This window comes from Zea mays, chromosome 5, assembly GCF_902167145.1.
Source record: "Zea mays cultivar B73 chromosome 5, Zm-B73-REFERENCE-NAM-5.0, whole genome shotgun sequence".
Lineage (NCBI taxonomy): Eukaryota > Viridiplantae > Streptophyta > Magnoliopsida > Poales > Poaceae > Zea > Zea mays.
The window spans coordinates 193,409,227-193,480,170 of record NC_050100.1 but is presented as its reverse complement, the minus strand read 5'-3'; the positions used below and the strand labels follow the sequence as shown (position 1 = coordinate 193,480,170).

The following is a 70,944-nucleotide window of genomic DNA, read 5'->3' as shown; positions in this document are numbered from 1 at the left end:
CTGAAAAGAATGTTGCCGAGGCACTTTGGGCAACAATTATGGACATTCCTGATAAGTCAAAGGATAATGTGAAGGCAAGAGTGGATCTGGCAGCGTTATGTGATAGACCAAAACTAGAGATGAAGCCGCCAAGTGGCAGAAAGACGTGGAGAAGGCCTAAGGCCGATTTCGTCCTAAGCAAGGCCCAGAGGAATGAAGTACTTCAGTGGATCAAGATGTTGATGTTCCCTGATGGGTATGCAGCTAACCTGAGTAGGGGGTGAACTTATCTACTATGCGAGTCTTAGGGATGAAGAGTCATGACTTCCACATATGGATTGAACGGATTCTTCCTGCGATGGTTCGAGGCTATGTCCCTGAGCATGTCTGGCTAGCGCTTTCAGAGTTGAGCTATTTCTTCCGTCAGCTTTGTGCAAAAGAGTTATCTCGGACCGTGGTTGCAGACTTGGAAAGATTGGCCCCCGTGTTACTGTGTAAGCTTGAGAAGATATTTCCACCTGGCTTCTTCAATCCAATGCAGCATTTGATTCTTCATCTCCCCTATGAGGCACGAATGGGGGGCCCCGTGCAGGGACGTTGGTGCTATCCAATCGAGAGATGTCTAAAGACTATTCAAAAGAAATGTAGAAATTAATGCAAAATCGAGGCTTCCATTGCAGAGGCATACATTCTAGAGGAGGTCTCAAACTTCACAACAACTTATTATGGTGACAAACTGCCGAGCGTGCATAATCCACCCCCTCGTTACAATGATGGCGACAATGAATCGAACCTTAGCATATTTCGAGGCCAACTCGGAAGCGCAAGTGGCTCGACCACCAAGACCCTGACACATGAAGAGTGGCGGCATATCATGCTATACGTATTGACCAACCTTGAAGAGGTGATGCCATACATGGAACAATTTCTTCATGAATTCTGGCGTCGATCAAGGGACCCCACTCCACAGGAATATGACGCTCTTCTTAGAAAGGGTGCGAGAAATGGGTTGCCCGATTTCATTTCCTGGTTCAAACGTAAGGTACGTGCTTAGTTTGTAAAAGAGATATGTCTTTGAACTCAATTTAGCGTCTTTTAACTTGCGAATACTTGCAGGGTCAAAGAGATCCGTCTATGAGTGCCGAGTTGAGACAAGTAGCCAACGGCTTTGCTTATAGGGTCAAAAAATATTCTGGGTATGCCGTCAATGGATACCGTTTTCACACAACACACTACGACAAAAGTCGGCCCAATCGGAAAACAACATGTTCTGGAGTCTTTACGCCGGGCCTTGACAATGTCGATTATTTTGGACGAATCGAAGAAATATATGAGCTCAATTTTTATGGTTCCAAACCTCTTACTCCAGTGATATTCAAATGTCATTGGTTTGACCCTCAAGTGACGAGACAGACACATTCTAATCTTGGGATAGTCGAAATTCGACAAGATTCCACCTTAGCAGGAGACGATGTCTATATCGTGGCCCCACAGGCCACACAAGTGTATTATCTCCCATATGCGTGTCAAACGAAAGAACATCTTAAGGGTTGGGATGTTGTGTATAAGGTATCGCCGCACGGGAGGTTACCTGTTCCTAACGATGAAGATTACAACTTAGACCCGGACACATATGATGGAGAGTTCTTCTAAGAAGATGGGCTATAAGGGCGATTTGAGATAGACGTAACTGAAGCTATCGGAATGGACGTAGATATTGAAATGGTTGTTGATGGGGAGGATGATGAGGTGCAAAATGATAATGACTTAGTAATCCTTGAAGGCAATGACATTAATGACGAGGTTGCGTCTTTCGATGGTGTTGAGATTGAAATGCTTGATAGTGATGATGAGAGTTATGATCCGGCTAACCCCGACACATATGAAGATTATTTTTAATCGATGTAATGCTATATGACTTTTTATTTCGCACCTATTTTTAAATACATCTTTTTATATGTGCTTATTTGTTTACTCTTAATTGCAGGTTGTTGGACAAATATGGTGGGCGGTTGACTGAGTAGGAGGGGGAGGAGGCGTAGGACGGCGGACAAGGCAGAGCAGGCAGCGCAGCAGGACGAGACAGAGCAAGCAACACAGCAGCAGGCGGCGCCTCAGGACGACGACGACCAGCAGCAGGACGATGACGACCAGCAGCAGGACGCCTCAGGTTCAGGCAGCTCTAGTTCGAGGAGCATCTACCTGCGAGGCCCCTCGAGTCTCCCTCAGCGTCCCATACTTCGGGACAGGCGACTGCTGATTCGGCCGGAAGGGGAGAGGTATGTAACTTTATGTTCTTCATTCTTGTTCATATTATGTGTTCAAAATCATAATATAAACTAATACTTTTTATTTATCACTTGGACAGGTCTTGGACGGTTTTGGATTATGCTGGGGGTCATCGTCGCCCCCCAATGGCATCCTCGACCTGCTGTGCAGGGAACACTTGAAAGGGAATTAGGCTTACACCTAGTTCCTAAATAATTTTGGTGGTTGAATTGCCCAACACAAATTAATGGACTAACTAGTTTGCTCTAGTATATAAGTTATACATGCGCCAAAGGGACAAAAGGGACAACCGAAGGCACCTCTGGACTAGGGCACCGGACTGTCCGGTGTACACCGGACAGTGTCCGGTGCACCAGAGGACTCCAACTCAAACTCGCCACCTTCGGGAATTTCCAGGGGCACTCCGCTATAATTCACCGGTCTGTCCGGTGTACACCGGACAGTGTCCGGTGCTCCAAGGAACGGCGCCTCCGGAACTCGCCTGCTTCGGGAAAATGCAACGGCTGCTCCGCTATAATTCACCGGACATGTCCGGTGTACACCGGACTGTCCGGTGTAGCTGCGGGGCAACGGCTACTTCGCGCCAACGGTCGCCTGCAACAGCAATTAATGCGCGCCAGAGCGCGCAGGCGTCAGGCACGCCCATACTGGCGCACCGGACACTCTACAGTACATGTCCGGTGCGCCACCGGACATCCAAGCGGGCCCAGAAGTCAGAACTCCAACGGTCGAATCCCAACGGCTTTGGTGACATGGCTGGCGCACCGGACATGTCCGGTGTACACCGGACTGTCCGATGCACCATACGACAGTCAGCCCCACCAAACGGCTAGTTTGGTGGTTGGGGCTATAAATACCCCCAACCACCCACCATTCATTGCATCCAAGTTTTCCACTTCTCAACCACTTACAAGAGCTAGGCATTCAATTCTAGACACACCAAAGAGATCAAATCCTCTCCAACTCCACACAAGGCTTTAGTGATTAGCGAGAGAGATTTGTCGTGTTCTTTTGAGCTCTTGCGCTTGGATTGCTTCTTTTCTTTCTCACTTGTTCTTGTGATCAAAACTCCATTGTAATCAAGGCAAGAGGCACCAATTGTGTGGTGGCCCTTGCGGGGAAGTTTTGTTCCCGGCTTTGATTTGAGAAGAGAAGCTCACTCGGTCGGAAGGACCATTTGAGAGAGGGAAAGGGTTGAAAGAGACCCGGTCTTTGTGACCACCTCAACGGGGAGTAGGTTTGCAAGAACCGAACCTCGGTAAAACAAATCCACGTGTCACACTTCTCATTTGCTTGCGATTTGTTTTCATCCTCTCTTGCAGACTCAATTATATTACTAACGCTAACCCGGCTTGTAGTTGTGTGTATATTTGTAAATTTTAGTTTCGCCCTATTCACCCCCCTCTAGGCGACTATCAATTGGTATCAGAGCCCGGTGCTTCATTAGAGCCTAACCGCTCGAAGTGATGTCGGGACATCACGCCAAGAAGGAGATGGAGACCGGCGAAAAGCCCACTACAAGCCACGGGAGCACTTCATCGGAAAAGTCCCACACCAAGAGGAAGGAGAAGAAGAAGGACTCCTCCAAAGAGAAGGAGAAGAGATCTTCTTCACACCACAAAGAGAAGAAGGAGAAATCCTCTTCCCACAAGCCGCATCGGAGTGGGGACAAGAAAAAGAGGATGAGGAAGGTGGTCTACTACGAGACCGATTCTTCATCGGCATCCACCTCCGGCTCCGACGCGGCGTCCGTCACTTCTAAGCGCCAAGAGCATAAGAAGTATAGTAAGATTCCCCTACGCTACCCTCGCATTTCTAAACATACACCTTTACTTTCCGTCCCATTAGGCAAACCACCAACATTTGATGGTGAAGATTATGCTAGGTGGAGTGATTTAATGCGATTCCATCTAACCTCACTCCACAAAAGTATATGGGATGTTGTTGAGTTTGGTGCACAGGTACCATCCGTAGGGGATGAAGACTATGATGTGGATGAAGTAGCCCAAATCGAGCACTTCAACTCCCAAGCCACAACCATACTCCTTGCCTCTCTAAGTAGAGAGGAATATAACAAGGTGCAAGGGTTGAAGAGTGCAAAGGAGATTTGGGACTTACTCAAGACCGCACACGAGGGTGATGAACTCACCAAGATCACCAAGCGGGAAACGATCGAGGGGGAGCTCGGTCGCTTCCGTCTTCGCCAAGGGGAGGAGCCTCAAGACATGTACAACCGGCTCAAAACCTTGGTGAACCAAGTGCGCAACCTCGGGAGCAAAAAGTGGGATGACCACGAGGTGGTTAAGGTTATTCTAAGATCTCTTATTTTCCTTAACCCTACTCAAGTTCAATTAATTCGTGGCAACCCAAGATATACACTAATGACTCCCGAGGAAGTAATCGGGAATTTTGTGAGCTTTGAGTATATGATCAAGGGCTCGAAGAAGATCAATGAGTTAGATGATCCCTCCACATCCGCGGCACAACCGGTCGCATTTAAGGCAACGGAGGAGAAGAAGGAGGAGTCTACATCGAGTAGACAACCAATCGACGCCTCAAAGCTCGACAACGAGGAGATGGCGCTTGTCATCAAAAGCTTTCGGCTAATCCTTAAGCAAAGGAGGGGAAAGGATTACAAGCCCCGCTCCAAGAAGGTTTGCTACAAGTGTGGTAAGCCCGGTCACTTTATAGCTAAATGTCCTATTTCTAGTGACAGTGACAGGGGAGATGACAAGAAGGGGAGAAGAAAGGAGAAGAAGAGATACTACAAGAAGAAGGGCGACGATGCCCATGTTTGTCGAGAGTGGGACTCCGACGAAAGCTCTAGCGACTCCTCCGACGACGAGGACGCCGCCAACATCGCCGTCACCAAGGGACTCCTCTTCCCCAACGTCGGCCACAAGTGCCTCATGGCAAAGGACGGCAAAAGGAAGAAGGTTAAATCTAAATCCTCCACTAGATATGAGTCCTCTAGTGATGATAATGCTAGTGATGAGGAAGATAATTTGCGTACCCTTTTTGCCAACCTTAACATGGAACAAAAAGAAAAACTAAATGAGCTAATTAGTGCCATCCATGAGAAGGATGATCTCTTGGACTCCCAAGAGGACTTCCTAATCAAGGAAAATAAAAAGCATGTTAAGGTTAAGAATGCTTATGCTCTAGAGATAGAAAAATGTGAAAAATTAACTAGTGAGCTAAGCACATGCCATGACACTATTGCCAACCTTAGAAATGAAAATGCTAATTTGTTAGCTAAGGTTGATTCTCATGTTTGTAATGTTTCAATTTCCAATTCTAGAGATGATAATGATGATTTACTTGCTAGGATTGAAGAATTGAACATTTCTCTCGCTAGCCTTAGAGATGAAAATGAAAAATTGCTTGCTAAGGCTAAAGATTTTGATGTTTGCAATATTACTATTTCTAACCTTAGAAGTGAAAATGACATATTACATGCTAAGGTTACAGAGTTAAAATCTTGCAAACCCTCTACATCTATTGTTGAGCATGTTTCTATTTGTGCTAGATGTAGAAATGTTGATATTAATGCTATTCATGATCACATGGCTTTAATTAAACAACAAAATGATAATATAGCTAAATTAGATGCTAAAATTGTCGAGCATAACTTAGAGAATGAAAAATTAAAATTTGCTCGTAGTATGCTTTATAATGGGAGACGCCCTGGCATCAAGGATGGCATTGGCTTCCAAAGGGGAGACAATGTCAAACTTAATGCCCCTCCTAAAAGATTGTCTAATTTTGTCAAGGGCAAGGCTCCCATGCCTCAGGATAACGAGGGTTACATTTTATACCCTGCCGGTTATCCCGAGAGCAAAATTAGGAGAATTCATTCTATGAAGTCTCACTCTGGCCCTAATCATGCATTTATGTATAAGGGTGAGACATCTAGCTCTAGGCAACCAACCCGTGCTAAGTTGCCTAAAAGGAGAACTCCTAATGCATCAAATGATCATAACTTTTCATTTAAAACTTTTGATGCATCATATGTTTTGACTAACAAATCCGACAAGGTCGTTGCCAAGTATGTTGGGGGCAAACACAAGAACTCCAAAACTTGTGTTTGGGTACCCAAAGTTCTTGTTTCTAATGCCAAAGGACCCAAAACCGTTTGGGTACCTAAAGTCAAGAACTAAACTTGTTTTGTAGGTTTATGCATCCGGGGGCTCAAGTTGGATAATCGACAGCGGGTGCACAAACCACATGACAGGGGAGAAGAAGATGTTCTCCTCCTATGAGAAAAACCAAGATCCCCAACGAGCTATCACATTCGGGGATGGAAATCAAGGTTTGGTCAAAGGTTTGGGTAAAATTGCTATATCCCCTGACCATTCCATTTCCAATGTTTTTCTTGTAGATTCTCTAGATTACAATTTACTTTATGTTTCGCAATTATGTCAAATGGGCTACAACTGTCTATTTACTGATGTAGGTGTCACTGTCTTTAGAAGAATTGATGATTCAATAGCATTTAAGGGAGTGTTAGAGGGTCAGCTATACTTGGTAGATTTTGATAGAGCTGAACTCGACACTTGCTTAATTGCTAAGACTAACATGGGTTGGCTCTGGCACCGCTGACTAGCCCATGTTGGGATGAAGAATCTTCACAAGCTTCTAAAGGGAGAACACATTTTAGGACTAACCAATGTTCATTTTGAGAAAGACAGGGTTTGTAGCGCATGCCAAGCAGGAAAGCAAGTTGGTGCTCATCATCCACATAAGAACATCATGACGACCGACAGGCCGCTTGAGCTACTCCACATGGATCTATTTGGCCCGATTGCTTACATAAGCATCGGCGTGAGTAAGTATTGTCTTGTAATAGTGGATGATTATTCTCGCTTCACTTGGGTGTTCTTTTTGCAGGAAAAATCTCAAACCCAAGAAACCTTAAATGGATTCTTGAGACGGGCTCAAAATGAGTTCGGCTTAAGGATCAAGAAAATAAGAAGCGACAACGGAACAGAGTTCAAGAACTCACAAATTGAAGGCTTCCTTGAGGAGGAGGGCATCAAGCATGAGTTCTCCTCTCCCTACACCCCTCAACAAAATGGTGTAGTGGAGAGGAAGAATAGAACTCTATTGGACATGGCTAGAACCATGCTTGATGAGTACAAGACTTCGGATCGGTTTTGGGCGGAGGCGGTCAACACCGCATGCTACGCCATCAACCGGTTGTATCTACACCGAATCCTCAAGAAGACATCTTATGAACTCCTAACCGGTAAAAAGCCCAATATTTCATATTTTAGAGTCTTTGGTAGCAAATGTTTTATTCTTGTTAAAAGAGGTAGAAAATCTAAATTTGCTCCTAAGACTGTAGAAGGCTTTTTACTAGGATATGATTCAAACACAAGGGCATATAGAGTCTTTAACAAGTCCTCCGGACAAGTTGAAGTTTCTTGTGACGTTGTGTTTGATGAGACTAACGGCTCTCAAGTAGAGCATGTTGATCTTGATGAGTTAGGTATTGAAGAGGCTTCGTGCATCGCGCTAAGGAACATGTCCATTGGGGATGTGTGTCCTAAGGAATCCAAAGGGCCTCCAAATGTACAAGATCAACCATCCTCCTCCACGCAAGCATCTCCACCAACTCAAAATGAGGGTGAAGCTCAAGTTGATGAAGTAGAAGATCAAGCAAAAGAGCCACCTCAAGATGATGGCAATGATCAAGGGGGAGATACAAATGATCAAGACAAGGAGGATGAAGAGCAAAGGCTGCCACACCCAAGAGTCCACCAAGCAATCCAACGAGATCACCCCGTCGACACCATCCTTGGCGACATTCATAAGGGGGTAACTACTAGATCTCGTGTTGCACATTTTTGTGAGCATTACTCTTTTGTTTCCTCTATTGAGCCACACAGGGTAGAGGAAGCACTCCAAGATTCGGATTGGGTGGTGGCGATGCAAGAGGAGCTCAACAACTTCACTAGGAATGAGGTATGGCATTTAGTTCCACGTCCTAACCAAAATGTTGTAGGAACCAAGTGGGTTTTCCGCAACAAGCAAGATGAGCATGGTGTGGTGACAAGGAACAAAGCTCGACTTGTGGCCAAGGGATACTCCCAAGTCGAAGGTTTGGATTTTGGTGAAACCTATGCACCCGTAGCTAGGCTTGAGTCCATTCGTATATTATTAGCCTATGCTACTTACCATGGCTTTAAGCTTTATCAAATGGACGTGAAAAGTGCCTTCCTCAACGGACCAATCAAGGAAGAGGTCTATGTTGAGCAACCTCCCGGCTTTGAAGATAGTGAGTATCCTCACCATGTCTATAAACTCTCTAAGGCGTTTTATGGGCTCAAGCAAGCCCCAAGAGCATGGTATGAATGCCTTAGAGATTTCCTTATCACTAATGGCTTCAAATTCGGAAAGGCCGATCCTACTTTATTTACTAAAACTCTTGACAATGATTTGTTTGTATGCCAAATTTATGTTGATGATATCATATTTGGGTCTACTAACGAATCTACATGTGAAGAATTTAGTAGGATCATGACACAAAAATTCGAGATGTCAATGATGGAGGAGTTGAAGTATTTTCTAGGATTCCAAGTCAAGCAACTCCAAGAAGGCACCTTCATTAGCCAAACGAAGTATACTCAAGACATTCTAACCAAGTTTGGAATGAAGGATGCTAAACCCATCAAGACACCCATGGGAACCAATGAGCATCTCGACCTCGACACGGGAGGTAAATCCGTCGATCAAAAGGTATACCGGTCGATGATAGGTTCATTACTCTATTTATGTGCATCTCGACCGGACATTATGCTTTCCGTTTGCATGTGTGCAAGATTCCAAGCCGAACCTAAGGAAGCTCACCTTACGGCCGTAAAGCGAATCTTGAGATATTTGGCTTATACTCCTAAGTTTGGGCTTTGGTATCCTAGGGGATACACATTTGATTTGATTGGTTATTCGGATGCCGATTGGGCGGGGTGTAAAATCAATAGGAAGAGCACATCGGGGACTTGCCAGTTCTTGGGAAGATCCTTGGTGTCTTGGGCTTCAAAGAAGCAAAATTCGGTCGCTCTTTCCACCGCCGAAGCCGAGTACATTGCCGCAGGCCATTGTTGCGCGCAATTACTTTGGATGAGGCAAATCCTGCGGGACTACCGTTACAAATTAACCAAAGTCCCTTTGCTATGTGATAATGAGAGTGCAATCAAGATGGCGGATAATCCCGTCGAGCATAGCCGCACTAAACACATAGCCATTCGGTATCACTTTTTAAGGGATCACCAACAAAAGGGAGATATCGAGATTTCTTACATTAATACTAAAGATCAATTAGCCGATATCTTTACCAAGCCACTTGATGAACAAACTTTTAACAAACTTAGGCATGAGCTAAATATTCTTGATTCTAGGAACTTCTTTTGTTGATTTGCACATATAGCTCATTTATATACCTTCGATTATGTCTCTTTCATGTGCTATGACTAATGTGTTTTCAAGTCTATTTCAAACCAAGTCATAGGTGTATTGAAAGGGAATTGGAGTCTTCGGCGAAGACAAAGGCTTCCACTCTGTAACTTATCCTTCGCCGTCACTCCAAGCGACTCTCCAATTTTGGGGGAGAAAGCATGAACACCAAGCAAAAGGACTCCGTCTTTGGTATAATCTTCACTCATTTATTTATGACCAAAGGGGGAGAGAATAATTCCTAGGGCTCTAATGATTCCGTTTTTGGCGATTCATGCCAAAGGGGGAGAGAGTATGAGCCCAAAGCAAAAGGACCGCACCACCACCAATTTCAAAAACTTAGTTTTTTAAAGAATATTTTCAATTGGTATCTTATTGTGTTCAAAAAGGGGGAGAAAGTAGTATTTCAAAAATGATATATCAAAACCCTATTGAACACTAAGAGGAGGATCTCATTTAGGGGGAGTTTTGTTTAGTCAAAGGAAAAGCATTTGAAACAGGGGGAGAAAATTTCAAATCTTGAAAATGCTTTATAAAATCGTATTCATTTACCTTTGACTATTTGCAAAAGAACTTTGAAAAGGATTTACAAAAGAGTTTGCAAAAACAAAACATGTGGTGCAAGCGTGGTCCAAAATGTTAAAAACAAAGGAACAATCCATGCATATCTTGTAAGTATTTATATTGGCTACCTTTGCACTTACATTATGCAAACTAGTTCAATTATGCACTTCTATATTTGCTTTGGTTTGTGTTGGCATCAATCACCAAAAAGGGGGAGATTGAAAGGGAATTAGGCTTACACCTAGTTCCTAAAATAATTTTGGTGGTTGAATTGCCCAACACAAATTAATGGACTAACTAGTTTGCTCTAGTATATAAGTTATACAGGCGCCAAAGGGACAAAAGGGACAACCGAAGGCACCTCTGGACTAGGGCACCGGACTGTCCGGTGTACACCGGACAGTGTCCGGTGCACCAGAGGACTCCAACTCAAACTCGCCACCTTCGGGAATTTCCAGGGGCACTCCGCTATAATTCACCGGACTATCCGGTGTACACCGGACAGTGTCCGGTGCTCCAAGGAACGGCGCCTCCGGAACTCGCCTGCTTCGGGAAAATGCAACGGCTGCTCCGCTATAATTCACTAGACATGTCCGGTGTACACCGGACTGTCCGGTGTAGCTGTGGGGCAACGGCTACTTCGCGCCAACGGTCGCCTGGAACAGCAATTAATGCGCGCCAGAGCGCGCAGGCGTCAGGCACACCCATACTGGCGCACCGGACACTCTACAGTACATGTCCGGTGCGCCACCGGACATCCAGGCGGGCCCAGAAGTCAGAACTCCAACGGTCGAATCCCAACGGCTTTGGTGACATGGCTGGCGCACCGGACTGTCCGATGCACCATACGACAGTCAGCCCCACCAAACGGCTAGTTTGGTGGTTGGGGCTATAAATACCCCCAACCACCCACCATTCATTGCATCCAAGTTTTCCACTTCTCAACCACTTACAAGAGCTAGGCATTCAATTCTAGACACACCAAAGAGATCAAATCCTCTCCAACTCCACACAAGGCTTTAGTGATTAGCGAGAGAGATTTGCAGGGTTCTTTTGAGCTCTTGCGCTTGGATTGCTTCTTTTCTTTCTCACTTGTTCTTGTGATCAAAACTCCATTGTAATCAAGGCAAGAGGCACCAATTGTGTGGTGGCCCTTGCGGGGAAGTTTTGTTCCCGGCTTTGATTTGAGAAGAGAAGCTCACTCGGTCGGAAGGACCGTTTGAGAGAGGGAAAGGGTTGAAAGAGACCCGGTCTTTGTGACCACCTCAACGGGGAGTAGGTTTGCAAGAACCGAACCTCGGTAAAACAAATCCACGTGTCACACTTCTCATTTGCTTGCAATTTGTTTTCTTCCTTCTTTGTGGACTCAATTATATTACTAACGCTAACCCGGCTTGTAGTTGTGTGTATATTTGTAAATTTCAGTTTCACCCTATTCACCCCCCTCTAGGCGACTATCAACACTTCCCTGGACTTGTGGAGTACGCCGGAGTGACGGGCCCAACCTTCACCTTCGACCACTACGCCGTCGCCCCCGATGCAGTAGACCGGGATGACAGGGAATTCAATAACAAGGCGGAGCGGGTGAAGCAAGAGCTGTGGGTAAGTCTTAGTATAATGTAGAATATGTCGCATTCGTTGCAAATTCTTGAAATAATGTATGGATACATCGTTTTTGTATGCAGGATTTCTTCAGATGCGATGATGGATACGAGGCTAGGGCGGATGTGGTGGCCACCACAAGTTGTAAGAAGCTCGTCGTGGACATGCACTATGAGGCCCGCATCTAGGCCATCATCACCTACCACGGCTCCGTCCTTGGGGAGAGGGTGACCAAACCTCAAGCCCGAACCATGTCGTTGACCAGGGAGCAGTACCTGCAGGTAAAGTCATGCATGTTTGGTACCAGTACTCCATGCATGAATTTTATTTTATCTTCTGATATGCACTTTATGTGTTTACTTTGTAGATTATTCCACATTGGTGCGCCGCACATCCTCTGTGCTGGGAGCAGATGGTGGATAGGTGGTGTTTGACTGAGTGGGACGAGGCGCACACCGCTAGCCGGGAACGGCGTTTGATGATGCAAGGCCCCTCCCACCACCAAGGCAGCCGGAGCCTGGGCCAATATGCCGAAGCATGGGTACGCCACCTTTTTTATTTAGATATATAGCACTAAGTTAGATATTATTTCTAACTATCTCGTTGGTTTTCGTTGCAGTCGGCGTCACATGGTGGCAGGCCTTGCTCCACCTTCTCGGCCTATGCTATGGCCCATAAGGGTAAGGCGACGTCCGACGTCACCTACAACCCGGATGACGGGCCCGAGGCCTACACCAACCCCGCCGTCTACAGCCGCCTCCATGACTACACCGCCATGGCGCAGGAGGTCCATGGCCCAGACTATGATCCGAGCACCGAGCCGATCGACCCTGATGTGCTCATGAGGGTCGAAGGAGGCAAGAGACATGGGCGGTACTGGATTGCCGACGGGGCAATCGACTCGTCCTCCACTCCCACTGTCTCAGGTGAGAGCAAGGAGCACGGGCTCGAGTCCAGCCATACGACCTCGGCACGATAGCTCACATCATCGCATACAGCAACTCGAGGTTAGTGCTTCTGTAACTCGTCCTTCCTTGAGTTATATACCTACTCTTTGAGTTACTATAACGTTGGCTTGTAATATTACAGACCCAACTAGAAGAAGAGAGGAGGGAACGTCAAGAGATGGAGGCGATGATAATGGCGGAGCGGGCGGCGGCTGATCAGAGGATGGCGGAGATGTTCCAGTACATGCAGAGCCTTGGCGCCGCACAGGGCATCGCTCCGCCACCTCCATTGTTCCCTCCAGTTGACCCTGCTCTCTTCCACACTCCTGTGAGTATCAAAATTGTAGTTAGATGTTTGTAATGCATCTGGTATAACACATGCAATCTCTTCTCTATGCAGGGCCAATCTGGGGCGGCATCCAACAACCCTCCGGAAGGGTTCAGCCCAACGCAGCCCCGGTCAAACCGCCCACCTCCATGAGTGTTGTGTTTTCATTGTTTTAGACTTCAGAACTTATGTATAATACTTATGTCTGTGTTTGATACTTATGTGAGAGCTTGCGACGTTTGAGACTTATGTTTGTGTTTGATACTTGTGTTGAACACTTATGTTTGTGATGGATATTTATGTTTGTAGTGACGGTTTTATGTTTGTGTTGGCTATTTATGTCTGTGATGATATCTGTGATGTATATATGTGATATATATGTGATATCTTCTGTTTGTGTGGATGGAATACAAAAAACAAATAAAAAGGTATATACTGGTCACTTTGCCGAGTGTAACACTCGGCAAAGAGGCGCTTTGCCGAGTGTCAGGGTCATAACACTCGGCAAAGAGCACAGACCTGGGCACCTGTTTAGGTTCTTTGCCGAGTATTATGTCGCTGGCACTCGGCAAAGAGGTTGGCTTTGCCGAGTGCCACACAGAACACTCGTCAAAGAGCCTGACATGGGGACCCTCCCTGGCGGGCTCTTTGCCGAGTGTCCCAAGTGGCACTCGGCAAAGATGGATTCTTTGCCGAGTGCTGCCGGGCAGACACTCGGCAAAGATAACTCCTTTGTCGAGTGTCACCAGGGACACTCGGCAAAGCCGCCGTCTCCGTCACCCGGCGCCGTAACGGCTGCTTTTCTTTGCTGAGTGCTCTCTGGCACTCGGCAAACCTCTTTGCCGAGTGCCCGAGAAAAAGCACTCGGCAAAGAAGGCTTTGCCGATGCACTGTTTGTCGAGCCTTCTTTGCTGGGTGTCACACTCGGCAAAGCCTTTGCCGAGTGTTTTTGAGGCTTCGCCGAGTGCTTCAGGCACTCGGCAAAGCGATTCATTCCGGTAGTGATAGGTGACTGCATATGTTGCTTTGAGCCCTTACCCTGCTCTTTGCCGAGTGCTCAGAGCTTTACCGAAAATGAAATGTTGAGCATTCGGCAAAGATTTAATTTATCGAGTGTCTATTTTGGCAAACAAGAACACTCGACAAACATTGACTTTGCCGAGAGTCAGACATTCGGCATAAAAACATACTTGGCAAATACATCTTTGCTGAGTGTCCAACTCTCAGTAAAATAATACACTCCACAAAGCGTCGTAAGCAGCCGACGACAGCTGATGACTGTTAACTATGACGAATGCTCAAAGAAAACACTCGGTAAAGTCATGTCTTTTGTCGAGTATCTTCCTTGAGCACTCGGTAAAGTTTATTTGTTTTTTTTCTATCCCTCACCTCCAACTTTTTTGTGTTGTGTTCCTACAGTCTATGGACAAACATATGGAATTTTACCACATTTCTCAAAGTGTTTGTTATATCTATTAGATTTAGTACATTTGATTGAATTTCTTCGGATAATTCAAATTTGAACTGCAAGTCACTCGAATAATGAAAAACAATGGATGCAAAAATAATATTCATGTTGTTGAGCATAAGTTGCGGTCTTATTCAGGAATAGACCATTAATTTCGAACATCATGTTCAAGAAACATGACCATGAACTTGCGGTCCAATTTACAAATGTATAAAACGCAAACAAAGACAGAAAATGATGAAACTTGTCAAGATGTCATGATATTATATGTAAAAGTTGTGATAAAAATTGACAATGTTTCGTAAAAGTTGTCACGTACGATGTGTATAAACCTAGTCGGCCCCGTAAAAGTTTCATGATTTTATCACAGCCTTTACGAAACGGTATAGAAACTGCGCACGGGGACCCGTGGGGGCTTTTTTTGCCGAGTACCTCTGATCTAGTCACTCGGCAAAGGCTTCTGCATCGTCACTCACTATCGTCACGACTCACGACGACTTTAATTGTCAAGTGTCGATCGACACAATAGAAGCACTCGACAAAGAAGTTGGCGATATCAAATTTACCGAGTGATCTTTGCCAAACAAATGCATTTAATTGTTTTGCCCATTGGCTGTGGCACTCAAATGAATTCATCTCCGTGTAGTGACAGTGACAGGGTATATTTGATCCATTTGGACAAGGGTGGACATCGAAATATACTGGTCGGTCGGTCCGGCCCGGATGTGGATCGTCGTCCAGGGTGTGCCCTACACCCCCTACTAGCTACTGCTATGAGCTACGGGGGAGCTGAGGGATCGAGAGGCTATACGACTGCGGGCCTGCTGTGCATGGTGCATGTGGCATTACGAACCGAGCTGAGTGAGTGGTGTTTCCGCCACCCAGCAGAGAACTCCAGCTAATTAAGCTAGCTTCCACTTCCAGCGGCACCGCCGCACCGGCCCTCTCTTCAGCACCATCGATCACCACCGCCGCCGTGTGTAATATATATAGGTGGGCCGTGGGCGCAACTCCGCGTACCACCCCGTTGCATTTCACTCCACTCCATCCCACGCCGCGCTCCCGGAGCCCCGGCCAGCGCGTCTCTGCCTGTCCCTCTCCCCGTCTCCCTCCCTCTCCTGCGAGAGTGCTAGACAGAGACGTGCAGACCGGCCGGGGCCCACCGGCGCCTCACGCGCGCGAGGTGAGTGACGACGAGCGAGCGAGGCCGATCGAGGAGGAGCTGCTACTGCTAGCGCAGTCGATCGCGCGCGGGGGCGGGAGGTCGCTGTTGGTGTCTGGTGGAGGTGGTAGCGGTTACAGCGGGGGAAAGGAACGCGGGCGGGCGGCCGGCCAATCGGGAAAGGGCACAAGCAGATCCAGGCGTCCCAGGATTTCTGCGCCCAGACTTTGCCCGCAATCCACCGGCCGGGTCCGCGTGCGCCGTCAACCCGGCATCTGCTAGCTCCGTCTCCGTGTGTCGTCCCTCTCCCTCTCATTCCCCGGCCCGTCCGCGGCGATCGCTCCAGCGTGGTATATAAAGCGGCGGAGGCGACCTACAGATTGGCGGTAAGCCCCGAATAACCAACCATACATGCATGTTCTTCCGATCCCCTCCCATCCTCAGCTTTAATTTAGCTGCCTTTCAATCTCCGTGCGCGTGCATCCTGCTGGCCGCGTGGATTTTGTATGAGTACTCAGTCTACTGACTGGGTCACTGATTCCTAGTTGATCGCCTGACCAGTCTCGTCCGGGCCCCAATTGCAATCAAGAGGGTTTTGGGAGAATCAAAGGATCGAGCTGTGAGTTATTTGGGAGTGTGTGCTCTGATAAGCGTCATTGGCTCTCGGTGCACTCGATCTGAGCGAACTAGATTTGGAGCAACAAGCTTGGTGAGGCTTCGATCACCAGCATCCTTTTGTTCATATATACACACTGCACTGTTCTTCGTTTCTTCCATTTGCTCAGTTCTTGGATCGGTGCTGCTGTATAGTGCAGTTCCACACACAACACTGCCTGTTACCTAGCAATACTAGCTAAGGGTTCACAATGTCGGAAAAGGGAAAAGAATTCGGCCCCACCGAAAAACATGAAATTTCCGAAATTTCAGATATTCTAGGCCAAAGGCAAATTAATTTATATTTTTTAAAAACAAAAATGCTATTATTTCTCTTAAACAATGCCAATTTCGGAAATATATTTTTTCGGACCCCAGAAATTTCGGGAATTTCCGATCGAAATTGTGAACCTCTTGGTTAATGTTTTGCATTCTTTGAAGATCTTAAGGGGTTTAGTCCAAATTCCTGTTTGAAATTTCGAACCATATATATTTCTTATGAATTTTCTAGAGACAACTTCAAACAATGTTTGAAGGAACAAAAATCTCTTTTCTTTCTTTTGTTTTTCTCGTTAGCGTGCCTCCTTTTGTTTTTCATGGAGGTTTTGTTTCGGTTTAGGCTGACATATTAATAGGTTATTTTATGTCAGAACGGATCCTCTGTAAACGTGTGTGTGCTCCCTTTTCTTTTCACAATTTAGAAGCTAAGATACTATACGTTTCAGTGTATTTTCCTGTGTCCAAACATTCCTTAAGAATTAATTTATTCTTTTCTACAACTACTTAGCAATATAATCTATCATCATACGCGGGGCAAAGAAATATCATTTGCGCTGATATGCATATATATATAAGCATATTCTTGTTGTTTAGATCATATATTGGTAATGCATTTCTTTCAGCACAAAGGTCCGCATGTGCTCTAAGCTAGCTTCCTTGGCACAAAAGCAACAAAGGGAACCAATGAATTAATCTGGTAATCGTGTACATGATGAAAGCATGTCCTTTTTATCTACTGCTATGATTGCTCACTTTTTCCTTGAAAATATCATCCCAGTGGAAACATGAAACAAAGCTTATTCTGATCTGTTTGTTGGAAACTGAAACATGCATGTACCCCACATACATGCATATATCTTCAAGTACCGAAGCTGAATACATAGGGGTGGTGTAGCAAATAAATTTTGGGATAATGCAATGATATTGGACTTTCTATATGTACTGTATGCATGCTCAGAGTTGAAACTATTAGATTTGTGACCGTGATATGCGCCAACTGTGCTTCAAACTGGGGCCTGTGTATAGATCACTGGGGCCTGTATAGCTAGACACGGTTCTGTACATCATGATCATGGGCTTTATATGTGTGCGCCCACCCTGGATATAAGATGACTACCATGTACATATATATGATTTGGGTGCTAAGGTTAGTTATTATTATGTAGCATTGCCTTTTCTCTATCAGCATTATTAAGGGTCTTTGTTTAGATTAGTTAGAGCTAGTTATTAGTCGTCGAGACTATAAATTAATCTAAACTAGCTAGGATTTGTCAGCTAGTTGGCTAATAGCTAAAGACTTGGCTAAAATATTAGCTCACACACATTAACATCGTCTGAGCTAGGGCTAAAAATTAATCATATGCATCCAAATAGGCCCTAACTTATGGCATGTTTGTTTTAGCTTTTTTTTGCTTATCCTGGCCACTAGAAGCTGTCGCGGACTGCCAGACGCCCAGCTTTTTAGCGCCATTTTATGAGATTCATTTTGGTAAAAATCGACCAAAATCAACGCAAAAACACAATCGATCGAGTCGTCGCGATAGAAGAAATCCATCATTTTTTGATCCTAAACCATATAGACTAATTCATCTTTCTCTGCATGTAATCCCTACGATACTCATATTCTCACCCACAACCAGATTTTCAGAAAAAAACCTGTTAGAAAAAAACTGAACCAAACATGTACTTAATCCTTTGCGTGACATAGGGGGCGTTGAGATTGTTTGAAGTATATTACTTGTATCACCAAAAATAGTCTTAACACCAGTAGCAAACAGTCTTAACACCAGTAGCAAATATTAGCATTGATGTGCCATTTGGTCTTTTTTAAGAGGAAATAGGAGGGGGTGCACCCCTACCGGAATTTATTCAAAACAGTAAAGAGCTAGTACATCAACTTATGAAACAAAAAGAAGGATAAAAATAAAATAAGCAAGATTACACAGATATTTATGGACATTGATAATGAGAGCTTTGCTCTAAGAATAACTTGAGCAGTCTTCCCACCTACATTTACATACCTAGGACGGGAGAACTGCCTGGGCCAGACAGTGATCCCAGGCGTAGGATTTTGAGTGCCTGAGAGAGATTCAACCAAACAGGCCCCTAGTGTAAATGTTGGTGCTAATAATTACATAGCTTTGCTTATTCTATTAACTTAGTCCCTTGCACCCCCTGTAAGCAGGCGTTAGGATTGTTTAAAGTATTTATTTGTATCGCTAAAAATAGTCTTAACAGCACAGTAGCAAACCTTATTAGCATTGATGTGTCCATGTCATGCATGCTAATCTTGGCACACACATTTTACATACCTAGTACGTTGGTGCCAATAACTAATTTTCTCTCCTACTATGTCTTCTTATCTTATATATCAGCATTATTGGATGTACATACTATAGTAGGGCCTAGGGCGTATGACACACAAGCATTCAAGCAAAGCAACTTATACCTATTACGTGGCTTTGACCTAGTTTAACTGCTTGGCAGTTGGCATGCTATATTGCTGATGAAACCTTGTGCTGAATCTTTGTCAGGTTGCGGCAGTTACTGGTGGGGATCCACTGAAAGGATGGACACTTTCTCTCATGTTCCACCTGGATTCCGTTTCCACCCCACCGACGAGGAACTCGTCGACTACTACCTGAGGAAGAAGGTGGCGTCCAACAAGATCGACCTTGACGTCATAAAAGACGTCGATCTGTACAAAATTGAGCCTTGGGATCTCCAAGGCAAGAAATAAATACATTCCGAAAGCAAGTAGTTGATGCAATGGAGTTGGTAGTAGACAATTACATGCATATATACACGTGCTGCTAATTAAATATTAGACTCACAATGATCAATTGGCATCACACATGCATTTGGAATGGGCAGAGAAGTGCAAGATTGGGATGGAGGAGCAGAACGATTGGTACTTCTTCAGCCACAAGGACAAGAAGTACCCGACGGGCACTCGCACCAACCGGGCGACCACCGCCGGCTTCTGGAAGGCGACGGGGCGCGACAAGCCCATCTACACCAAGAGCTGCCTCGTCGGGATGAGGAAGACGCTCGTCTTCTACAGGGGCCGCGCGCCCAACGGCCACAAGTCCGACTGGATCATGCACGAGTACCGCCTAGAGACCACCGAGAACGGGACCGCCCCTGTACGTAAGCTTGCCTGCTTGATGCCTAGCTGAACAACAGATCTCGAGCATGCCATTCAGGCTGACAGCATTTGCTTCTTCCTGTTGCCCGTCGAATGGCGGTTCAGGAGGAAGGATGGGTGGTGTGCAGGGTGTTCAAGAAGCGAGTGGCGACCGTGCGGAGGATGGCCGACGGCGCGCCGTGGTTTGACAACCACGTCGCCGGCGGGTTCATGCCGGACCTTGTTGGCTCGGTGCCGAGGCAGCTGATGCACCACCACCCAAACGCCGTAGCGGCGGTGTACAGCGGCCAGCAGCAGCTCTACCACTGCAAGCCGGAGCTGGAGTACCATCACCTTCTGCCCAGCCAAGACGCCTTCTTGCAGCAGCTCCCACAGTTGGAGAGCCCCAAGCCTCCTCCCGCCTACATCGCCGCCCAGGGCAGCTGCAGCCTCCAGTCCCCCGACGATGCTTCTGGGTACACCGCGCGGCAACTGCCGATGACGGAAGCCGCTTACATGGACGACTCGGTCACCGACTGGAGAGTGCTCGACAAGTTCGTCGCGTCTCAGCTCGTCAGCCACGGCGGCGATGACACAGCGAAAGAGACCGCTTACTCCAGCCCGGCGCAGGCATTTCAGTCTGAGAACAGGCAGCCGGAAGAAGCACTGGACTTCGCCTCTACATCTGCCTCTGGGGACGGCGAGGCGAGCATGTGGAAGTAGCTACTACACAACGTACATGAATCCATTGGAAGCCCTATACAATTCATATATATAAAATATGCCTCCCACACCTGATTTATTAGTGTACAAATATGTATCATGCAATGCGTGTCATGGCACATGAAAAATCTCCATATGCATAATAAACATGTAACCGAAGTGGTTATATATATATATATTGTTATTTGATATCAGGTTTCAGGACCTGATGTTAACAAGGTAGCTAGCTGAAAGCTGAAGCTAAGGAGGGACTTCAGCAACTGACCTGACAATCTGCACAAACAGTCAAGCTGTCGATGGACGTCTATTTGTGCGGTTCATCCAGAACGGCAGCTCTGGTTGCTGCCGATGCATCAGCAATGTTTGTGAAATGGAGTGGAAAGTTTATTTGCTGAGACACTCCTCTGTTGAACTTCTGCTTTTGGCTATGTTGGCTTTAGAACAAGGCAGGGGCCACTCCTTTCAAGCATGAAGCACATGATTGATATGATCTATTTTCGTATACATACTATGCTATACATGCCATTCAGTACTCAGCGTGCATATCTCATCTACATCCTGAATTTTACCTGATTCCGTGTTGCAATGTTACAACAATGGCAAGAGGAAAAGAAAAACGACTTGTTTCTCTGCACTGTTCTGCTCTTACTCAATCTCCAATGTATGTACACCATCCATTGACCAGTTTCCATGTTGGATCAAACCTCTCAGCTTGCATCGCACATACCAGTAGCTGGATCACAGAAACCATCTCGGTCAAGGATCTTCTGTGGCGGGGCACTCAACAGAGGGGATGAAGGGCTCCCATATGCATTTCGACGGCTATTGCCACATCCTAGGCTTTTTCGAGTGCTCACCCCTGTCATGGGGTTGGTCCCACTTGCATATTTGCATAATGCCTGCAAAAAATAATATTAGAAATCAAGAGATTAAACAAGCATTGACCATAGAACCTGGCAATCTCCAAGAATAGCAGCATGGCATTGTCATTTAATTAACTACGTACCTGTTTCTGTGATAGGTCAATAACAGCATCACTGAAGTCAGCACCTTCAATGATGGCTCCTCCAAGATCACTACGTGTGAGGACTGACCGTACAAGAACAGCATTTGTAAGGTTAGCTTCATTCAGAACCTGCCACAAACATACAATGTCTCAAAACTTGTTTGAACTGAAAAGCTGTCAGGGAATCATGCATATTGACAACTTTCTAATATCGAATGCATAACAGGAAAATATACTCCAGTAGTTGCCATGGTATATTGCCATTTAAATGTTTAAATGGCATTTGCAGGTCTAACGGTGCAAGCATTAAGTACGCCACACCAGAACAAATATAAGATTCTATTACTACACCCGGTTCTTCATCTGGCTTGCCTTACATAAAACATAATTTGAACGGCCCAATGGCTAATGGAAGAAGATTCTCAAACTAATAGTTCACCCCAATGTGAAACTGGAGCTCAGAAACACACAGAAACTGCTCGCTGGTCAGCAACAGTGGTCAACAACTGCTTCCTGACAACTATCCCTGTGCACAGTTAGGTCTTAAACCATTGAACATGCCAATCCAAACCAGACGGACCAGTAGAAGCAGTTTCATGGGTTAACCGGTTTTCTGGTTTGAAACCCATATGTGAGCGCAGATCTAGATGAGGAAGCGCAGAGTACAGCGTATCCATGGCAAGCAGCGAGGTACAGATAGACGACACAGGGCCAATTGTGCAGGACCAGGGCTGCCATCCATGCCAAAGGTTCTGTTTCCTTTTTTTTCCCTTCAACATGTAGGAGAGTTGTGCACCTTTTATATTAAGTGCTTGTTTGATTTCATGGGGATTGGAGGGAATTGAGGGACATATAATATCTTGCTAGTTAAAAATGACTAGTAAGGGATTATATATCCCTCAACCCCCTCCAATCCTCATGCAACCAAACAAGCCCTAAAGAGAAAAAGATGAGGAGTGAAACCCCTGACAAGGAAACCTACTTATCTCCACTAGGAGATAAAAAACACATAGGCTTATCACCTGACAAACACAAGAGCACGGCCATTTTTTAGATTATAAAATTCTGGCCTCCAACATCCACGAATCAATGAGTACAGCCGTTCAATATAGGCCCATAGTACCTAGACTATACTTTACCACAAGGTAATACAAAATTTAAGGTACGCGACTAAGAAATAAGACTTGAGTCTCAATCCTATTATGCTTTCGCTAGCCAACTTATCGAGGAATTCCAGCATCAAAATCTCCAATTCAACAATCAACCGTAGTCCTCTAGTGATGTGTTGTGCATCTGAACAAAAGTCGACGCTACACTAGAAAGAAGCTTTGCCAAGCCTCCCGCCCTCCTCATCCGAACTATTCCTCCTTCCAGCAGCCAAAAGTGCTCTGATCTCTTAACACCAGCTAGCAGTCAGGAGACGAGCAGGAAGGATGCCGAGTTTCTACAAGAGCATGACCGTACCATGATGACAATTTACTCTACAACCTCCACACGACCAAAGAATAAATCCTGAAGTTTCCAACCTCTCCAGGGATTGATGGAGAGGTAGACGGCGCTGACATTGTCGCAGTAGACAAGGGTGGCGCGCTAAAGAGGGTTGTTGAGCTCGTGGAGTAGCTATCGCATCCAGGAGGCCTTTGCCACGTCGTTGGCCACAGCGCAATATTCGGCCTCTACGCTGGAGCGGGAGACGACGGGTTGCCGCTTGGCGGCCCAGGAGACGAGGTTGGCGCCCAGGAATACGGCATAGCCTGAAGTGGACCGGCGCGTGTCGAGCAGCCGGCCCAGTCAGCGTCGGTGTAGACCACGAGCTCCAACGTCGGGGATGGTCGGAGTAGGAGGCCGTAGTCGAGGGAGCCGCGGAGGTAGCGCAGGATCCGCTTGAGAGCGATGAGATGGGGCTCCCGTGGGGTGTGCATATGTAGGCACGCCTACTGGACAGCGTAGGCCATGTCGGGCCGGGAGAAGGTGAGGTACTGGAGCGCACCAGTCAAGCTCCGGTAAGACGTCGCATCGGCGACCAAGGGCCTGTCATCCTCAGAGAGCTTCGCCTGAGTGTCGACAGGCGTGGAGCAGGGCTTGCAGTCCGACATGTTAGCCCACTCCAGGTTGTCGAAGGCGTATTGGCGCTGGTGAAGGAAGAGACCCTGGGACCGGCACTCAGCAGTAATGCCGAGGAAGTGGTGGAGGGACCCCAAGTCCTTCATCGCAAACTCCCGTTGTAGGGCGTATCCGAGCGGCCGACGGCTGACCGGCGAGGGGGGGAGGGGGGCGTCCAGGCCAGGGAGAATGACCGACGACTGGGAGGGGTGGTGGCTAGGAGGGGGAAGGAAAGAAATGTGGCTCTATACTATGTGGGAAACCCTAACCCTAGAATAGGGTTGGGCAATGAATTAATAGACTAGGTTAACTGGGTCAGGCCCATTACAAGGGACGGGTATCTAACAGGGACATCCCTCCCCATGGCCATTTTTTAATATATTTATGTGGGTAGCTCTGCTACATATAGTTTTTTTGGAAAAAGTACATCTACTCCGAGCAAGACTTATGCTTCATTAAATTATTTTTTACACCCCAATCTTAAATCATGTACTCGAACAAATGTGAGGATGGTATGGGAGAATGTGAGTGAAATATCGCATTCCAAGAGGAAGTACCATTTTCCTTAAGTGGTGATCTGTTTTGAACTTAGCCACATATAATTATAGGACCAATAACACACTTACAAATTTCTATATTTTTATTTAGTAATGCAGAATACTCTTCAAAATAAGACCACACCCATGTTTACATTGTTTCAGAAGTAAATGGTATATGTCTCGAAGTGTTGAACACAGAATAAATGAATAGTGCTTCTCCTAAATCCCCAATGACTTCTAGTGTGCAATAGATGATTTTTGTCCTTCCTTTTTATCCCTTCTTTTAATATGGGCCTCTAGATGTATATGAATCTAAGACTCAGCAGAAGATGTAGTGTATTCAGTCTTATTGATTAGTCTCAGTTAGATATTCTTGTACATATTAGATCACTAGATAAAGGTTTTGTTAGAGCGTTGTTTTCGTTACTGTGTATACCTCCATTGTAATGGGCCTTGACCCACAACACTCAGCTATATATATACACTCCAAACCCTGATTAGGGTTAGGGTTTCCCACTCCAACTTTGTATCAGAGCCAATTCCTCTCTTCCCCATCCTCCGCCCAGCCGTCGGCCGTCCCTTGGGCACCTGCCCAGCCACCGGCCGGATCCCCTACTCTTCACTGGCCGTCGGGCCTCCTCCCCTAGGCCGGGCGCGCGGACCTTCTCGTCGGGTCGGCTCCTCCCAGGTCGCCGCTGCCGTCTGCACCCATCGGGATCCGCGCGTCATCCACCGGCCGCTGGCAGTCGTCGCGCGTGTCTCTGGCCAGGCCCGCGCGCCCGCGGCCTGCACCTGCCGGGATCTGCATGTCATCCGCCAGCCGCCGCCAAACGCCCTCATGTGCGATCGAGCCATCCATGCTCTGCGCACGTGCGCGGCGCACCTGCCCCTGCACCCCCGTCCGCCGCCCGCGTGCCTGTGGCTCGCCGGTGATACGACTTCCTCCCCGGCGGCGGGCCTCCCTACCCTGGTCGCCGAAGCTTCCCCCCGCCCCTTCTTGCCGCCTCTCGCGCGAGTAGAGACGACGACGCCCTAGTTGCACATCTGCCTTCCGTGGTGGCGCCTCGTGCTCGTCAGCGTCCACTGACCAGCGCGCCCTAGCCCCCAAGCGGCCACAGTGCCCCTGGTAGTTCCCAGGCTGACGTCCTTCCTTCCCTCTATTCCCGGCGCCGCTGCTCCCCTCCGCATCGTCTCCCCTGTGCAGCCCCCCGACATCTTCCCTACCACCTGCACTACTCCGTCTATGGCGGCCCTCATCGCCTCGCCTGCCGCTTTTGTGGCTCTACTCCCTCTATGGCGGCCCTCATCGCCTCGCCTACCGCTTCTGTGGCTCCCGATCTCCTCGGTGCCGCCCCCATGCCGGTTCTCTATCCTAGCCCACACGTGGCTTGGACTTTTCCTCCCGCCGCTAGGGACCCTGCCTCACCTGTGTTTACTATGCCTCCCCTCGCCGGTTCCATGGCTTCACCCGCGACATACATGAGCTTTGCCTCGCTCGCTGCTCACGTGGCTCCTGGCTTCCCTGACCCCCTACTGGCTTCGCCTATTTCCACCGGGATCGTTGTGTGTGTCCTCCTCCACGATAACCAGCTTGTCTGGGGCACCTTTGTGGCCTTCGGTCGCGCCATGAGCCCTGTCCTTCGTGACTGTATTGAGCTTCACCCACATGTGGGCCGCCATGTGCCTGGACCGCTTGTCTTCCCTAGAGCCGTGATTGTCTCCCTGTCGATCGAGACCTTTTTGTCTCCCTCCCATACTCGTGACTTTGTCAGAGGTCCTCCCTGGCTCTTTCTGCGCACCCCATGGCTTCACCACCCTCTCCTACCGATTGGGTGGTCGACTCCGGAGCCACCTTCCACAGCACTCCCACCACTAGCTCGTTATTCCACTCCTATCCACCACACCCCTCACATCCTCCCTCTATCATTGTGGGCAACGGTTCCACCCATTGGTTACCTTAGTAGGTGCATCGGTTCTTCTAGGACCTTTCTACCTTCACGACGTTCGTGTTGTTCCCGGTCTGACTCATCCCCTTCTCTCGATTCGTCGCTTCACTAGTGACAACCACTGTTCTATGGAGTTCTATCCCTGGGGGCTCACCATACGCCACCTTCCCACGTGTGTCGTGCTCGCTCATTGTGACAGCTCCGACCCCCTTTACTCTCTTCACTTGCCCTCCGCTTCCCCCACCAGCGAAGCCTCACCCTATGCTCTTGCTACTACCACCACCTCCGCCGTTTGACATCGTTGTCTCGGGCACCCTGGACCTGACGTGATGTCCCAGCTTTCTAGTCGCTCAGATATATCCTACACCCGGGGCTCCTCTGAGCGCATCTGTCATGCTTGTCAGCTCGGCCATCACTCTCGTCTTCCTTTTTCCACTTCCACGTACAGGGCTGCTCAGACCTTTGACCTTGTCCATTGTAACCTCTGGACTTCTCCTGTCCTCAGTCTCTCTGGTTACAAATACTACCTACCCGAACCGTGATTAGGCCTTTTTCCTTTTAGTGCTCTTAAAAGCTTTTCTCCTCCCCTTTCTCTCTCTTTCTCTTTTTGGTGACATCTTGTTGGGTTTCAACTCTAGCCTACCCCAACTTGCTTGAGCCTAAAAGGCTATGTTGCATTCTAGACGACTTCTCTCTTTTTCTTTGGACTTTCCCACTTCGGCTGAAGTCTGACACGTTCACCACCCTCACCCACTTCTTCACCTGGGTCTCCACCCAGTTCCGTCGCCAAGTTCGTGCCCTCCAGTGTGACACATGCCGCGAGTTCGATTACAACGCCTCTCGCTCCTTCCTCACCCACAGCATCCAATTGCGTCTCTCGTGCCCCTATACCTCTCCTCAGAACGACTGGGCTGAACGCATCATTCGTACCACCACCAACATGATCTAATGCCTCCTTTTTCAGGCTTCTCTCCCAGCCAGCTATTGGGCAGAGGCCCTGGACACTACCACACATCTCAACCGCCTCCCCTCGAAGGCAGTGAGCCACCCCACTCCCAACTTCGCCCTGTATGGCATAGCCCCCTCCTACGACCACCTTCGCGTGTTCGGTTGTGCTTGCTATCCCAACACTCCTGCCACCGCTCCCCATAAGTTATCTCCTCGCTCCACTTGTTGCCTCTTCTTCGGTTACTCTCCTGACCACAAGGGGTATGGTTGTCTTGACCTCGTCACCCACCGCATACTCATCTCTCGTCACGTTGTTTTCGACGAAGCTGTGTTTCCCCTTGCTGGCTCCTCTCCACCCACCGATCTCGACTCTCTTCTCGAGTCCGATCCGGTTCCACGTCCACCCCAGACGCCTCGCCTCGCGCCATTACCTGCGCCACGCGCGGCTCCAACGCCTCCGCTCGCGCCTTTACCTGCGCCACGCGTGGCCTCTACACCTCCGCTCGCGCCTCTTCCCACGCCACGCACGGCCACGTCGACCCTGTCCACGCCACGCGCGGCCCCATCGACGAGTGTGGCCCGCTTCGCCGACCCTGCCCTCTTCTACTGCCGCCGCGGGCGCGCCACTCCCTCGGCTCCCGTTGACCCGGCCCCACCAACAAGTGTGGCTCGCTTCGCCGACCCCGCAGTTGTCTACCACCGTCGCGAGCGGGCCACGCCCTCGATTCCCGATGCCTTGTCGGCCCGCACTGAGCCTCCTGTGTACCACCCGGTCGCCATCCACCGCGACCCCGGGCACGTCCACCCTATGGTGACTCGTCGCGCAGCCGACGTTCTCCGCCCCGTCGATCGGCTGATCTTGGCGACCGATACGACTGCCGCTCCTCCGGGCGCCTCAGCGGTCCCCTCCTCCGTTCGTGCCGCCCTCGCCGACCCCCACTGGAGTCGCGCTATGGAGGAGTACGCGGCTCGCTAGCCAGCAACACCGAGGACCTGGTGTCGTATCCACCAGGCACCAACGTGGTCACCGACAAGTGGCTCTTTCGCCACAAGCTGACCTCGGACGGCTCCCTCAACCCCTACAAGGCCTGTAGGGTCCTTCGAGCCTTCACCTAGCGCCCCGGAGTGGACTACGACGAGACCTGCAGCCCCATCGTCAAGTTCACCACCATTCGAGCCGTCCACTCCCTCGCCCTCTCCCGGGACTGGGCGATCCATCAGCTCAACGTCAAGAATGTCTTCCTCCACGATACTCTAACATAGATTGTCTACTGCAGCCAGCCCACCGGCTTCGTCGACGTCGCTCGCTCGGATCTGGTCTGTCGGCTGAACCGCTCCCTGTACGGCCTGAACAGGTGCCGCGAGCTTGGTACAATCGCTTCGCCTCCTACTTGGCCTCCATTGGCTTCGTCGAGGCCAAGTCGGACACGTCCCTCTTAGGGATGGCAACGGGCACATTTTACCCGCAGGCCCGCGGGTAAAAACCCTATAGGATGCGGGTTTAGGTGTGAGTTTGTACCCGTGGGTATGGATACGGGTTTGATTCTCAACCCGACGGGTTTTTTCTCGTGGGTATGAAAATGTTGTACCTGTGCCCGCAAACCCGCCTACCCGCGCGCGTGTGTGTGTATATATATATAATATGACGACTTTCTCTGTGGCTTCATGGCCCCGTGCACACAGCCCCCTCGTCACGGCCTCGGCGTGAAACAGGAAGCGTCCGCCCAGTCCCCTCCTCACGGCCTTTGGTAGCTAGCTAATGGGCCTTGGCCCTTGGCAACGGCAAACACATTTCCACCGTGCCCTGCTATTAAAACAGTTTGCTTCGAGTGCCCATGCCTGCGTATGTGTGGTGTACTGGTGTGCATTGTGTGTCTGTGTAGACTATAGAACACATGCATCTCAATTTAGTGCCACCCCGAAAGCTTTGAGCGAGCGGAGCCAATCAAATGATATAAAAGAAGACTACATGCGCCAGAGAACTCGTAGAACTTTTGGCTAAGATCGGTACATGTTTTTATCAGTTTAATAAATATTTATTATTATGTGCTATCAGTTTAATAAATATTTATTATATGACTGTGCCCGCGGGTGCCATAAACCCGTGGGTAGCGGGTTTGGGTAACATACGCTACCCGTCGCGGGTAGCGGGTGCGGGTACAGGTTTAACATTAATCTCGCGGGTACGGGTTTGTAATCTCTGTACTCGCGGGTTTTAAACCCGTTGCCATCCCTAGTCCCTCTTCAACTACCAGCGCGGCGATGACACCGTCTACCTCCTGCTCTACATCGACGACATTGTGCTCACGGCATCCACTGTCGACCTTCTACAACGCACGATCGTCGCCCTTCAGCGGGAGTTCGCAATGAAGGACCTGGGGCCCTTCACCACTTCCTCAGCATCACCGCCGAGCGCCGGCCTCAGGGTATCTTCCTCCACCAGTACTAGTATGCCATCGACATCCTAGAGCGCTGGCATGTCCGACAGCAAGCCCTGCTCCACGGCTCCACGCCTGTCGACACTCAGGCAAAGCTCTCTAAGGATGACGGGCACTCGGTCCCCGACGCAACGTCCTATCGGAGCCTGACCGGTGCCCTCCAGTATCTATCCTTCTCCAAGCCCGACATCGCCTACACCGTCCAACAAGTGTGCCTGTATATGCACACCCCACGGGAGCCCCACCTCACCGCTCTCAAGCGGATTCTATGCTACCTCCGCGGCTCCCTCGAATACGGCCTCCTACTCCGACCCTCCCCGACGTCGGAGCTCGTGGTCTACACCGACGCTGACTGGGTTGGCTGTCCCGACACACGTCGGTCCACTTCCATGTTATCTCACAATATATAAACAACATATTCAATTTTTCATTTTAAAGCTTCCTTATTGTCTCACACTTTCACTCTACTATCTCATCCTACAACCCCTGAAACTCTGATCTATCAAAGAATTAGGTTTATCCATGTTATTCAAATATTTGCTGAAAGGACACTAGAAACAGAGGAAGACAATGATATAAGTATTAGAACTCAAAGTTAAGATAACATTCCAATAATTAATCAACTTGGGTCCTATTGTGATTTCCTTTATTAACCTCAAAAATCAAGAAGGGTTATCACCATAATTTATTACTATAGAAAAAGGGAAAACATAGGGTCAACCTTTAAAGTTGACCTAGAATGTAGATGTGTAGTTATGTATGCTCCATCTATGCCTATAATCACTGAAATATGGCCCATATATTTCAATAAACATAAAAATCACATGCATTTGGGGGGGGGATAAGTATAGTGCAACAATATGACAAAGCTAAAACCTAAAAGTACTAATTCAGTTTTTACCATGCGGTCCATTAATGTATCACTCAAATCAGCACCTGTAAAGGTAAAACAACAGCACCGTTAAAAATAAAACACAGAGTCTAACTCGTTTCAAGGGCATACTCTCAAATGCAGTAAAATCACATCAACAAGATAGAAAGATTCAGATATAGAGTCTCAGTTCTGTAATTTACTTTGGTTTTCGCTAAAAATAAGGTCAGTTTCTACGATTCTAGATAAAGTGCTGGGAAGACAGATGTGGGGATCCCACATAATCAGGTTTTAATGAATGCCAGGGCCCAGAAGACCAGAACTACTACCGAACTTTGATATAAATAGTATGATGAGTCAACTTGAAACCAGAAGAGAAACAAGAACTGCAGTTAGCTTCTTGTTCTGGTTTTATACTGAGATGGTTGTGAGGCAAGTACCAGATAAGAGGTACTCTATGATATCTCTGGTTGATTAGCTTCTAGAGTAAGGTACGTTAGAGGACCACTGACCACTAAACAAATATAGTTATGTGCATCAAGCCATTAAATAAAGGTAGTTTTGCACATCAAGCACACACATCATGTATGAGAATATAGAAAGTGAATATTGACCTATCTGCCTAATAAAAAGTTGTTTCGCTCACCAGTGAAATTTGCCTTATAAGCAACAGCCTTTTCAAGATAGGCACCATTGAATGTGGAACCACTGAAATCTGACTCTCTCATATCAGCGGATGTGAAGTTGGCCCGCCTAAAGCAACAAATGATGCATTATGTAAATGAGAGATGAGGAATAGAAAAAACTATTGTTCCTTTAGTTATCCTTATGACCTTATCCATATCACAGATAATTACTCTTATTCTGGTTTGACAACACTGTACTTACAGTTACGGGTCGTTTGGATTCATTCATTTTGGAGGAATTGGAATTTACTTAATAAAGTAACATATTACCTTGGAATTTAACATTCCACCACTTTCTAAAGTTCAGATATAAGCATATCTCAAATTAATAGGGTAGAGGACGTGAAATGATTTTATGTATCAGTAGAATTTGTTTCTACTCTACAACTTGACGCTCTACGACTCACTCATCCATAGTAAAAATGTAGCACATAAATATCCCCGACATTATGCTAATAATAGTATACAATATATTTTGTATAAAACCAAATTAACTTAATTGATATGTGTCTAAATTACTATTATTAGAATGGAATTCAATTCCAAGGATCCAAACGGGGCGTTATAGTAATTCTGTAGCATATTTGTTACACACTTTCTCCATAAATAGGCATTTCATACAACAAGTTGTTTCCATCTAGTAACTTGTAACTATGAGTTAAAGCAATGCTCATAAAATGCATACACACACAATGCTGGACTATTTTGGAAACAATTCAGTTTATAAACTCACAACTGCCATCGTTATATCCGTGAAGTTTATCGCTAATACTTAAATTTCCATACGGCCAAAATCACATCAGACCGAAACAGGCAGAAAGCAAGCTAAGTTATATCCGGTATAATTATCGAAGTTGAAAATATATTTCCTTTCTACTAACTATTCCTTTAATGTTGCCATTGAAAAACTAGGGGATTCTAACTCGGTACAAGTGAAATTAAGGACCCACCTGAAGTTCTCGTTAACGTGGACAGCCTTCCTGTAAGACCATTAAAACAAAGCAAATTACCTAGGCAATGTAACAACAAAATGGTCATGAAGAAGAGATGAAGAAGCAGAGGTGCTGGCATACTTGAGATCGGCCGAGCCGAACTGCGCGGCAGAGCCAATGCCAAATTCGCCCCGCTGCTCGGCCTCAAACTTGTTCAGGTCCGCGTAAGCTGGCATAGAGGCGGCAACCACGGCCGCCGCGAGCGCGGCGGATACCGCGGCACCCCACCTCGGCTGCTGCGGTGCCGGCGAGGCGTTCGACGCATTGTTGCCCCCGCGTTCGGGCGCTGCCAGGCAGGAGATGCGCGGGAGGCGGCGAGGTGGGCAGCGAGAGAAGGAAGATAAGTTCGTGGGCAGGACGGCGGCGGCGAGAGGGGAGGTGGATGCGGGAGTCATGGCCGCGACAGGTGAGCAGTGGTCGCAGGTGTAGCCCGAGTATAGGGAAGAAGAGGGTGAGGTGGGGAACGGGACAGACTGGTGGTGGTGGCGGCTTGCGCGCGAACACGTAACTGCTAGCGGAGCCGTCTCGCGACACGGGCGCGAAGAAAAGATCCGGCGCTACTGCATTATCACATTCACAAACTAAACGCCCTCAAGAGTTAGCATCACGCAGATACAACATGGAAGCCATCCTCTACACAACTAGAGTGCACATAGCCGATAACATCTCTACAACTATTAAGAGTGGAGCGTAGACTGCCCCCGCCTCAACGTCCACGCCGCGAATCCCGCTCAGCGCTCACGTCAGCCCGCACGCGGATCCAGCGCCCCCCGCCCCCCGCGATTCACCCACCGCCCGCAGATCCAGCGCCCCTCCCCACGATTCACCGCCCCCCCCCCCCCCCCCCGCGATTCACCGCCCGCAGATCCAGCGCCCCTCCCCGCGATTCACCGCCCCCCCCCCCCCCCCCGCGATTCACCGCCCGCAGATCCAGCGCCCCTCCCCGCGATTCACCGCCCCTGCACGCAGATCCAGCGCGATCGGCTCGTTCTCATCGTCCGGCCACCGGATCAAGAACTCTGGATCGCCGCCTCTGCTGTTGCTGAGGAGGGCCTCGTACTCGTAGCATCGATCGACGCCTGGGATCTTGTTGTTTCCTGTCGCCGCTGGCGGCGGCTCGTCGAGCGCCCCGTTGATTAGCACCACGGCGGGTACCCTGCTCGCTCCGCCGGCCTGCTGGGAGATGAAGCGGAGCGCTTCCCGGGCGACGCCCAGCAGCACGGCGTCCACGAACACGACCTTGGCCTCCGAGTGCTGCAGCAGCACGGACGCCATGCCGGCGTCGAGCCGCGAGTTGAGCGCGCAGATCACGGCGCCCGCCATGGGAATGCCGAAGTGGAGCTCGCAGAAGGCCGGGATGTTCTGCGCGAACACCGCAACCTACACGGGGGCAGCAACGGCTTCGGTTGAGGACCGGTCGGCAAGTTCGATTCGATTCGGTACTAGAAGCAGCAGCAAATCGAGAGAGACAGCCAGGATGGAGAACAACAAGAGCAGTAAAAGTGAATGCTTGGACGGCGGCAGGTAAATAACGCCCGAATCTACCGAGGCAAGGCAACGGCTGGACAGAGACTTACCACGTCACGGCGCGCGACGCCGAGCCCCGCGAGCGCGGCGGCGAGGCGGAGGCAGCAGTCCCGGGTCTGCCGCCAGGTGCGGGGCGGCGGCGCGGCGTCGTGTCCAGCGGCGACGATGGAGGGGCGGTCGGGGTAGACGAGCGTGGTGCGCTCGAGGAAGCTGATGGGCGTGAGCGGCGCGTTTAGGTGTGTGGTTGGCAGCGCTCGGGAGTCGGACGTGCGGCCTAGGCGGCCTGAACGAACTGCGGATGGCGCTCAGGCGCGCGGCGAGCAGCACTCGTGCGGGCGGCGGCGCTTGGACCTCAGGTGCACGGCAGACGACATCAACACATACGACTGCGTCCACCACCTGTAGACGGCACTGACCCAGTTCCAGGCCCGGCGTGTTCCCTGCTGGCTGCTGCCTTTCATTTTCGGATTCTTGTGTGCTTGTGTTCCTGACAAATTCTAGCAGTGGCACCACTACGTGTAAGCGCGGCCGTCGCTGGAGGCGAATGCCGTACAGCAGACTCCAAAGCTTTATCACTAAATGGCATAATTGATCTATTATTTAAAATATATGATTCATACTTTACCTCTTTTATTATGTGGTAATATATATGTGATAGTACAATGAGCATGACTCCAAAGCTTATGTGCTCGTGGTTTTCTGCCTTCAGCCACAAAGATTATTCCGAATTCTTTTAGCCACAAAGATTATTCCAGAAAAGTAAGCCCCTGGCCTTTTGTTATGTGATGCTTATGACCATTATTATCCTTCTGTACTGAAATTGTCATCGTCATTTGGCAGATACAACCTCAAATTAACTTGCATGCTCATCCACCCTGTTGAAGAAATATTGTAGCAATTAATTCAAGGAAGTAATAGGCTAATGGTAGTTGTTCATCTAGAACTCATTCGATTCCAAGTTCTAGCTATGGCCGTGACCGGTAACTTTTTTCTCTGTGCTTTGTTGATGTTTGAATGGACCATGAAGCACTAGGACATATACTAAATTGAAAATTTATTTATCTACTACTAAGATGCCCGTACTAATAATATGATAAACCTAAAAAGGCAATAAAGTGAATACACATTAAAAATCGTGATAAAAGTGATTGAGGTAATAAGGGAGGTAAAAAATCTGAATCTTTATTTCTTATCCTAAGTTCTAAAATCCTAAGCCAATACTTGAGCAATTGTTTCTATAAATGTCTTAGAACATGTGCTTGTCTGGATTTAGATATATGTGATAAATCATCATACTCTCTCATCGAATAGGGTTGTTCGGTTATATCAGAATGAGGTCATGAATTGTTCTAGGTGAACAATTATTATACAAATTAGACAATTATTCTAGGTAGGTATAGTTCTATAATGAACCCCGGATAACCGAATAAGCCCTAAGTGGAAACGACATGTAGAAACCAAGCGACTTGGAGGAATTCGTGATATTGGAAATATAAGTAGGTGTGCATGCACTTGTTATGAATGAAGAATTCATGATCCACATGCATAATATCGTGATTATTAGGATATTTTAGTAGTGGCTATTACATGATATCTCTACAACTATTAAGAGTGGAGCGTAGACTGCCCCCGCCTCTACAACCTCCTCCTGCTACCGCGCGCCCAGCCCCCGCGAAAATCGCTGCTACCGCACGCCTAGCCCCCGCGAAAATCGCCGCAACCGAACGCTCGCCGCCGCCGCGAAACCTCGCCGCCTACCATACACCCACCGGCGCCCAACCGAGCACCGAAAACCCCGCCACCGCGAAACCTCGCCGCCCACCCGCGCCCAACCGAGCACATGAGACAGCTTCATGCCCTTCATCTGCATCACCTGCTGCATCTGCTGTGGTGTCGGCTGCGGCAGCACCATGTTCGCATCTTTCCCGCCCTTGCCTCCTCCTCCTTCTCCTCCGCCGCCCTTGGTCTGCTGGCCCTTCGCGCCGCCGTCGCCACCCTTGGGCTGCTTGTCCTTCCCGCCGCCGCCGCCGCCGCCAAGCTGCAGCTTCTGGAGCTGGCTCACCACGTCAAGCTTGGCGCCCCACAGCTGCGCCGGCTTGCCCGCCTTGTTGAGCTTCTTGATGACGGTGGCCGGATCCATGAGGCCGGACACCGTCACCTTCCCCTGCTCTGCATCTATGCTGCTCTGGTACACGCCTGCAGATCAGCGCAGCACTTTTTCATTTCTATTCCTACTTACGATAAGATTACGAGGGGGAAATGCGTTTTCAGAACACAGAAGCAGCAAATCTGAGCAGACAGAACAGAACCAAGCGTTTACTAGGATCCAAGGCAGTGAGTTGTGCGAGCACAACACAAGAGAGCAAAGCCCGGGGTCTTTTTTAAAAAGAAAGAAAGAAAAAGAATGAAGCAATTTGACTTAGAAGAATGTTTGTTTGTTACCATCGATCTTGTGCAGGATCTTCTTGACCTTCTTCTCGCACCCATCGCAGTGGATATTCACTTTCAGCGCGCAGGTCTGGGAGTGAACCAACCATCCAACAGAAGAAAAAAAAGAACGGATGTTCAGAGAACAGGCATGCACACACTTCGTGTTGGAATGAACAAAAACAATGAACCTGTGTGCGTGTGTGTAGGTGGGGTGCGGTGGTTGAGTCGAACGGCAAGAAGAAGCAGAAGCAGAGCGAAGCGAACTCACCTGCTCATCTTCGCCTCGACTTGACCACGCACCTCAGACAACGTTGCAGCCCGCAACCATCAATCGCAGAGCAAGCGGCTTCACATCTGGTTCGGAAACGCTGGAATCAGCGGCGGGAGAAGAACACGAACAGGAACAGAGAACAACAGCAACATTTCCCGGCGGTGTGTGTGTGGGGGGGGTGTGGGTGGGTGTGTGTCGGAGAAGACGGCTCTCATTCAGTAGCGCGCGCGTGAGTGAGAGACACAGAGGACTTTAATGGCGCGCAGTAAAACACCGTCCTTGCACACACATACACGCACTCACTCCACTCACTCACTCAGAGAAGAGTGAATGCAGAGAGAGAAGAAGCAGATCCCTGTCGCCGCTACTCGCCAGAAAGCCATGAGCGAGGCTTGCGATCCAAGCGCCTGCGCCTGCGGTGTGGTTTAGAGGAGGAGGAAGAAGAGTTCGTGATGGGAGGCGGGAGGAAGAGGAAGAAGAGGAAGAGGAAGAAGAGACACGCGCCGGCCGGACCCAACTCAGCTCTGTCTACGTACAGAGATGGCAGGTGCTTACCAAGCTTTTATTTTTGCCTGAGAGAGTCGCCCCCCGCCCCGCCTTTGGATGGAAGCCTTTGCTAGCTCTGTTGTGCCTTCAGCAGCCAGCAGCAGCAAGCTTGCGAGTAATGGCTGGCTGGCTGGTTGGGTGCTTGTGGAAGAGAGTAATGATGTGTTTGGTTCGGTATCAACAAGGGATGGGACGGGATCAATCCTGGGTTGATCCTGTCCCTTATTTTTTTAGGGATGGCCTCATCCACTATTTTTGAAGAATATTTCTTAAAACTGACTCTAGACCTCCAAAGCAAACATGGGTCAACTTAGAATGATCCTACCCCATCCCTCTTCATACTTCCTCATCCATCCATCCAAACACTATCTAAGAGACTGCTAGAGGCAGCGAGCGAAAGAGCGAGGTCGGGTGGTGGGATTTAAATAGGGAGGCCTTGTCAGGAAGTGCTTTGTTATTATTATTTTTACTAGGTGTGTGCCCGTGCGTTGCAACGGAAACATATAACTGTGGATGCCCATGGCAGGTACTGGTCGCACGTGGTACAGTGCAGGAGCTGCAACGCGGCGCTCGAGGCTGCCCTGCAGGTGGCCTCGGTCGCCGTCGTCGGGTTCCTTGCCGTCGCTAAGGGAACGATCCTCACGTCGACTGTTCAGAGGGCCGCGGTCGTGTTGGCGATCGTGTTGTGCTTCGCTGCCTCCCGCTGGCTTGCCAGCTTCATCTAGGACTTCTACTTCCAATACTACATCCACGCCTACAAGTGACGCGCTCAGGAATACATCTATTTTTTAAGGTTTTGTTGCTAGGAGATTGTTGTATTTACTGTGAATACATATTATTAGGATAATTGGGTGGGTAGAAAGCAGTATCTATATTGCATTAACTTGTATATAATAATATATATAATCGATGATGAAACGGAATACACACGGCTTCAGTTGTGTTCACTGGAACAGCAAATTAGCTGAGTTAGTTAGATGGCCTGAGTAATACTTCGCCGATACTCCCCAAATACCCACCCTCCTTGCCGGGCAGCGCTACTGGGGGCATGGCGGCCCCGCAGCCAATGGTACGTTGTACGGCGTGGTAGACGGGCTGCTCTCCCAAGAGCGCAGCAGCCTGCTGCCCCACCTAAATCGATAAATAAGTTACCAATGGTATTATATGTTCCCGTTGCAACACTCCCAGATCTCCAAGGAAGAAAAAGATCCGGTCAAATATGTGTCGATGTTCATCTCCAGCTTACATAAGTTACCAATGGTATTATATGTTTCCGTTGCAACGCACGGGCACACACCTAGTAAAAACAAGAAAAACGACACCAAGCTGAACCATAACTAAAACGACAAATGACTGATCAATATACTAGACTATCATTCATGTCGGATAAAAATATCTCTCACCACACGCTTCAACCGTGTACACACATCTAAAAATAGATCTATGTTCTCTTAACGATGAATAAATAACCATAAATGGAGCAAAGTAATACATCAGTAAATAACCTGCAAGACAGATGAATTTCTAACATTAAAAACCAAATCATTTCTACAAAGCTAGAGCGACCATATTAAGGCAACCGTCGCTCCCACCCTAATGAGAATCATATACTTGTCATCTGTCCCACAACTAGTTATCAAACATATTAACAACACTACGAGGTGGATACAAGTTGGAAGCCATTTGGATGACTGACCATATAGAGCGAGCGAAACTACATTGGAAAAAACAAATGTTTAATTGTCTCGTTATGTTGACAAAAAAACACATTGCAAACTCCCATGCCAATTCCGCTTTGTAAGATTATCCTTTGTAAGGATTACACCTTTTCGAAGGTACCATACGAAAATTTTAACTTTCAATGGTATCTTCATTTTCCAAATTTTGTTATTATCTCCTATTGGCATTTTCGTGTGAACAAGAGCTCTGTACATGGAATCCACAATAGATTTTCCATTCACATTTAAATTTGTCAGACCCTTCAGTCAATTGGATCGAGTCCAACCGCCCCAGAAGTGTGTTCCATGCTGACAGTCGTGGTCCGGCTACATGTCGTCTGAATGATACGTCGGTGAGGTTTCCATCACCCTTGTAATAGTATGAGATTTGAAACAAACAATATTGTATAGAGCTAGATATTGTTCCCGAAGGGTGGTGTTTCCTAGCCACATATCCTCCCGGAACCTTGTCTCTGACCCTCCTTCATCTTAAAAGATCCAAAGCAGTCATTAGACTAGCCCAAAAGTGTGAGTCACTTGGCTTCTAATGAACCTAAGATACTGCTTTTGAGCCTATATACTTTTTCTTAAGGAGCGTTTGCCAAATCATGTTCTTAGTAAGAAGCCTAAATAGCCATTTACCGAGCAGTGCTCATTTTTAATTAAAATGTCATGAATACCTAACCCCCTTTGATCTTTTGGACGATAAACAATGTTCCACATTGCCAAACTATATTTCTTTTTGTCACTATCACCTTGCCAAAAGAATCGTGACCGGGAATAATCCATTTCTTCAACACTCCTTTCGACAATTGGAAAAAGGATATCATGTAAAGTACTTAGCACCGAATTTACAAGAACCAATCTCCTGCCAATTGATAATAGCTTTCCATTCCAGCTACTAAGATATTTTCTCTAGGCGTTCTTTCACATGTTTCCATTCAGAATTTGAAAGTCTCTGATAATGAATCGGGATACCCAAATATCTAATAGGCAAATGGTCTTTTGCATCCGAAAATTTCGACATACTGAGTGGCCTCAACTTGGGCTTCCCCAAAACAAAACAATTCACTCTTATGGTAATTAATTTTGAGACCTAAAAGTTGCTCGAATGCTGATAGTACCAGATTCATGTTTTTTTCCTTTTCAAGGTCATGATCCATAAAGAGAATTATATCATCTGTGTATTGGAGGATCGAGAGGCCTCCATCCACCAAATGTGGGAGTATCCCCACTATTTGCTCGTCTACTTTTGTGTGTTCGATCAAGACAGCCAACATATCAGCCACAAGATTAAACAATATTGGTAATAGTGGCTCGCCTTGTCTTAGTCCTTTTTTGTTTGGAAATAATGGCCAACATCGTCATTCACTTTAATGGCCACGCTACCTCTAGTGACAAAAGACTATGTATCCATGTGCGCCAAACTTCTGATAAACCTTTTATCCTGTGAAGGAAGGACCATTTCACTTTGTCATAAGCTTTCTCAAAATCAATTTTAAAAATCACTCCATTTAGTTTCTTTCGGTGTAACTCATGGACTGTTTCATGGAATATTACCACCCCATCAATGATGTTTCTTGCTTGCATAAAGGTTGTTTGTGTTGGTCGAACCACATGGTCAGCCACCATGTTTAGCCTATTTATTGTGGTCTTGGTAAAGATTTTGAAACTAACATTAAGGAGACATATCGGTCTAAATTGTTGAATCCGCTCTGCCCCGTTAACTTTTGGCAACAAAATGATCTTGCCGAAATTAATCTGAAACAACTCTAGTTGTCTAGAGTGAAGATAACTAAACATCTCCATAAGGTTCTTCTTTATGACTTCTAGAAGTTTTGATAAAACTCGACCAGAAAGTCATCTGGGCGTGGAGCCTTATTGTGTTCTATTTGGAAGATTGCCTTTTGGACTTCTTCCTCGGAGAAGGGGTTAGTAAGAAAGGTGTTCTCCTCCTCTGAAACTTGGGAGATATCATCCATCCGAGCCTTACCGAGAGATAATCTACCCTCCTCTAAAGCCCCGAATAATTTTTTGTAATATTTAGTTATGTAAGATTTAATATGCTCGTGCCCTTCTACTGCTCCTTCATCTTGTTGGAGTGAACAAATAAGTTTCTTCTGATGCCGACCGTTGGCCACATTTTGGAAGTACCTAGTATTTGAATCTCCTTCAAGAATGAATTGAGCGTTGGACCATTTGTACCATTTGAGCTCTCCTTCCCGCAGAAGGTGAGCTAAATGTTCATTGAATTGGCTCTTTTGCTATCTCTTGTTTTGTTAATTGACGTTCCTATGCCATTTTATCGAGCTCATCAATAAGTGCTACAAAGCATGTTTTTTATTTTTTTAGAATACCAGTCATATGGCGTGCCCATCCACGAAGGTGTTTCCGCGTGGCACAGATTTTATTATTCCACTTTCGGATCAGAGTTCTTCCGCTGTCTGGTCTCTCCCACACTTCTTTTATAAGATGGTGTTTGAATACACTAGAACTAATAGTTAGTTGGCTAAAAATTGTTAGTAAAATTAGTTGCCTAACAAATAGCTACCTAACTATTAACTAATTTACCAAAAATAGCTAATAGTTGAACTATTAGCTAGAATGTTTGGATGTCTCAACTATTAGTTTTAGTGTATTCAAACATCCCCTAAGTCAAAGAAACGTCTCGGTAAAACCATCCAAGTTCAAACTTGAATTGGTGTTTACCTTTGTTCCTACATGAACTAGTGGTAAGTAAAAGTGGGGCGTGGTCTGACAGTCTCTATACGTTCTAAGGGGGTGTTTAAATGCACTATAATTAATAGTTAGTTAGCTAAAAATATACTAGTAGAATAGCTAGCTAACAAATAGTTAACTAACTAGTAGCTAATTGTCGGGGACCATAATTAGGGGTACCCCCAAGACTCCTAATCTCAGCTGGTAACCCCTATCAGCACTAAGCAGTAAAGGCCTGATGGGTGCGATTAAGCCAAGGCACGGTCCACTCAAGGGACACGACCTCGCATCGCCTGAGCCCAGCCTCGGGCAAAGGCAGCCAACCCCGGAAGATTCACGTCTCGCCCAAGGACCCCCTCAAGCGACGTACACACCTTCGGCTCGCCCGAGGCCCAGTCTTCGCCAAGAAGCAACCTTGGCCAAATCGCCACACCGACCGACTAAATTGCAGGAGCATTTAATGCAAGGATGGCCTGACATCCTATCCTGTCACGCGCCCTTCAGTCGACAGAGCCGAAAGTGACCGCGGTCACTTCGCCGCTCCACTGACCGGCCTGACAAGGAGGCAGCGCCGCATGCGTCGCTCCGACTGCTGTGCCGCTCGACAAAGTGAGGCTGACAGCAGCCAGGTCCGGCCTCGGACGCCATAGGAAACTCCGCCTCGCCCGACCCCAGGGCTTGGACTCGGGCTCGGCCCCGGAAGACGACGAACTCCGCCTCGCCCGACCCAGGGCTCGGACTCGGGCTCGGCCCCGGAAGGCGACGAACTCCGCCTCGCCCGACCTAGGGCTCGGACTCGGGCTCGGCCCCGGAAGACGACGAACTCCGCCTCGCCCGACCCAGGGCTCGGACTCGGGCTCGGCCCCGGAAGATGACGAACTCCGCCTCGCCCGACCCAGGGCTCGGACTCAGGCTCGGCCCCGAAAGACGACGAACTCCGCCTCGCCCGACCCAGGGCTCGGACACAACCTCGACCTCGGAAGACCGACTCGACCCCGACCTCGGAGGAGCCTCCGCCTCGCCCGACCCAGGGCTCGAACCGACCACGTCACAGGGGGGGCCATCATTACCCTATCCCTAGCTAGCTCAGGCTACGGGTAACGGGACCGGCGTCCCATCTGGCTCGCCCCGGAAAACAGATAATGATGGCGCCCCGCGTGCTCCATGACGACGGTGACTCTCAAACTCTTACGGAAGCAAGGAAACGTCAGCAAGGACTCGACAGCCCCAACAGCTGTCCTTCCGTAAGGCTCCAACGCTCCTCCGACGGCCACGACATCATATGAACAGGGTGCCAAAACCTCTCCGGCTGCCACGAAGGCATGTACTTAGGGCACTAGCTCCTCTCTGCTAGACACGATAGCGCATTGCTACACCCCCCATTGTACACCTGGACCCTCTCCTTACGCCTATAAAAGGAAGGTCCAGGGCTCTCTTACGAGAAGGTTGGCCGCATGGGAGGACGGGGCGACGCGTAGAGTCCCTCGCTCTCCCCCCCCACGCGGACGCTTGTAACCCCCTACTGCAAGCGCACCCGACCTGGGCGCAGGACAAACACGGAGGTCGCGGGCTTTCCCCTCTCTTCTACCCCCCTTCGTGCTCCGTCTCGCGCCGACCCATCTGGGCTGGGACACGCGGCGACAATTCACTCGTCGGTCCAGGGACCCCCCGGGGTCGAAACGCCGACAGTTGCCGCGCTAGGTAGGGGCCTGCTGCGTGTTGACGAACAGCTCCCCGTCAAGCTCCAGATGGGTAGTCTCCAGCAACCTTTCCAACCCGGGACGGTGCTCCGTTTCGGGAGTCTTGAATTCATGTCCCTCGACGGTAGCTACGACATGATACTCCTTCCTCCGCTGCGCGACGGCGACAGTGGCGGCCGACAATCCGCTCGCCGGCGGCGGAATCGACGACGTCTTCCCCACGAGGCGGAAGAACGGCGTCCGAGTTTGTCCCGTCACCTCCCCCGCCGGAGGAGGAGGAGGCGGGGCAACCATGGCCAAGCAGGAGGCGGCACCTCATCGGCTGTCGAGCGAGTCGACTGCGCCAGCGCCCCGACGGGGGACACGTCGGCCGTCGAGCTCGCGTCTGAGACGAAGACGAGCATTGTTTCCCTGCAACACGCCAACTCCAAGCGGACGGACGACGCCAGCACGCTCGCGAAGGACTTGCTGGGCGTCACCCTCGTACCTGAGATAACGGTGCAGTTCGCCCCTGACGTAACAACGTCACCACCTATCGACCAAGAGGTACCGACCGACTCCCGTCTCATTCCTTTTAGATTCGGCCTCGACCCACCAAGCGACCCCGCTTTGGTGGAAGCCTTCATAGAGGCATGCACCAGCCCTCCGGGGCATCATATGCGGTCACCCTGGGACCGGCTGACGGCCGTCTCGACCTACGGACCCTCGGGTTCCGAGAAAGATGACGAGCCCGACTTTGGTTGGGATTTCTCCGCGCTCGGTAACCCCAGCGCCATGCGGGACTTTATGACCGCATGCGACTACTGCCTTTCCGATTGTTCCAACGGTAGCCACAGCTTCGGCGACGGAGACAGCGGCCCAAGTCGTGAATGTTTCCACGTCGATCTAGGGGGTCCCGACGAAGGCAACCATCTTGGTATACTGGAAAATGGTGATCCCCCTAGGCCTGCACCTCGCGTTGACATCCTTCGGGAGCTAGCTGTGGTCCCAGTCCCTGCGGGGTGTCAGGACGCACAGCTCGAGCAAATCCGCGAGATGCAGGCCAGGCTCGACGAGGGGGCAGGAACACTTGAGCCGCTTCGCCGGAACATCGGGCAGGAATGGGTAGACCAAGCTCCGGCTGGAGAAGCGCGTCATCTACCCTAGGGCATCCAGCTCCGCATCGTCGACGACGTCAGGACAAGGCCGCCACTGGCTTCAAGTGGGGTCGGCCAGAACCTGGCTGCAGCAGCGATACTTCTCCGCGCAATGCCGGAACCATCAACCACCGAAGGGCGGCGGATTCGGGGAGAGCTCAAGAATCTCTTGGAAGATGCCGCGGTTCGACGGGCCGAGAGCTCTACCTCCCGAAGGCAGGGATACCCCTCGGAGCACCGCGCCGCGACTTCCCGATTCATGCGGGAAGCCTCGGTCCACACCGGGCGCACGCGCAACACAGCGCCTGCAGTCCCAGGACGCCTCGACAACGAGCACCACCACCGCAACCATCGAGCCTGCCTCGACGAGAGGGTGCGCCGAGGCTACCACCCTAGGCGTGGGGGACGCTACGATAGCGGGGAGGATCGGAGCCCCTCGCCCGAACCGCCCGGCCCGCAGGCTTTCAGCCGAGCCATACGACGGGCGCCGTTCCCGACCCGGTTCCGAACCCCGACTACCATCACAAAGTACTCGGGGGAGACAAGACCGGAACTGTGGCTCGCGGACTACCGGCTGGCCTGCCAACTGGGTGGAACGGACGATGACAACCTCGTCATCCGCAACCTCCCCCTGTTCCTCTCTGACTCCGCTCGGGCCTTGCTGGAGCATCTGCCTCCGGGGCAGATCTCCAACTGGGATGACCTGGTCCAAGCCTTCGCCGGTAATTTCCAGGGCACGTATGTGCGCCCTGGGAACTCCTGGGATCTCCGAAGCTACCGCCAGCAGCCGGGAGAGTCTCTCCGGGACTACATCCGGCGATTCTCAAAGCAGCGCACCGAGCTGCCCAACGTCACTGACTTGGATGTCCTCGCCGACACCACCTGCCGCGACCTGGTGAGCAAGCTGGGTCGCAAGACCCCCACTAGGGCGAGCGAGCTGATGGACATCGCCACCAAGTTCGCCTCTGGCCAGGAGGCGGTTGAGGCCATCTTCCGGAAGGACAAGCGGCCCCAGGGCCGCCAGCCGGAGGATGTTCCCGAGGCGTCCGCTCAGCGCGGCACCAAGAAGAAAGGCAAGAAGAAGTCGCAAGCGAAACGCGACATGGCCGACGCAGACCTTGTCGCCGCCGCTGAGTACAAGAACCCTCGGAAACCTCCCGGAGGCGCCAATCTATTCGACAAGATGCTCAAGGAGCCGTGCCCCTATCATCAGGGACCCGTCAAGCACACCCTTGAGGAATGCGCCATGCTTCAGCGTCACTTTTACAGGGTCGGGCCACCTGCGGAGGGTGGCAGGGCCCCCCGCGACGACAAGAAGGAGGATCACCAGGCAGAGGAGTGCCCCGAGGTCCGCGACTGCTTCATGATCTACGGTGGGCCGGTGGCGAACGCCTCGGCTCGGCACCGCAAGCAAGAGCGTCGGGAGGTCTGTTCGGTAAAGGTGGCGGCGCCGGTCTACCTAGACTGGTCCGACAAGCCTATCACCTTCGACCAGGGCGATCACCCCGACCGCGTGCCGAGCCCGGGGAAATACCCGCTCGTTGTCGACCCCGTCATCGGCAACGTCAGGCTCACCAAGGTCCTCATGGACGGAGGCAGCAGCCTCAACATCATCTACGCCGAGACCCTCGAGCTCCTGCAGATCGATCTGTCCTCAGTCCGGGCCGGTGCGGCGCCTTTTCACGGGATCATCCTCGGGAAACGCGTCCAACCCCTCGGACGACTCGATCTGCCCGTCTGCTTCGGGACTCCCTCCAACTTCAGAAGGGAAACCCTCACGTTCGAGGTGGTCGGGTTCCGAGGAACCTACCACGCGATACTAGGGAGGCCATGCTACGCCAAGTTCATGGTCGTCCCCAACTACACCTACCTCAAGCTCAAGATGTCGGGCCCCAACGGGGTCATCACCGTCGGCCCCACGTACCGACACGCGTACGAATGCGACGTAGAGTGCGTGGAGTATGCTGAGGCCCTCACCGAATCTGAGACCCTCATCGCCGACCTGGAGAGCCTCTCCAAGGAGGCGCCAGACGTGAAGCGCCATGCCGGCAACTTTGAGCCAGCGGAGACGGTTAAGTTCGTCCCACTCGACCCCAGCAACGACGCCTCCAAGCAGATTCGGATCGGCTCCGAGCTCGACCCCAAATAGGAAGCAGTGCTCGTCGACTTTCTCCGCGCAAACGCCGAAGTTTTCGCGTGGAGTCCCTCGGACATGCCTGGCATACCGAGGGATGTCGCCGAGCACTCGCTGGATATCCGAGCTGGAGCCCGACCCGTGAAGCAACCTCTGGGCCGATTCGATGAAAAAAAGCGCAGAGCCATAGGCGAGGAGATCTACAAGCTGATGGCCGCAGGGTTCATCAAAGAGGTATTCCATCCCGAATGGCTTGCCAACCCCGTGCTTGTGAGAAAGAAAGGAGGGAAATGGCGGATGTGTGTAGACTACACTGGTCTAAACAAAGCATGCCCAAAAGTTCCCTATCCTCTGCCTCGCATCGATCAAATCGTGGATTCCACTGCAGGATGTGAAACCCTATCTTTCCTCGATGCCTACTCAGGGTATCACCAAATCAGGATGAAAGAGTCCGACCAGCTCGCGACTTCTTTCATCACACCTTTTGGCATGTACTGCTATGTTACTATGCCATTTGGTTTGAGGAATGCGGGTGCGACGTACCAAAGGTGCATGAACCACGTGTTCGGCGAACACATTGGTCGAACGGTTGAGGCTTATGTCGATGACATCGTAGTCAAGACGAGGAAAGCCTCCGACCTCCTTTTCGACCTTGAAACGACATTCCGGTGTCTCAAGGCAAAGGGCGTAAAACTCAATCCCGAGAAGTGTGTCTTCGGAGTCCCCCGAGGCATGCTCTTGGGGTTCATCGTCTCCGAGTGGGGCATCGAGGCCAACCCAGAGAAAATCGCGGCCATCACCAACATGGGGCCCATCAAGGACTTGAAAGGCGTACAGAGGGTCATGGGATGCCTTGCGGCCCTGAGCCGTTTTATCTCGCGCCTTGGCAAAAGAGGCCTGCCTTTGTACCGCCTCTTAAGAAAGACTGAGTGCTTCACTTGGACCTCCGAGGCCGAGGAAGCCCTCGGGAACCTGAAGGCACTCCTTACGAACGCGCCCATCTTGGTGCCCCCCGCCGCCGAAGAAGCCCTCTTGATCTACGTCGCTGCTACCACTCAGGTGGTCAGCGCCGCGATCGTGGTTGAGAGACAAGAAGAAGGGCATGCATTGCTCGTCCAGAGGCCGGTTTACTTCATCAGCGAGGTACTATCCGAGACCAAGATCTGCTACCCGCAAATTCAGAAGCTGCTGTACGCGGTGATCCTGACGCGGCGGAAGTTGCGACACTACTTCGAGTCTCATCCGGTGACTATGGTGTCATCCTTCCCCCTGGGGGAGATCATCCAGTGCCGAGAGGCCTCGGGTAGGATTGCAAAGTGGGCAGTGGAAATCATGGGCGAGACGATCTCGTTCGCCCCTCGGAAGGCCATCAAGTCCCAAGTCTTGGCGGACTTTGTGGCTGAATGGGTCGACACCCAGCTCCCTGCGGCTCCAATCCAGCCAGAACTCTGGACCATGTTTTTCGATGGGTCGCTGATGAAAACAGGGGCAGGCGCGGGCCTGCTCTTCATCTCGCCCCTCGGGAAACACCTACGCTACGTGCTGCGCCTCCATTTCCCGGCGTCCAACAACGCGGCTGAGTATGAAGCTCTGATCAACGGGTTGCGCATCGCCCTTGAGCTAGGGGTCCGACGCCTCGACGCTCGCGGCGACTCGCAGCTCGTCATTGACCAAGTTATGAAGAACTCCCACTGCCGTGGCCCGAAGATGGAAGCCTACTGCGATGAGGTTCGGCGCCTGGAGGACAAGTTCTACGGGCTCGAGCTCAACCACATCGCCCGACGACACAACGAGACTGCGGACGAGCTGGCTAAGATAGCCTCAGGGCGAACAACGGCCCCCCGAACGCCTTCTCCCGAGACCTACATCAGCCCTCAGTCAAGACCGATGACACGCCCGAGCCCGAGAAGGCCTCGGCCCAGCCCGAGGCATCCTCGGCACGGCCCGAGGCGCCCTCGGCTCGGCCTGAGGCACCCTCGGCCCCCGAGGGTGAGGCACTATGCGTCGAGGAAGAGCGGAGCGGGGTCCAGCCTAATCGAAACTGGCAGACCCCATACCTACAATATCTCCACCAAGGAGAGCTGCCCCTCGATCGAGCCGAGGCTCGGCGACTAGCGTGGCGCACCAAGTCATTCGTCTAACTGGGTGACGGAAAGGAGCTCTACCACCGCAGCCCACCTGGCATCCTCCAGCGTTGCATATCCATCGCCGAAGGCCAGGAGCTCTTACGAGAAATACACTCGGGGGCTTGCGGTCATCACGCAGCGCCCCGAGCCCTTGTTGGAAACGCCTTCCGACAAGGTTTCTACTGGCCGATCGTGGTGGCCGACGCCACTAGAATTGTCCGCGCCTGCCAAGGATGTCAGTTCTACGCAAGGCAGACCCACCTGCCCGCTCAGGCTCTGCAGACAATACCCATCACCTGGTCGTTTGCTGTGTGGGGACTGGACCTCGTCGGTCCCTTGCAGAAGGCACCCGGGGGCTACACGCACCTGCTGGTCGCCATCGATAAATTCTCCAAGTGGATCGAGGTCCGACCCCTAAACAGCATCAGGTCCGAACAGGCGGTGGCATTCTTCACCAACATCATCCATCGCTTTGGGGTCCCGAACTCCATCATCACCGACAACAGCACCCAGTTCACCGGCCGATAGTTCCTGGACTTCTGTGAGGATCACCATATTCGGGTGGACTGGGCTGTCGTGGCTCACCCCATGACGAATGGGCAAGTGGAAAGTGCCAACGGCATGATTCTGCAAGGACTCAAGCCGAGGATCTACAGCGACCTCCACAAGTTCGGAAGGCGATGGATAAAGGAACTCCCCTCGATGGTCTGGAGTCTGAGGACAACGCCGAGCCGAGCCACGGGCTTCACACCGTTCTTTCTAGTCTATGGGGCCGAGGCCGTCTTGCCCATAGACTTAGAATACGGTTCCCCGAGGACGAGGGCGTACGACGACCAAAGAAACTAGACCGACCGAGAAGACTCACTGGACCAGCTCGAAGAGGCTCAGGACATGGCCTTACTACACTCGGCGCGGTACCAGCAGTCCCTGCGACGCTACCACGCCCGAGGGGTTCGGTTCCCGAGACCTCCAAGCAGGCGACCTGGTACTTCGGCTGCGACAAGACGCCCGAGGGCGGCACAAGCTCACGCCTCCCTGGGAAGGGCCGTTCGTCATCGCCAAGGTTTTGAAGCCCGGGACATACAAGCTGGCCAACAGCCAAGGCGAGGTCTACAGCAACGCTTAGAACATCCGACAGCTACGTCGCTTCTACCCTTAAGATGCTTTCAAGTTGTTCGCACACCTCGTTCACGTCCAAAGTCTAACCATCAAGGAAGGGTCGGCCTTGCCTCGGCAAAAAGCCCGACCCTCCCTCGGGGGCTAGAAGGGGGGAACCCCCTCTGCGTCAAAATTTTCCTCGGAAAAAGTCTTTCTGCCAGAGTGCCTTCCGTGCTTTTTGACTACTTCGAAAGTGGGGTCCTGAAAACGACGGAGTACACGTAAGCAGCCAAGGCCGACCGAGCCGAGGGACTCCTACGCCTCCGGGATACGGATACCTCACTCATCACCTTCTGCAATAAGTAACTCACGCTCGTATAAGCAATTCTGCTGATCAAACAAGTCCCAATGCTCAGAGACCCTTCTGCCGAAACGATTTTTCGGGCCTTCTCGACTACATCGTTAGCAGAATCCTACGGACGAGTAAGAGTACACATAAGCGGCAAGGCCGATCGAGCCGAGGGACTCCTACGCCTCCGGGATACAGATACCTCACTCGTCACCTTCCGTGAAAAGTAACTCTCACTCGAACAAACAATTCTATTGCCGACAAATAAGTCTTGATACTCGAAACAAAGGGAAAAAGAAACACAGCTTTACAACATAACGACAGCATGTTTGGGCCTCGGCAGCCACAGAAAACATACGCACACTACAAGTTAAACCGATCCTGCAGGTTCGGACCTCAATGGAGGGGGAGCAGCAGCACCCTCGACGTCAACACCACCTTCGGCGAAGTCTGACCGAGCCTCGAACGGCAACACAGTCGGAGGATCTCCGCTCCGAAGGACGACATCAGCACCACGCCCGGGCCATCGCTGCCAGGGCCTCTTCCAGGAGTCCGGCTCGAGCAGACGGCTCGACCGGTCACCCCGAAGCCTCAGCCGGATGTCCCCCGAGGACATCAGCCCGGCCCATGGCCTCGGCAACTCGACTCCGGCGCCGGTCCCGCCAGCGGACGGCCCGGTCAGGCTCCGGCCGACGAAGTCTTCTTTTCGAGCCAACTCTGCCTCTGTCCACGCTGATACCGCTGCCTCCGGCTCCGGCTCATCGAAGAGCGGCCGAGGGTCTCCTTTAACTAAGCAAGAGAAGCCTCGGGTGGCAAGGCCGACTGAGCCGAGGGACTCCTACGCCTCCGGGATACGGATACCTCACTCATCACCTTCGCACGAGGCAACTCACACTTGGTGAAGCGGTTCAGTTAGCCGACAGGTGAGTCCCAGTGCTCGGAATGAGGGAAAAACACGGCTTCACGCCGAAAGATACATACATGTTCAGGCCCCGATAGCCACAATGAACATACGCCAGCACTCAAGGTGCCATTACAAATGAAACTCCGGTTCCACCCCCGCAGGTACGAACAACCCCCCACGTTGGAGGGCCTGCGGGGCGACAAAACCCCTGGCGGCTCGCTTCTCCCCACCACCGAACTGGAGGTCACCGTCTTGGGTGACCACCGGCGAGGGGATGCAGCCGGGCTACCTGACGAAAATCCTTGAAGCCGAACGATGGCTGAAAGGTACCAACTTCCGCGAAGTTGCGTTCCCCCAACGACGACAAGGCGGAAGAACCACGGGCGCCCCCCATCTGGGGGCTCGAAAGGTGGAAAGACACAATGCATGAGGAGAGCGCGAAGACATGGTTGCCCTTCAAGGGGGTCGCCCTTCTTTTAAAGGCAACTCTCCCCCCACTTGCGTCCTCAGCCGTCGCGGGCTGAGTCTTCTCCAACACGCTCCAAGGTCCTCCCCCTACGACACGGGGGCTGGGCCCCACGCGTCATGCAAGTTGGCGCAGGGCAGACAAAGCCAAACCGCCGCCCACGGTGCACACGACTGCCCAGCGGTTACGAACATTCCTCCACTCTCGCCCAGGCCAGCGGGTGAAAGGGCGGGCCGCCATGCAGGCGGCGTGCAACCGCACCCAGGGGGACGCACCCTTTCGACTTCGACACATCCAGCATGGAGGCCCAGGCCCGCACATCATGTAACCGGCACGCCGGTTACTACATACAAGAAACTGCACCGCCACTCGCGCCAGTACCGCGCCTTCTCGACTGCGGAACCTGTACCGCGACTCGAGGCGACCCTGCGCATGACTCGACAGTGCCAATCGAGCACATCGATCTCGGGCCGGTCAGCCGCAGGAGAGGGCGCGACGGTCAATATGGCCAGAAATGGGTCGACAGTAACGGCGGTGGCAGGCGAGCGGAAGCGGCAGTCGAGTCGTCAGCAAGCTCACGTCCCCTCCTGGGATAGCAAAAGGACCTTCTCCCATGACGGAAGACGACACATCCGCGTTCCGTTCCTCGAACGACTCGCGCACGCTCAACGACCGTCCCGTGAACCACTCGTCCCGTCGCATTAACTCTGCGGCAGGACAGGCGGCACCTTTGGCAGGCGAAGCAGGCGACGCTTCACCTCCGCCATAATGACCGCGTCAAAAAAGGTGTGCCACGTCATTCGATTTCGTATCCTTTTCACTTCCTCTTTCTTTATCTTGCCTCAGGGGTCAGAAAAGGGGATACTCCGAAAGGGATCCTTCTTCGCGAAGGAAGCGGGCCCCGAGCCCCCCTACTGATCAGAGGTTCAAAGGCTGGCCCCACCAAAGGGTTCAACAGCCGCCTCAGAGCGCTCGGGCTTCGCGCCCACTACTGGTCAGAGGTTCAAAGGCCGGCCCCTCGAAAGGGTTCAACGACCGCCTCAGGCCACTCGGGCTCCGCGCCCACTACTGATCAGGGGTTCGAAGGCTGGCCCCCGAAGGGTTCGACAGCCGCCTCATACGCAGAGCGAGGGATGACCCTGGGTACGTTCGATACATAACCGAGGCTCGGGCTGCGCTCCCGAGGTACCGTAGGACATTTCCGAGACCAACGAGAACGATTTTGTAACGGAATCCCACTAGAGGGAGGCATCGAGCCCTCGGACCCCGTCAAAAGGGGACCGGGTCCGGCAAATCACCCGCAGGTACTTTTGGAGCGCGCCTCCGGGCCACTAGCCGACCCCTAACAAATGGGGCACGGGCGTCCACTCGGATTACCCGTTAGCAACTCACTAGAGACACCATGTTCGGCGTCCTCCGATCCGTACAAGCCAGCACATCCATTGAAGTTTCTTTAACCCCGAGGAGGATACCACCGGATCTGCCGCATGGAGGGAGACAATGCCAAGTGAACTCAAAACCACCGGAAAAGTTAGTTTAAAACATTTACTAGGAAATCTCGTCCCTACCTCCGAGCTTGCAACAAAATCCAAATTATGGTCCCTAACACAGCTGGCTATGTGCAAATGTTTAGCTAGGTTTCTTAGACCCCCACTATTCATAAACATGAACCTTTGGAGATTTGGAAAGTCTCGCCTTTTTTGGCAGATTCATTTTATTCTTCTTTGAATTGTGAGCTTTGGACTTTCGACCGCATGATTTTAGATTATATAGAGATCCAAGCGTATCCTCATTCAAACCCACCTCAACAATCTCATCAACTAGATGAGATAGGAGTTGACCATCCTGTGTGTCATTGCATCATCATCATCTAGTTGGGTTAAAGTTACTTGATTCTTAATTTTAGGAGAAACTTTAAGGTCGTCTATCTCCGCATGTTTAAGAACATTTGTCGAAACCAAAATTTCATTCATATTCCTTCCTAAATTGTAGCCAATATTATGTAAACATGAAAAGATGTGTGTATTATCAAAGGAAAGGAAAGACTTCTGATGTGAGTTACCTGCATGAACGTCGAGGTTGTGCGCAGCCTGATGTCTCATTGCCTTCTTTAGGGAGTCCTCGTGAGTGGTAGCCAAACCATCCATCGCCACCATGTGACGAGTGCTCCAACGCTTGGGCTTTGTCGACACAGAGAAGGCTGATGACGACGCTCGGGTATGTTTCTGTGTTTCAGTTACTGACGGTGCATAGACATATCAACAACAACTCCTGCCTTAGACTTGGTAGGTATCGAGTTGTCTTCCCGAACTTTTGTTGTTGTCTGCCTGAAAGCCATCTCCCCTGCAATAGCAGGCTGCGTCTGTGCTCCAGGCTGGGCTGCTGTTTTCAGCCCATGCTTCACACCCGTTGCATGGTCATGTACTCTTTATTTTGATGCTGCAGTTATAGCAAAAACATGCACATGCCTCATCTCTTGCTTCTTCAGAATCTCTTCCACCTGCTGCATGCAGCATGAGTCATGAATCACCCCATTTTTTGTGTTGCTTCTCAAGAAGCGTTGCCGGGGGGACTGAATAATTAGTTGCTGCAGTTTTTGTCTTCACCGCATGCATTTCATCGTCAACTTGATTCAGCAACCTCAGAGAGGACCTAGCCAATATTGATTTTCCAATGGGTGTTGAGACACTGTGATTGGAAAGGGTAACTGCTATTGGCAGGGCGTTTGTCCTTGACAAAGTCCTCAGCACCACATTCCCTCCATTGCCACCTGTTTGGGTAGAGTTTCTATAGTTTTGATCTTCACCACCTGAATGTGCATTAGTATCAAGTGCATCAAAAACTCCTATGTGACTACTTAAGACACATAAAAATACCAATTTAAAAAATAATACACTTAAGACCGATGTTATCGTCCTTTGGGAATCCCCACATTGTAGGTTTCTTTTCCTTATTCTCCATTAGAGTCCATTTATCCCCACAACAAAACTTAACTTGAGATGAACGTGAAGCTATAAATATGATAATAATTCCACTTTGGGTCAATCATTAAATAGATAATAATAATGGATTGATAGCTTGAGTTTAGAATTTGAATTAACCGTCTCAAGCATCCAAAGTCTCCAGTTCATCTCCGGTACTGACAAATTCTAACTTGTGCACCTTGGTACCCATCTTGATATGGGTCCATGAAGGTTAGCCAATAGCGCTTTTGGTACCCAGATAGCACTTGTGTTGAATCTGAGTGAACTCATCATAGTTCTAGCACAAGTGTAATATTTGGGTCTCCTAAGCGAATAAGAGTGAATTGAAATGTTCAACTTAGTAATTTTACCCATCTTACAAACCTTCTAAGATGCCCCCTTTCATCACAGTTATAGCAAGTGTGATGCTCAGTCCCGCATGACACTTGATGTTGAGGTATGTGATGCTAAAAGAGAAAATGTGTCATAGAACCATTTCTACCTTTTTTGGTGATTAAGTGCTTGAAACACCATCTTGAACTAACTATCTTCACATAAGTATGAGCACATGTCCATGAAAGGTAATTTGAAGAGATCAAGTCCAAAAGAGCTCAAACAGGGACCCAAATATGCAACTTGGAGTAAAATGGTAAAGTTATGAGGTTTGCACCTTTAGATATTGTCAGTGTATGGATCCGAGGGTCTAACCAACGAGTGAAATAATGTTGTGTGCCCCTAACCCAGATGAGTGATGCAAGTGACACAAGTCTTTATCCTGGTTCGAGCAAGAGAAGCCCTACTTCCAACAGAGGGGATGAGACTTATATTACTTGCACCTAAGTGCTTGCAGTAGGGAATACAAGTTGAACGAGAGAGGGAAGGATCCCAAGTCCCTAAGGTTGATTGAGGCAAGTGATAATATCGTGGGGGGAGAAAACCGTGAAGTGTTCGCCTGTCTCCCTGAAGTCGTAGGCTACCCTATTTATAGCCTCAAGGAGGACTGCTAGGAGTACCGGAGTTGGCTGCGTATGGTGAGGAGGCATAGCCGAGCCCTTGTAGACAGTATGGCCTGGAGCATGGGTCTTGTACGTGTTGTTGACTTGTGCCCGCTTGATTTCTACTGAGAGGCGAGTCCAGGGCTGAGGGTTCGATCACGTACCCGAACCCCCCCTAACAAGGAGGTTGCCCATGCCGTAGTGGATGACACAGTACTGAGTATGGCAAAAATCCCTTAAGTAATACGTCAACTCTGCAGTATACGGTGACATCGGGTGCCTTTCCGTTGCGAATATCGACACTAGAGCTGGGCTCAGGCGAGGCAAAAGTTTGCTCGAGGTCGCGATCGAGCCCGCTCCAGGATTGGAATACGTGTGTGCCATAGTCGAAGGAGTGGCCTCCTGCGGGATTTGTGGGGAGAAGGTAGACGAGGCCGGGTTCGGGTGAGGCGGAGTTTGCCCCGAGGTCGAGGTCGACTTCGGGCGAGGAAGAATTGGCGCCTGAGGGCCAGCCCGCACTCTTGTCGTATTGTATGTCCCATCGAGAGTTGGCAGATGGCGTGCGGGAACAGTGGCTAGATGTATCATTGTAGTTGGTGAAGTTTGATAGGACCGCGGTCTTATTGCTCTTGTTCACCTGCAACTCTGCATGGTGTAGTGAAAGTCGCCTAGAGGGGGGTGAATAGGTAAATCTGAAATTTACAAACTTTAAGCACAACTACAAGCTGGGGTTAGTGTTAGAAATAAAACCGAGTCCGAAAGAGAGGGCAAAAACAAATCAAAGAAATAGAGCGGATGACACGGTGATTTGTTTTACCGAGGTTCGGTTCTTGCAAACCTACTCCTCGTTGAGGTGGTCACAAAGATCGGGTCTCTTTCAACCCTTTCCTTCTCTCAAATGGTCACTTAGACCGAGTGAGCTTTTCTTCCTCAATCAAATGGGTCACTTAGACCCCACAAGGACCACCACACAATTGGTGTCTCTTGCTTTGATTACAAGTGTCTTGAGAACAATAATGGGGAAGAAGAAAAGCGATCCAAGCGACAAGAACTCAAATGAACACGAAAATCTCTCTCTCAATAGTCACTAAGTGTTTGGAGTGATTTTGGACTTGGGAGAGGATTTGATCTCTTGTTTGTGTCTTAGAGTGAAGTCTAGAGCTCTTGTATTGAATGCAATATGCTGGAAACTTGGATGCCTTGAATGGTGGTGGTTGGGGGTATTTATAGCCCCAACCACCAAAATAGCTGTTGGGGAGGGCTGCTGTCGATGGGCGCACCGGACAGTCCGGTGCACCACCAGACATTGTCCGGTGCGCCAGCCACGTCACCCAATCGTTAGGGTTCTAACGGTTTCGACTGTTGGAGCTCTGGCATCTTTGGTGCAACGGACAGTCCGGTGCCGCACCGGACAGCTACTGTTCAGTGTCCGGTGCGCCTCCGGCGCCTGCTCTGACTTCTGCCGTGAAATGTAGCTCTGTCTGGGCACTGTGCAGTCATCGGTTGCGCTGATAACTGTTGCTCCGCTTGGTGCACCGGATAGTCCGGTGCACCTGGAGAAACCCGAAGGTGAAGAGTTTGAGGTCGATCCACCCTGGTGCACCGGACAGTCCGGTGCGCCAGACCAGGGTTCTCTTCGGTTTCTTTTGCTCCTTTCTTTTGAACCCTAACTTAGATCTTTTTATTGGTTTATGTTGAACCTTTGGCACCTGTAGAACATGTAATCTAGAGCAAACTAGTTAGTCTAATTATTTGTGTTGGGCATTTCAACCACCAAAATTATTTAGGAAAAGGTTTGACCTTATTTCCCTTTTAATCTCCCCCTTTTTGGTGATTGATGCCAACACAAACCAAAGCAAATATATAAGTGAAGAATTGAACTAGTTTGCATAAGGTAAGTGCAAAAGGTTGCTTGAAATTAAACCAATTTATACTTTCACTAGATATGCATGGATTGCTTTCTTTTAATATTTTGGACCACATTTGCACCACTTGTTTTGTTTTTGCAAATTCTTTTGTAAAATCTTTTCAAAGTCTTTTTTCAAATAGTCAAAGGTACATGAATAAGATTTCGAGAAGCATTTTTAAGATTTGAAATTTTCTCCCCCTGTTTCAAATGCTTTTCCTTTGACTTAAACAAAACTCCCCTTAATGAAATTCTCCTCTTAGTGTTTAAGAGGGTTTTACCAATTGAAAGAAGACCAAATATTTGAAAGTGATCATACCAATTTGAAATATATCAAAAATAAGATACCAATTGAAAACTTCTTTAAAAACTTTTTGAAATTGGTGGTAGTGCGGTCCTTTTGCTTTGGGCTAATACTCTCTCCCCCTTTGGCATTAATCGCCAAAAATGGATACTTTATGAGTGAAATATGAGCCCTTTTTACTTTCTCCCCAATGGTACAACTAAACATGAGTGAAGATTATACCATAGTGGAGAATGGTGCGGACTGACGGCGAAGGGTAAATAATACCGATAGAGTGGAGTGGAAGCCTTGTCTTTGCCGAAGACTCTATTTCCCTTTCAATCTATGACTTAGCATAGGAATACACTTGAAAACACATTAGTCATAGACATAAAAGAGATATGATCAAAGGTACATAAATGAGCTATGTGTGCAAAGCATCAATCAAAATTCCGAGAATCAAGAATGTTTAGCTTATTCCTAAGTTTCGTGAAGGTTTTCTCATCTAGTGGTTTGGTAAAGATATCACTAATTGTTCTTTGGTGCTAACATAAGCAATATCGATATCCCCACTTTGTTGGTGATCCCTCAAAAAGTGATACCGAATGGCTATGTGCTTAGTGCAGCTATGTTCAACGGGATTATCCGCCATGCTGATGGCACTCTCATTATCACATAGGAGAGGGACTTTGCTCAATTTGTAGCCATAGTCCCTAAGGGTTTGCCTCATCCAAAGCAATTGCGTGCAACAATGGCCTGCGGCAATATACTTGGCTTCAGCGGTAGAAAGAGCTACTGAATTTTGTTTCTTTGAAGCCCAAGACACCGGGGATCTTCCCAAAAGCTGACAAGTCCCTGATGTGCTCTTTCTATCAATTTTACACCCTGCCCAATCAGCATCTGAATATCCTATTAAATCAAAAGTAGATCCCTTGGGGTACCAAAGACCAAACTTAGGTGTATGAACTAAATATCTCAAGATTCTTTTCACGGCCCTAAGGTGAACTTCCTTAGGATCGGTTGGAACCTTGCACACATGCATATGGAAAGCATAATATCCGGTCGAGCTGCACATAAATAGAGTAGAGATCCTATCATCGACCGGTATACCTTTTGATCTACGGATTTACCTCCCGTGTCGAGGGCGAGATGCCCATTGGTTCCCATGGGTGTCTTGATGGGCTTGGCATCCTTCATTCCAAACTTGGTAAGTATATCTTGAATGTACTTGGTTTGGCTGATGAAGTGCCCTCTTGGAGTTGCTTCACTTGAAATCCTAGGAAATACTTCAACTCCCCCATCATAGACATCTCGAATTTTTGAATCATAATCCTACTAAACTCTTCACAAGTAGATTTACTAGTAGACCCAAATATGATATCATCAACGTAAATTTGGCATACAAACAAATCATTTGCAATGGTTTTAGTAAAGAGTGTAGGCTCGGCTTTACCGACTTTGAAGCCATTAGTGATGAGGAAGTCTCTTAGGCATTCATACCATGCTCTTGGGGCTTGCTTGAGCCCATAAAGCGCCTTAGAGAGTTTGTAAACATGATTAGGATACTCACTATCTTTAAAGCCGGGAGGTTGCTCAACATAGACCTCTTCCTTGATTGGTCCATTGAGGAAGGCACTTTTCACGTCCATTTGATAGAGCTTAAAGCCATGGTAAGTAGCATAGGCAAGTAATATACGAATTGATTCAAGCCTAGCTATGGGTGCATAGGTTTCACTGAAATCCAAACCTTTGACTTGTGAATATCCTTTGGCTACAAGTCGGGCTTTGTTCCTTGTCACCACACCATGCTCATCTTGCTTGTTGCGGAATACCCACTTGGTTCCTACAACATTTTGGTTAGGACGTGGAACAAGATGTCATACCTCATTCCTCGTGAAGTTGTTGAGTTCCTCTTGCATTGCCAACACCCAATCCTGAGAGCACCTAGAGGGAGGTGAATAGGTGATCCTGTAGAATTAAACACTAAATAGCCATAAAACTTAGTTATAGAAGTGTTAGTGCGACTAAGTAGTTTTGAGGCGAGTTCTTGTGGACAAAACAATCGTAGAGAAAACAATCACAAGAGACACGCGATTTTATCCCGTGGTTCGGCCAAGTAACACTTGCCTACTTCCACGTTGTGGCGTCCCAATGGACGAGGGTTGCACTCAACCCCTTTCAAGTGATCCGATGATCAACTTGAATACCACGATCTTTTCCTTTAGTGTATTTTCCCGTTTGCGAGGAATCTCCACAACTTAGAGTCTCTTGCCCTTACAATAGAGATCACAAAGAAAGCGCAGAGTAAGGTTCGGATAGGAACACACACAAGACACAAATCCACAGCACACACATGCACACAAGCCAAGACTTGAGCTCGAAACATAGCACAGAGAGTTCACAACTCGAATGGAGCTCAAATCACTAACACAATCGATCAAATGCGTGGTGGCGGAGTGTGGGAGTCTTAGAATCCTTAGTGAATACTTAGATGACTCCTCCATACGCCTAGGGGCCCCTTTTATAGCCCCAAGGCAGCTAGGAGCTGTTGGAGGCCAACTTGGAAGGCCAAACTTGCCTTCTGTCGGGTGGTGCACCGGACAGTCCGGTGCACCACCAGACAGCTACTGTTCATGTCCGGTGCTTGATTTCTTTCCATACGGAGAGCAGCCGACCGTTGGTTCTCGGGATCGGTTGGCACACCGGACAGTCCGGTGTGCCCAACCGACCGTTGGCGCGACCACGTGTCGCGCGAAGATTGCGCGGCCGACCGTTGGCGCACCGGACAGTCAGGTGAATTTTAGCCGTACCCCGCTGATCCTTTTCCCAGGAGCGGCAAGTTCACGCGGACCAGCCTGGCGCACCGGACACTGTCCGGTGCACCACCGGACAGTCCAGTGTGCCAGGCCGAACTGGAATTTGGCTGCACACAGCCAAGTCTTTTGCAATTCGATTCTCTTCTTCTCAGCACTGTTTCTAGCACTTAGATAACCTCATTAGTATTCAAAAACAAATGTACTAAGTCTAAAACATACCTCGTGCCTTGATTTGCACTTTTCAACCTTTGGAACATTAGGACTTAAAGAATATGTGTTGGGCATCAAATCACCAAAATACTTATAGAATTTGCCCAAGGGCATATTTCCCTTTCAATCTCCCCCTTTTTGGTGATTTATGCCAACACATCAAAAAGCAACAAAAAACGTGCAACATCAATTCAATTTGAAGATCCAATTGTTTTTTACTATAATTTGGCATATTTGGATCTGAAAGGGAAATGTGCCCTTGGGCCATTTCTATAATGTTTTGGTGATTAAGTGTCCAACACATAGTGAGTGAAATATTATGTGCCAAACAAGCAAAAGATGCAAATCATGTAACAAGGTACGTTTCTAGACTTAATACATTGTTTTGAGTACTAACATATTTTGTCTAAGTGCTAGAAACAGAGAAAAGAAAAGAACCAAAAAACTTGGCTCGGTGCAGCCAAATCTCTGCTCAGTCTGGCACACCGGACTGTCCGGTGGTGCACTGGACAGTGTCCGGTGCGCCAGGCTAGACTCCGGTGAATAGGCCGCTCTCAGGAGAATTTGGCAGTGTACGACTATAATTCACCGGACTGTCCGGTGAGCCAACGACCGCCAGCGCAATGGTTGGCCGCGCAATCCGCGGGCAACGCGTGGCCCATGCCAACGGTCGGTAGGGGGCACCGGACTGTTCCATGTACACCGGACAGTGTCCGATGCGCCAACTCCCACGACTCTACAACGGTCGTCTGCGCCAGAATAGGAAGGAGATCGCGCACCGGACATGAATAGTGGTTGTCCGATGGTGCACCGGACTGTCTGGTGCGCTACCCGACAGAAGGCAAGGATAGCCTTCCTTGTTGGCCTCCAACGGCTCCTAGCTGCCTTGGGGCTATAAAAGGGACCCCTAGGCGCATGGAGGAGTTACCCAAGAATTCAAGAAACATTCTAAGCCTCCAAGACTCCAACTTCGTGCATTTGATTCTTTGAGATAGTGACTTGAGCTCCATTTGAGTTGTGAACTCCGTGGGTTGTGTTTTGAGATCAAGTTGTGACTTATGTGCGTGATTGTGCTATGATTGAGTCTTGTGTGTGTTGCTCTCCCCTCCCTTACTTCTGTGCTTCTTTTGTGATCATCATTGTAAGGGCGAGAGGCTCCAAGTTGTGGAGATTCCTCGCAAACGGGAGAAAGTCAAAGAAAGAAAAAACCGTGGTATTCAAGTTGATCATTGGATCACTTGAAAGGGGTTGAGTGCAACCCTCGTCCATTGGGACGCCACAACGTGGAAGTAGGCAAGTATTACTTGGTCGAACCACGGGATAAACATCGCGTGTCTCTTGTGTGTTTTACCTTTGATTATCTGTGTTCAAGAGCTCGCTTCAAGCACTTATCCGTTCTAACTTTAATAATCAAGTTTTGCGGCTATTAGTGTTGAATTTTATAGGATCACCTATTCACCCCCCTCTAGGTGCTCTCAATTGGTATCAAAGTCGTTCTCTTCATTTAAGGGACTAATCGCCCGAAGAGATGAATCCTAAGGGAAAGGGGATGGTGGTCAACGACAAGGAGAAGGAGTCCCTCTTCAACGAGCCAAGGGACGACAAGCCCACTAACTCAGGATTGAGTCACAAGAAGAGGGACGGGAAGAAGAAGAGGTGGATCAAGAAGATCATTTACTATGACAGCGACGCCTCCTCTTCTTCACCAAGAGACGACGACGACGACTCGTCTAAAAAGAAACTGGTTAATCAAAACTATTCTTTTGACTATTCTCGTATTATGTTCAATTCCAATGCTCATTTGCTTTCAATTCCACTCAGTAAACCTCCACACTTTGATGGAGAAGACTACTCTTTTTGGAGTCACAAAATGCGTAGTCACTTGTTTTCTCTCCATCCTAGTATTTGGGAGATAGTGGAAAATGGAATGCATTTCAATAGTACAGATAACCCTGTGTTTATTAATGAGAAAATTCATCAGAATGCACAAGCTACTACTGTTTTGCTAGCATCCTTGTGCAGGGATGAATACAACAAGGTGAGCGGCTTGGACAACGCCAAGCAAATCTGGGATACCCTTAAGATATCACATGAGGGAAACGACACCACCATGATCACCAAAATGGAGTTGGTGGAAGGCGAGTTGGGAAGGTTCGCGATGATCAAGGGAGAGGAGCCAACACAAACATACAACAGGCTCAAGACCCTGGTCAACAAGATTAGGAGCTATGGAAGCACAAGATGGACGGACCACGACGTTGTCCGACTTATGCTAAGGTCATTCATGGTAATTGACCCCCATCTTGTTAGCCTTATTCATAAGAATCCTAGGTACACCAAGATGACGCCCGAGGAGATTCTTGGGAAGTTTGTGAGCAGGCGCATGATGGTGAAGGAGGCTCGATATGTGGACGACGCTCTAAACGGTCCACTCCCCGTCCACGAACCTCAAACTGTTGCCCTCAAAGCAACCAACAGCAGGGAGACGCTACCAAGCAAGGTGGCACAAGTGGAGGCCGCTGGCCTCAACAAAGATGAGATGGCGCTTATCATCAAGCGCTTCAAGACCGCACTAAAAGGACGCAAGGAGTACCCCAACAAGAATAAGACAAGGGGAAAGCGCTCCTGCTTCAAATGCTGTAAGACTGGTCATTTTATTGCTCAATGTCCCGATAATGAAAATGACCAGGGGGAAGAAAGACATGGGAAGAAGGAGAAGAAGAAAAGCTACAGGAAGGCGAAAGGCAAGGCTCACCTTAGCAAAGAATGGGATTCGGACTGCTCTTCATCCAACTCCGACGATGAAGGATTGGCAGCCTCGGCCTTCAACAAATCTTCGCTCTTCCCCAACGAACGCCACACCTGCCTCATGGCCAAGGAAAAGAAGGTGAGTGTTCGAGATTCCTCCAAGTACTCTACTTCTAGTGATGAGGATTCTAGTGATGATGAAGTAGATTACACTAGCTTGTTCAAAGGATTAGATAGAGCTAAAGTAGAAAAGATTAATGAGTTGATTGATGCTTTAAATGAAAAAGATAGATTGCTAGAGAGGCAAGAGGACATTTTGTATGAGGAACATGACAAATTTGTTAGTGTTCAAAAGTCTCTTGCCTTAGAACTTAAGAGAAATGAAGTGTTGTCTTCTGAGATATCTGCTTGCCATGAAACTTTATCTAGTTTAAAGAGTTTAAATGCTAAGCTAGAGGAAGCAAATAAATCTAGTTCATGTGTAGAGCATGTTAGTATTTATAATAGATGTAAAGATTTTAATGTTGATGCTTGTAATGAACACCTTATGACTATTACTAAATTAAATGATGAGGTGGCAAGTCTTAATGCTCAACTTAAGACTTGCAAGGTTGATTTTGATAAGCTAAAATTTGCTAGGGATGCCTACACTATTGGTAGACACCCCTCTATTAAGGATGGACTTGGTTTTCGAAAGGAAACCAAGAACTTAACAAGCCAAAAGACTCCTATTCTCAATAAGGAGAAAGGGAAGGCCTCTATGGCTAATAGTGCTCAAAGGAATCATGCTTTCATTTATAGTGATAGAAAATTTTCTAGAATGCTCATAGGAGTTATGATCATGATGTCTTTAATTCACATGCTATGTTTGCTTCTAGCTCTACTTTTGTGCATGGTAGAAGTAAACCTAGGAGAAATCATGTTGTGCATCATGTGCCTAGGAAAGTATGTAATGAACCTTCTACAATTTACCATGCTTGCAATACTTCTTTTGTAATTTGTTGTAAGAATGAAAAAGTAGTTGCTAGGAAATTGGGATCCAAATGCAAGGGAGATAAGACTTGTATTTGGGTTCCAAAGGCTATTGTAACTAACCTTGTAGGACCCAACAAGAGTTGGGTACCTAAAACCCAAGTGTAAATTGTCTTGCAGGTTTATGCATCCGGGGGCTCAAGCTGGATTATCGACAACGGATGCACAAACCACATGACGGGGGAGAAGAAGATGTTCACCTCCTACGTCAAGAACAAGGATTCCTAGGATACGATTATCTTTGGAGATGGGAACCAAGGCAAGGTCAAAGGCTTGGGCAAGATAGCCATCACCAACGAGCACTCCATTTCAAACGTGTTTCTAGTAGAGTCGCTTGGTTACAACCTCCTGTCTGTAAGTCAATTGTGCCACATGGGCTACAATTGTTTATTTACAAATGTTGATGTTTCTGTCTTTAGAAGGAGTGATGGTTCATTAGCTATTAAGGGTGTATTTGATGGAAAACTCTACTTAGTTGATTTTTCAAAAGAGGAGGCCGATCTAGATGCATGCTTAATAGCTAAGATTAGCATGGGCTGGCTGTGGCATCGCCGTCTAGCACATGTTGGGATGAAGAACCTTCATAAACTTCTAAAGGGAGAACATGTGTTAGTACTAACCAATGTCTGCTTCGAAAAAGATAGACCTTGTGCAGCTTGTTAGGCAGGAAAACAAGTGGGAAGCACTCATCACAGCAAGAATGTGATGACTACATCAAGAACACTGGAGCTTCTCTACATGGACCTCTTCGGACCCGTCGCCTACCTTAGCAACGGGGGAAGTAAGTATGGTCTTGTAATTGTAGATGACTTTTCCCGCTTCACTTGGGTGTTCTTTTTGCAGGATAAATCAGAAACCCAAGGGAAACTAAAGCGCTTTCTAAGGAGGGCTCAAAATGAAATTGAGCTCAAGGTGAAAAGGTAAGGAGCGACAATGGGTCCGAGTTCAAGAACTTACAAGTTGAGGAGTATCTTAAGGAGGAAGGTGTCAAGCATGATTTCTCCGCTCCCTACACACCACAGCAAAACGGTGTGGTAGAGAGGAAGAATAGGACGCTTATCGACATGGCGAGGACGATGCTTGGAGAGTTCAAGACGCCCGAGCTGTTTTGGTCGGAAGCTGTGAACACAACTTGCCACTCCATAAACCGGCTCTATCTACATTGCCTCCTCAAGAAGACCTCCTACGAACTCCTTACGGTAACAAACCCAATGTTTCTTACTTTCGTGTATTTGGGAGCAAATGCTACATTTTGGTGAAGAAAGGTAGACATTCCAAATTTGCTCCCAAAGCTGTAGAAGGGTTTTTACTAGGGTATGACTCAAATACAAAGGCGTATAGAGTCTTCAACAAATCATCGGGTTTGGTTGAAGTCTCTAGCGACGTTGTATTTGATGAGACTAATGGCTCTCCAAGGGAGCAAGTTGATCTTGATGATATAGATGAAGATGATGTTCCGACGGTCGCAATACTCACCATGGCGATTGGAGATGTGCGACCACAGGAACAACAAGAGCAAGATCAACCTTCTTCCTCAATGATGGTGCATCCCCCAACTCAAGATGATGAACAGGTTCATCAAGAAGAGGCGTGTGATCAAGGGGGAGCACAAGAAGAACAAGTTATGGAGGAAGAAGCACCACTTGCCCCTCCAACTCAAGTCCGAGCGACAATTCAAAGAAATCACCCCGTCGATCAGATTCTAGGTGACATAAGCAAGGGAGTAACTACTCGCTCAAGATTAGCTAATTTTTGTGAGCATTAGTCGTTTGTCTCTTCTATTGAGTCTTTCAGGGTAGAAGAGGCCTTGCAAGATCCGGACTGGGTGTTGGCTATACAGGAAGAGCTCAACAACTTCAAGAGGAATGAAGTTTGGAGCCTAGTGCCACGTCCAAAGCAAAACGTTGTGGGAACCAAGTGGGTGTTCCGCAACAAGCAAGACGAGCACGGGGTGGTGACAAGAAACAAGGCTCGACTTGTGGCAAAAGGTTATGCCCAAGTCGCAGGTTTGGATTTCGAGGAGACTTTTGCTCCTGTGGCTAGGCTAGAGTCTATTAGAATATTATTAGCCTATGCCGCTCACCACTCTTTCAGGTTGTTTCAAATGGATGTGAAGAGCGCTTTCCTTAACGGGCCAATAAAGGAGGAGGTGTATGTGGAACAACCCCCTAGCTTTGAGGATGACAGGTACCCCGACCATGTGTGTAAGCTCTCTAAGGCACTCTATGGACTTAAGCAAGCCCCAAGAGCATGGTATGAATGCCTTAGAGATTTCTTAATTGCTAATTCTTTCAAGGTTGGGAAAGCCGATCCCACTCTTTTCACTAAGACTTGTGACGGTGATCTTTTTGTGTGCCAAATTTATGTCGATGACATAATATTTGGTTCTACTAATCAAAAGTCTTGTGAAGAGTTTAGCAGAGTGATGACTCAAAAGTTCGAGATGTCAATGATGGGCGAGTTGAACTACTTCCTCGATATCTCCCTTTTGTTGACATAATACAGGTCTGGTCTCCCTTGCATTTGGATCCCAACTTCCTAGCAACCACTTTTCATTCATACATGAAAGTACAAACGAAGTGTTGCAAGCATGAAAAATGGTAGTAGGTTTATTACATATTTTCCTAGGCACATGATGCACAACATGTTTTTTCCTAGGCCTACTTCTTCCATGCACAAAAGTAGAGCTAGAGGCAAACATAGCATGTGAATCATTGTAGGCAGTATGAACATAACTCTTACTATGACTAGCAATTTTCCTATTATAAATAAAAGCATGATTCCTTTGAGGACTACTAGCCATAGGGGCCTTCCCTTTCTCCTTGTTGAGAACGGGAGCCTTTTGGCTTATTAAGTTCTTGGTTTCCTTTCGAAAACCAAGTCCATCCTTAATTGAGGGGTGTCTACCAATAGTGTAGGCATCCCTAGCAAATTTTAATTTATCAAAATCAATTTTGCAAGTCTTAAGTTGAGCATTAAGACTTGCCACCTCATCATTAATTTAGTAATAGAAGCAATATGTTCATTACAGGCATCAACATCAAAATCCTTACATCTATTACAAATAACAACATGCTCTACACATGAACTAGATTTATTAACTTCCTCTAGCTTAGTATTTAATTCATCATTTAAACTCCATAAACTAGAAATAGATTCATGGCAAGCAGACAACTCAGAGGATAACATTTCATTTCTTTTAATTTCTAGAGCAAGAGATTTTTGAACACTAATAAATTTGTCATGCTCTTCATACAAATTATCTTCTTGCTTCTCTAGCAATCTATCTTTTTCATTTAGAGCATCAATTAGTTCATTAATTTTCTCTACTTTGGCTCTATCTAAACCTTTAAATAAACTAGTGTAATCTACTTCATCATTAGAGGATTCTTCATCACTAGATGAAGTGTACTTGGGTGTGTCCCAAACATGTACCTTTTTCTCCTTGTCCATAAGACATGTATGGCGTTCGTTGGGGAAGAGTGAGGATTTGTTGAAAGCTGAGGCAACAAGTCCTTCGTCGTCAGAGTCGGAAGAGGAGCGGTCCGAGTCCCATTCCTTTCCAAGGTGCGCCTCGCCCTTTGCCTTCCTGTAGTTCTTATTTTTCTCCTTCTTCCCGCTCTTTTCTTGTCCCTGGTCACTATCATTATCGGGATAGTTTGCAATAAAGTGACCAGTCTTACCGCATTTGAAGCAGGAGCGTTTTCCCTTTGTTTTATTTCTGTTGGGGTACTCCTTGCGTCCTTTGAGTGCGGTCTTGAAACGCTTGATGATAAGCGCCATCTCATCTTCATTGAGTCCGGCAGCCTCCACTTGAGCTACCTTGCTTGGTAGCGCCTCCTTGCTGCTTGTTGCTTTGAGAGCAACGGGCTGCGGCTCATAGATGGGTAGTGGACCGTTCAAAGCGTCATCCACGTATCGTGCCTCCTTCACCATCATGCGCCCGCTCACAAATTTTCCAAGTATCTCCTCGGGCGTCATCTTGGTGTACCTGGGATTTTCACGAATAAGATTTACAAGATGGGGTCAATTACAGTAAATGACCTTAGCATGAGTCGGACGACATCATGATCCGTCCATCTTGTGCTTTCGTAGCTTCAGATCTTGTTGACCAGGGTCTTGAGCCTGTTGTAGATCTGAGTTGGCTCCTCTCCCCTGATCATCGCGAACCTCCCCAGTTCGTCTTCCACTAGTTCCATCTTTGTGATCATAGTGGCATCATTTCCCTCATGTGATATCTTAAGGGTATCCTAGATTTGTTTGGCATTGTCCAAGCCACTCACTTTGTTATACTCGTCCCTACAAAGAGATGCTAACAACACAGTAGTAGCTTGGGCATTTTTATGGATTTGCTCATTAATAATCACAGGATTATCAGTGCTGTCAAAGTGCATCCCATCTTCTACAATTTCCCATATGCTAGGTTGGAGAGAGAATAGATGACTATGCATTTTATGACTCCAAAATGAATAGTCCTCTCCATCAAAGTGTGGAGGTTTTCCAAGGGGAATTGAAAGTATATGCGCATTTGAATTGTACGCCATGCGGGAATAATCAAAATAATAGTTTTGATTAACCGTCTTTTTCTTTGACGAAGAATCGTCATCGTCATCATCTCTTGGTGAAGAAGAAGATGCATCACTGTCATAGTAGATGATCTTCTTAATGCGCCTCTTCTTCTTCCCGTCCTTCTTCTTGTGACTCGAGCCTGAGTCAGTGGGCTTGTCATCTCTTGGCTCGTTGAAGATGGACTCCTTCTCCTTGTCGTTGACCACCATCCCCTTTCCCTTAGGATCTATCTCTTCGGGCGATTAGTCCCTTACGTGAAGAGTACGACTGTCACACCCGGTTTTAGAAGGCAAACCGAATGCGAACCATGTACGTGCCAGGATCAGTTATTCACGTACACAGCAGTTACATAATATGGACATCATCACACAGTGCTCAAAATAGTATTAATAAGGGAAATAGTCGATTACATCATACGTCTGAGACGTCCATATAGTTCTTGCAATAAATCAAAGTGCGGAAAAGAAACGTAGATAACGCGGCCTTCACAGGCAGCCGACTGGGGGGTTGCCGCTAACCCACACCTAGAACTCGTCGTAGTCTTGGAACTCCTGGAAGTCTCCTTCCACAGCTTCATCTTCGCCTGAGCAGTGGTTGCAATGCTGACAACCTGGGGGGGGGGGGTTTGGTGTGTAGAGCAAGGGTGAGTACACATCAACATACTCAGCAAGTATCCTGTTTGGCTGTAGTGGACTAGCTTTATGTGGGGATAAGTCAAGCAGTTGCTTTTAGTTGGTCAGGTTATTACTTACTAGTAGAAAGCCAGGTTTTAACATTAACCCAAGTTATTAGCCCAATGTATCCTTTCCAAACGGAAAGAATACCACTTACCAATACCATAATCGTAATCAGAACCATCAATCTCATTGTCACCTGTACCAAAGTATCTCTGATCAAGTATCACTAATCTCTGGAGCTCCCTTGGCCGCTCATAACCGCGAGCACGGCTGATATATCAGTTTCATAACACTCTGCAGAGGTTGTGCACTTTACCCACAAGCCGTGATTCCCTCTCTGGTCCGGGCTTGCAAGACCCTTATTCACTCCCGAGGTGAATGGCCAAGGATTCACTACGAAGCCTTTACAAAGATTCCCCGGGGCTGTAGCCACCCGTTAGGTTTCCTAAATGTACCGCACTCCTCCCCAAGGGACAAATCAACCTTGGCAGAGCGAGCCGCATACACCGAGCCCCATTGACGGCACGACGGCGAAGCGAACTACACCCCGGATCCTCTAATTATTCAGCTAAGGGCACCCCATTCCACCCTCATGGTTGCACTGTTTTCCCGGGCGGTCATCCATAGAACAGGTCCTTACGGAGAGGCACTCGAGAAACCGCTCGAGTCCCCTTAAATGCCACAAGTATAATCATAAATAAGAACGGGAAAACAGCGTATCATAGATAACCACATCATGTTCATTGATTAAAGTTGAGCAATAGCATCAAACTAAGCAGTAATAATCCGACCCAAATAGGTAAACAAGGACATGGATAACAAAAAGCTAGTCAATCCTTAGGTATAAATGTGTGATGCGGGAGGTGAATTAAAGAATGATTAGGACAGAGATAGGTCAAAGGACACTTGCCTCCACCAACCGACTGCTGCTCAGGGGCTTCTCCTGCGAATTCCTCGGGCTCTTCGACCGGATCGTTCTCTATGCGAGCGCAAACATACATACATCCATCCACATATTTAATACAAAAGAACAGTACACCATACAAGGGAACAAATAAAGCGAATATGCATCAAGTATGACATTTGACATTGCATTTGTTATGGTTAGAAAGAAACGGGAAAAGGGTCTCGCAGGGGGGTTAAAGTTTATGCACTAATGATTAGTTAAATTATGCACTCTAGTTTCAATAGGTTCCTAACAAAAGAATTCTGTTATATGCACTAGTGGGAACCTAATCATTTTAAGTTGATTAACATTGCACGGGATAAACAATTAACTAAATGAATCAACTAGCGCAACGAAATTCTAAATTAAACTTCTCATTTCCATAGCATGAACCATGATTAGTCTACCCAAAATAAGGTAATTATGATCACAGAAAGTAAATAAAATAAAATAAAAAAAATAAAAAAACAGGGGGGCGGTTGAACCGGCCCTAGGGCGGTTGAACCGGCCGGCTGGGCGAGCGGCTGGGCCGGCCAGGGGCGCGGCCGAACCAGCGGGCAGGGGGCGGCT

At 48.8% G+C, this 70,944-nt stretch overlaps 4 protein-coding genes across 5 annotated transcripts; 1 reads left to right on the top strand and 3 right to left on the bottom strand.

Moving 5' to 3' along the window:
- Positions 1-15,539: 15,539 nt before the first annotated feature.
- LOC103627477 (NAC domain-containing protein 7) lies at positions 15,540-20,766 on the top strand. Of its 2 annotated transcripts, none has more exons than XM_008647773.3 (4): positions 15,540-16,180; positions 19,262-19,456; positions 19,602-19,873; positions 19,981-20,766. In XM_008647773.3, the coding sequence occupies exons 2-4, from the start codon at positions 19,297-19,299 to the stop codon at positions 20,575-20,577; spliced, it is 1,029 nt and encodes a 342-aa protein (XP_008645995.1). In that variant the 5' UTR covers positions 15,540-16,180; positions 19,262-19,296; the 3' UTR covers positions 20,578-20,766. The 2 variants fall into 2 exon arrangements, with proteins under 2 accessions (XP_008645995.1, XP_008645996.1); XM_008647774.2 differs by lacking the exon at positions 15,540-16,180 and adding an exon at positions 16,192-16,503.
- Positions 20,730-32,537, bottom strand: LOC100194053 (Thylakoid lumenal protein TL20.3 chloroplastic). Its single transcript, NM_001139110.1, has 6 exons — positions 32,188-32,537; positions 32,065-32,094; positions 31,075-31,181; positions 30,459-30,493; positions 21,584-21,712; positions 20,730-21,476 (listed from the first exon to the last, which is right to left on the bottom strand). Exons 1-6 carry the CDS (start codon positions 32,499-32,501, stop codon positions 21,285-21,287), a joined length of 807 nt encoding a protein of 268 aa, NP_001132582.1. The 5' UTR covers positions 32,502-32,537; the 3' UTR covers positions 20,730-21,284.
- Positions 32,538-32,647: 110 nt separating this feature from the next.
- LOC103627476 (probable acyl-activating enzyme 2) lies at positions 32,648-33,935 on the bottom strand. The gene is made up of 2 exons (XM_008647772.4): positions 33,684-33,935; positions 32,648-33,486 (listed from the first exon to the last, which is right to left on the bottom strand). The coding sequence occupies exon 2, from the start codon at positions 33,427-33,429 to the stop codon at positions 33,022-33,024; it is 408 nt and encodes a 135-aa protein (XP_008645994.1). The 5' UTR covers positions 33,430-33,486; positions 33,684-33,935; the 3' UTR covers positions 32,648-33,021.
- A 1,228-nt stretch (positions 33,936-35,163) lies between these two features.
- On the bottom strand, positions 35,164-36,486 carry LOC118471963 (heavy metal-associated isoprenylated plant protein 33-like). Its single transcript, XM_035958902.1, has 3 exons — positions 36,463-36,486; positions 36,076-36,151; positions 35,164-35,829 (listed from the first exon to the last, which is right to left on the bottom strand). The coding sequence occupies exons 1-3, from the start codon at positions 36,484-36,486 to the stop codon at positions 35,318-35,320; spliced, it is 612 nt and encodes a 203-aa protein (XP_035814795.1). The 3' UTR covers positions 35,164-35,317.
- Between the last annotated feature and the right edge of the window lie 34,458 nt (positions 36,487-70,944).

Excerpts from the sequence above, each read along its gene's own strand:
- LOC103627477 (XM_008647773.3), top strand. The coding sequence starts at position 19,297 with ATGGACACTTTCTCTCATGTTCCACCTGGATTCCGTTTCCACCCCACC. Across the intron at positions 19,457-19,601 it reads TGAGCCTTGGGATCTCCAAG|AGAAGTGCAAGATTGGGATG; the intron begins GCAAGAAATAAA and ends TGGAATGGGCAG. Across the intron at positions 19,874-19,980 it reads CCGAGAACGGGACCGCCCCT|GAGGAAGGATGGGTGGTGTG; the intron begins GTACGTAAGCTT and ends ATGGCGGTTCAG.
- LOC100194053 (NM_001139110.1), bottom strand. The coding sequence starts at position 32,501 with ATGACTCCCGCATCCACCTCCCCTCTCGCCGCCGCCGTCCTGCCCACG. Across the intron at positions 32,095-32,187 it reads TTCGGCTCGGCCGATCTCAA|GAAGGCTGTCCACGTTAACG; the intron begins GTATGCCAGCAC and ends ATGGTCTTACAG. Across the intron at positions 21,713-30,458 it reads ATACATTAATGGACCGCATG|GTTCTGAATGAAGCTAACCT; the intron begins GTAAAAACTGAA and ends TGTTTGTGGCAG.
- LOC103627476 (XM_008647772.4), bottom strand. The coding sequence starts at position 33,429 with ATGGCGGGCGCCGTGATCTGCGCGCTCAACTCGCGGCTCGACGCCGGC.
- LOC118471963 (XM_035958902.1), bottom strand. The coding sequence starts at position 36,486 with ATGTTGCTGTTGTTCTCTGTTCCT. Across the intron at positions 36,152-36,462 it reads TGCTGTTGTTCTCTGTTCCT|ACCTGCGCGCTGAAAGTGAA; the intron begins GTTCGTGTTCTT and ends GTTCACTCCCAG. Across the intron at positions 35,830-36,075 it reads GATCCTGCACAAGATCGATG|GCGTGTACCAGAGCAGCATA; the intron begins GTAACAAACAAA and ends GCTGATCTGCAG.